Raw genomic sequence first — 71246 nt, 5'->3', positions numbered from 1 at the left:
TGCAGACACCATGGTTGTCTAGTAATTTTAGGCGGTCCCTTGACCTTAATTGAAAGAGCTCTGACCTTTATAAGCATGACTTTTGACATCATGCTGCTATAAAACGTATAAAAGTGGCATGTCAATCAGTTTTTTGAATAAGCAGAATATGAACAAATATATATCAGCCTACTAAACAAGATTTTTGAATAAAAAAGTCAATCAGTTTTTCTTTCTATTATTGATTTAAAGTGGCATGTCGGAGGTCATGAAAAGGTGAAAAAAGATATCCCTGACTTGAGATAACGGATAACCTTTGTTGAGTTCACTTGCTTCGCTGAGTTGGCATCTGATCCATTTGTGATAACATTGTTTAGTATTGAGACCAGCATATAGCGCTGCACATTGTTTTCTCAAATCCCTTGACATGTGGCCATGAAGTTACGCATTGACAAGGGCAGGCGACGTGTGCCCCTGTGGGCTGTGGCCCTGTTGCTGTATAAACTAAATAATTCATTTCAAGAAATCACTATCAATTACATGACCTTGCTTGATTGATTAAAGAACCTCACTAATCATCTGGTTATCTAGTGCCTGAAAATCTGCATTTTTAAGAGTAATGCAAGGTAACATTTTGAATTATTGGTTGTACGCGTGGATTGATGGTAAGTCATCTGTCTGCTGATGCACTCCTACTGATAAACTATGAAACATGACCTAGAGAAGAAGGAATCTGGAAGCTTGGGAAGCAAGACTACCTGGTCTTCAGTTGGGGAACTGGAACTAGGACAGACAAATATTCAGAGAAAGGCAGGCTCAAAGAGAATCAGTCAGTTTGCTGACATTTTGTCGTCCCTATATCTATCTATCTGTCTATCTTTCTGCTGTAATTGTTTTTACTGGAATAAACAGAGTGTGATTTTCCTTTGGCAGAAACATTAATTAGGTGCTTGAGTCGTTGATCTGCAATAGCCATTAGAAGTATTTGAAGTTGTACTGGGAGAGATCTATAACATACTTAAAATCCATCTAAGTACTCAACCAAGTGAGATCTTGTTAATTAATATACATAAGATACATAAGATCCAGTATATTAGAGATATCATCTTCAATGATCAATTGCTTCACTAATCTCATTAGTCACAGAAGAACATTTACAGATCTAAAATGCAGCGAGCCAAACGTTTGCAGTGACGTCATCGATGATTTAACATGTCTGCATGTTTGGTGGCCAACGTTACTTCAATTGGACACTCTGCGCGTTCTTAAAATCCTACCAGCAACAACTCCTTTCTAATCAATTGTTTCACCTACCATGTGCCCATGGATTTTAGCTCACTCAACAGATCATCTGTTGTGGGGTGACAAACTCCATGCTGGTTTTTATTTGGCCAGATAGCCATTTTTATCCCTAACATATCATGTGACGGTTGATTTGGTCTCCAATGTTTCAGAAAGTTCAATGACGTCAAATACAAAACTTTGGGTAAACCAACAAGCATACTGCCTGCGGTTCCAGGCACCCACATCGCACCTGCCTGCTGAGCGTTGGACTCCTCTCGCCATTGGATCCCCTCATCAAGCTAAATGTGGCGTGGGCATGTCATATTGGCATCATTGTCATTCGTCGATCAGCAGATGACAAATATATAAAAGACTGGTTTTACCTTTTAGCTAAAAAAAACTATATTATGCACTAAATAGACTTTTAGAATTTTTTAAAAAAAGCATTCCCATCAGTGTTTCTTTCTACTATCGATTAAAATGGCATGTCTGAGGCCATGCAACATTGGCTTCAGATAACGGATAACCTTCTTTAATTGAGTTGCTTCGCCGCATTGGCGTCCGATCTATTTGTTTTAACATGGATTGAACAGTTATGAGATCATCAGATCTTGCAGCATATAGTTTCATCAAATCTCTTTGACATGTGGCCCTACGTGTATTGCCAAGTGCGAGTACCTGTGCTTAGGGATGCAAGTTAGATAATTTTTGGATCATTGGGTCAACCCAAAAAGTTAATAAAATGAACTAGAATGGTATTATACGTAAATAATTTGGAAGGAGAAACAAACTAAAGTGGCTTGTCATCGTAATTAATTAGCTGACTAAAAAAATATCATTGGGTGCCTACTTGCATCCTTATGTGTGCCCTGTTGATGAATAAATTAAAAATATTTGTTTAAGGAAATCAATATCACATTGCTTGTTTGACGATTGACCCACTCAATAATTATGCAGTACCTGAAAGACTGCAACTTTTTTAAGAGTATGCAAGGTAACATTTTTGAATTCCTAATTGTACACGTGCTTCGTGGGCAAATCACCTCTCTACTGATGGACTGATAAGCTATCTAATGTGTTGTGACCTAGAGAAGAAGGAATCTGGAAAGATGGGAAGCAATCAAAGAGTACATGATCTTCAGTTGAATTTCTGGAACAAGGATCTGCAACAGCCAATATTGAGTGGCCAAATTAATAGTCTGTTGAACTCGTAGTAAGAGCAAGAGTTGTAACAAATTCTGATTCCACTTTTAAGTTCTGAAACAAGCTAAGTGACATCTGATAGTATATTATAGGTACAGTTCGGCTATATTTGATATATCATTTTTCATTTGCCAATCGCTGCACTGATTGATTTAATCTGATCACCGAACATGACAGAACGAAACTGCAGCAAGCCAGACGTTTGCAGAGATCTGTACGTTTAGTTGACAGCGCTGCTTCGGGGGAACACACCACATATCTAATTCTCGAAGAAATACTACCAGCAACTAGCCCCTAGCTAACCAATTTTATATATTTCACCTACCATGTGCCCAAAGCCCCAAACAATGAAGAAATATTCGTGATGAAATATTTAGTGCGTTGCTGTGGAGCCGCATCAAGGGGTTGCTGAATAATTATTCAGAATACACCTTCCTTGAGCTTGTTGTATATTTTAACAAGGCAAAGTTTCTAATGGAAATAACTACAAATGCATATTTAACTTCCTTTTAATGTTTAAGTATGTTAACAAACTAAAGTAGAAATATGTAAATTGCAACATCTCCCATAGAAATTCATTATAAAGGTTTTATTTCAAGTACGATATGCGCAAATAACCTATCTTTACCTATTCCTAAAGAGAGTATCTTCCTTGGTCTGTTGTTGATTTTCATCCATTATGGGGTGTCCCACAGTAGTGTTGGGTCCATGAATGAAAAAAAAAACTGAACTGGAATCGGAAACTAGACCATATATGAGGAATATAGGTTTTACTCGTAGCAATGCACTAGCATATTTGCTAGTAAACGAAACAGGCGACAGGAAACACTCCAATGGTTTATGCCAATAGAGAAAAGAGGCGACTACAATGTTGAAAGTCAAAGTTTGAAAATGTAGTAAAACACACATAAAAATTGGCCCCATGCTACATTCCATTCTAAGAATTTCTCCGAACTCCTTGACCTGTGGAATAAAACGGAATGCAAACAATACAATATAGGCCTTGTTTAGTTGCAAAATTCAAAATTCCAAAACTATCACATCAAAAGGGAATTTTACATGCATGAAGTATTAAATCTAGACGAAATAAAAAATGAATTGCATAGTTTACTTATAAATTGCGAGACGAATCTAATGAGCCTAATTAGGCTATGATTAGACACTAAATTACTACAGTAGTTGCTATAGTACACATTGCTAATGCCGAATTAATTAATCTTAATAAATTCGTCTAGTAGTTTACAGATGAGTTCTGTAATTAGTTTTGTAATTAGTGTATGTTTAATATTTAAAATATGTAAAGATTCCATTTCAAAAACTTTACAGATGAACTAAACCAAGTCATAACAACATCAACCATGATGCATGCAAAACAGGGTTGCACTAACAAAAAAAACACTTGATGCAACATCGAAGAAAGCTAATCCAAGAAAATAGCATGCAAAACGTGTCAGTTTTTTAAACATCTCTAATCACATCCGAAATTACCAGTTGCAACATAGCTAATCACATATTCCAACATCAGGAAATAATAATTGCAATCATAATTAAGGATGCATGTGGGTACTCAATGGTGTTTTTTTGGGTCAGCTAATTAATTATGATGACATGCCACTCTAGTTCATTTCTCCTCCCAAATTATTTACGCAGAATGCCATTTAAGTTTATTTAATCAAATTTTGGATCGATTCAATAATCCAAAATATATCTTACTTGCATCCTAATCATAATAAATCTGTTATTGCATCATAGAAAAAACTAACTATTGGTGTAAGACACCCTTCGGAGTAAAGGAGTATCACAGCAGTTCGGTTCGTCGAGGGAGAGGCCCTGAGAAAATAGTAACAACCAGTGCAATAGCACGAAAATCAAAGCAAGGGCATAATTGCTCTATATTCAATGATCCATTACACAGTTAAAGGGGGTATTTATAGCCCAGCGGCTCACCTACTCTCAGGCTGAAAACCCTTAACTACCCCCTAACTGCCGGCATCTAGGAATATTCCTAGGGTATTCCTGTAATGTTACAAAGACAGACACAGTGCAATGGAATTACAGCTAGACACGACACTCCGTATGGATTCCTGACAGTGGACCTGCCCTGCTTCGCGCCCCTTCGCGATCAAGGTCTTCGCTGCCTCAGCGAGGGAGCTCTCGGGGCCGCTTCGCCGAACGCCTCTTCGCCGCGGCGTGCACCCCCTTCGTTTCCCTTCGGTGGGACTCGCCCGTGTTATTTTCCCTTCGCTCCAGGGCCTTCGGGGGCATCCTCATCGCCTTCGTGGTTCGCTTCGCCATTCCGCTCCGCTTGCTTGCTCGCAGTCGAATACCTTCAGCGACGGGCGAAGGTGACATCCCCAACAGTAGCCCCTCGGGGCCACGGCTGTTCCTCGGAGCAGCTGTGACCCCGACTCATGCGCGAGCGAAGCTGCGCCCTCCAAGCGACACCCCTCGAACGTTCGCCTGTGAGCGTTAGGAGTTCCTGCAATTTGAGACAATCCTGAGGGCCATTTTGTGAGATGAAAAATAGTTTATGTTTTTTATTTTTGTTTTTATTTTTTGTTGAAGCTAAGGAGTCGCCGCTTTGCACAAAGACGTTGATGCCCCTCTGTTTGACCGTTGGAGGCAAACGCTTCACTGCCTTGTGACCGTTGGTCGCGAGGGCATTCCAGTAATTTCGCACATTCAGACGCGCCCGCCGACGCACGACCCCGGCTATAAAAGGGCCGGGGGGGCGGGGCGGCGAACGCGCACCGTCTCAATCGAGCCTTCCTCGCATTTGCCCCTCGCTTTTCTGCTCTCTTGGAACTTTCGCGCTCTTCGCACTTATAGCCTCCATTGTTTATTTGCGATAGCTTCGCTTGGAGATATGGCACCTCGCACAACTGAGAAGCCGCCTCCCACTCAAGCCCTGGGTTACAGCCATATGACCCCCGAAGTCCTGGAGGGAATGATCCTTCACAGAATTGTTGACCGCAGCCAGGTGCGGGCTCCGCCCCCTGAGCAAGGCTCGGCACATCCCGAGCCGGACGAAGTGGTGGTTTCGCGACTTCTTCACCGCGGGTCTTCACTTCCCGCTAGATCCGGTGGTCATGGACATCTTCCGATTGTTCACGGTCTATCTTCACCAGATGACGCCCACCTCCTTCGTTAGGCTGAACCTGTTCATGTGGCTTGCGAAGACAGGCAGGGTTGGGCCCACCACCGAAGCCTTCGCACGCGTCTTCCGCATCTTCTATCAGCCGAAGACCATCGTTGTGCACAAAAAAGATGGCAGCACCAGCGACGCGGAGCCCCAGTACGGCTGTTATACCTTCGCCTTCAGGCAGACAGCTCCGAGCCCCATTCCGGCGTACCGGAACAAATGGCCTGTGGAGTGGACCAACTTCTGGTTCTACCACAAGATCCGCCTGGACCCAGAGATGAACACTAGCCCCCTGTGGATCGAGAGGATTCCTCTGCTGTCGAAGACACCGGTGGTTGCAGCGCCGGAGACCGCGGGGACTAACGCCTTTGTGGCATTGCTGCGGGTGGTTGTGAAGAGCTTCAGCACCCAGGATCTCGTCGAAGAGTTCTCGGTGTGCCAGTGCTTTCCCGTCCGGGAGGGGTGGTCCGTGAGCTCCTGGGCAGCCGAAGAGAAGTGGGTGGAAGGCATTCCTATGCCTGACTTTATGGCATGCTTTGGCCTCGTCCGCGATGGTGCGTTTTTTTTAAAATCGTTGTCTTCGGCTTCGTTTGCAGACGTCGACCCGAAGGCCATCGAGGCTACAGCTGACGAAGCCATTGGTCCTGTGGCCAACGTGGAATTCAAACAGCTATTGGAGAAGCTTGGGGGCACTCGGGGGAACCGAATGTTCAGTTTCTTCGGAATCCTCCCCGCCATGAAGCCGAGGCGATGCTGGCTAAAGCCGAGGAGAAGAAACAGCAGAAGGCTACTGGTGGCGCGGGCGCCACTATTATCCTTGAGAAGAAGAAACGGCGAGGAAAAGCCACCGGCGCGAGTGCAGCAAAGCGCCCGAAGCTTCTGGATTCCATCTTGGGCCCGGATCCACTCCAGTCCAAAGGCGACTCCGAGGATGATATGGGGGAAGAGGAGCGCCGTGAAGCTTCTCCCACTCGTCAAACTCCGGTTGCTGCGGCTCTGATCGTCACGAAGCGTGCTCCCGCACTGGAGTACAGCGCGATGGCCGCGGAGAGCGACGAGGATGAGGGACACGCCGCGTCACCTGACTAGGTCTCGTCTCGACCCGTCGCCCAGATGAGTGCGGCCCTTGCTCCGGCCGTTCAGGAGGAGACTGAGTCGTCCTCAGCGTCGAGCGACGGCAGCGGCGACAGAGGCGAAGACGAAGACAAGGCCAAAGGCGCTGACCCGGCAAAGATGACCGGCGAGGCCTCCAGCGTGAACTCCGACTCTTTGAGGGAAAGCAGCGGCTACCTCATCGGCAAGGCTGATCCCGCTGAGGTGGCCGAATCCCTGGGCGCCTCGGGAGCCAAACTCATCGGGGGTCAAGTCGTCGGCAGCCTCCGCTTTGAGGGCCGTGACAGGGGAACGCGAGTTCCTAGGAGAGGCCGGGGCATCCTTCTGCTTCCCTTTGATGGAGAAGAAGCTGATGAACACCGGGCAGCCAACGCCTTATGGAGGTCAAGGTTGGGGCCTCCTCGTGCGTTGCGGAGCTTGAAGAGAGGGTCTCCGCCTTACAAAAAGAGAAGAAAGATCTCGAAGCGTCACTGGCTTCTGTGTGTATAAGGGCGCAGACCTCTATAAAGCAGCTGGAGGAGGCACGCGATCGGGCCAAGGCTGCCGAAGACACTGCCAAGACTGCCGAAGACCGCTGCAAAAGCGCCGAAGAGCTGGTCGGGGTCTTCTGGCAGGCTGTTGCTGACGGGGCCCTCCCTCTCCATAATGAAATGCATAAGCTCTTGGAACGTATTGGCATTGATGCTCTGCCGCTAGCGGGTGAGGACGCGAATTTGGTGGAGCTCATAGAGCTATTCCGTTGGCTTCAGTGCTGCATGGCTATGACAGACTGCGGCAGCCAGTTCTATGGGGAGCTGAACGCTGGTGTCACCGCGCGCTCGCTCATAGCCGCAGTGTGCTCTTTGATTGAAGCCTCGGATGGTGGCGAAGCCGTTGTCTCGAAGACAAAACTTCGTACCCTTCCCGACCCGTCCGTGCAGTGGCCTTCTCCTGATGAACTGAAACCAGGACCCTTGGCCGCTCTTCCCCGTAACACTGCCAAAAATTTCATGGCAACATTCTTCCAGGAGAAGGGGCGAGAGTTGGTTGCACACGAAGGCGCACACATGAAAAGTCAGGTAGGTCCGCTGTTCGTTCGATGTTGCCTTCGGCTCTTGCCAATTGGTGCTGACATTCACTATGTTTAGCTACAAGAGAAGGCTATGACTTGGGCCGCCGAACAGCTGAATCTCAGGCAGAGCCCTCCAATTAATGTTGATAGGGACGCCGAAGACGGCGCTGGTGGTGGGGCTGGTGATGCTGTTCGCGAAGATATTGGAGAGGTGTGAGCCTTTTGGGAGTCATGTAATTTTGAGAAATGTAATCATAACTCTAAATTAACGCCTTCAGTGACTGCGCAGGACCCTGCGTCGGAACCTGTGCGGAACGCTAAAGGTATCCTGCCTTTGCGGATGAAACGTGGGAATTTTGTTATCTCTGGCGCTATGTGGCGCAAGTTTAATGCAAACCGGCCTTGGTTGACCTTCGCTGAATTCTGTTTACTTAAAGAACGTACTTATAAGCGTCGCAACGTGCAGTTGAAGCATTTTTTTTTATAGTTTCACGAGTGACGTGTACAAGCATCATGAGATTCTTCGTGATCGCACCATCCGTAGGGAAATAAAACGCATGTTAAACACGGATGTTCCGTATCTGCCACCTGCTGGGCTCTTGGAACCAAAGCCGGAGCCCGTGGAGGAACTCCACGGGGACTATTGCTTCATGTATAAAGAAGAGGATGCCTTAGTTCTAGGCGACTGATGGGAGCCATCATTTATTGTAGGGCCAGGATTCGAAGAATGGCCGAAGAGATTTTAGACATCGCGGCCGGCGAGATCATCGACGAGTTGGACCGCATTATATTAGAAGAGGAAGAATCTATTGTAATGTCGGAATGAACGGGCGAAGGCCCTATATAATTTTTATGCTGTGGTGTCGCGTGTAAAAAACCATCGTGTAAAATTGGGGGTAGCCCCACAATGTAATTGACTTGTGATGATGGCGAAATATTCGTCCCTTTGAGGATGCATTATGTTCTCATTTGCGAAGTGCCACCCCTCCTTTTGTGTTTTTGGAGGGCGACTTTTTCATTTTAAGAATGTCGGTCTTCGATTGTAGGAAGCCCCCTTTGTATGGTGCTTTGTTTGTTGCTTACTAGGCGAAGCTCTTGATTAACTACGAAGTTAGCGATGTACTTTTTAGCGAAACGCCACCGGGTGAAACGCGCCTCATTTGTCCCTTCAAGGATGCATTGTATTATGTTTGCGAAGCGCCACCCCCCCCCCCTTTTACGTTCTTGGAGGGCGACTTTTCCGTTTTAAGAATCTGGGGCTTCGACTACGCGAAGCCCAACCATTAATTAGATTTGAAGCGCCACCCCCCGTTGTTTCATGGGGTGACCCACGAATGCAAGCACGCAACATACTTATTCGCAAAGGGCCACCCCCCCTTGCGTTCTTGGAGGAGTGGGCCATGCCTCACATGTAGAAAAATGCATAGTGCCTTCAGAACCATGTTCCGAAGGGCTTTTGGTAGGGGGACCTTCGGCACTTTTGCTCACTTAGATGGGTCCTAGCCTTCGGCTTTCGTGCGATAGGACTTTCCCTGCCCTCAGCGCTTCCGTGCGGAGGGTATTTTCTATATAGGGGGGCCTTCGGCTCTTTAGCACGCTTAGGCTGTAACACCCGGTTTATAAAAGAACATAAACCGAGCAATCATATACGTGCCAGGATCAAGTCACACGTATATACAACAGAATGAACAGTAAATCACAGCACATATCACGAATAAGTCATAATAAAGCGAATACGAATGTTATTTATTACATTAATGACAAAATGTCTGATACAGCGGAAGCGTAGAATACATATACGAAGAAACTCTCGGAAGCAGGGCGCCACAGGGACGTCGACTGGGAGACGAACGCCTAGAAGTCCTCGTAGTCCTGGTAGCGCTGAGCGAACTCCCTCGCGTCGGCAGGAACTGAGCAGCAGTAGCGTATCCAAGAGGAAAAAGTAGAGAAGAGGCAAGAGTGAGTACACAACTTGTACTCAACAAGTATAACACAAACTATGAGGCTCTAGGCTGGCTGACTGACTGCATTAGCTTTTAATACTTGGCAAAATTTTATTAAAGTTATTTACTACAAGTTGATGAATTACCATTAACCCAGTTACATAGTAATTAATCAAAATTAATCATGTTACTACTGTGAACCAAACCACAACCATACCAAAACCCCGAGAGGCACCCCCTCGTCGGAAGGAGCTAACCCCACTAATCAAAAGGAGGATCTGGCCTGCTCATAACCGTGAGCACGGCTAGTATACCAGTTTTACACTCTGCAGAGGTTGCACATCTTTACCCACAAGTCGTGAGCTACGCCAGTTGTTCATCACACTTCCTTAGGTGAGATGGCTAGCGACTCACTACGAGGCCGTTACAAATGACACGTTGGTAAGGTGTAACCGCTAAGGATTCAGGCAATGCAACGATGGTACCCACCTCGAGGGGTGCGCACACCAAGCCTCGTAGCCTGGGCACCATTGAGGCTCGACTCCCCTCTTGCCCCGTCGGTAAGTTACTCCCGAACCAAAATGGCCTAATTAGTAAGCCAAGACCGTCCCATTCCAGTCTTGTGGTAGCGCTGTTGTCCCAGGTTGTCGCTCTATGAACCGGTCCTTATGGAGAGTGGCCAACCAGGCAGTAAGCACCGTGCTGGCCCCCTAAACCATGTTTCTACAAAAACCATCTTTTAACGAGACGTGAGCCACTCATCCACACAGAGGGCCACTCTCAGAATTAAGTTCAAGTAAACCATTAATCAATTTAATTAAAAAGGACCAGAATGTGTTATAGCACAGCAACCTAGCACAACTAACCAGAATGCAACCCAAAGGTATATATAAAGGATATAAAGTGGCTATGACAGTCCTTATAGGCATACAGTATTAAATGCAGTATGAAATTGTATTTAAAAGTGATGGGTTGTTCATGTTACACTTGCCTCTCTCAAAAGTTCTTCTGCTGCTCAAACTGCTCTGAAGATGGCTTCTGGTACTGGGGCTCCTCAGATGGATCAGCGTCTACTCACGAACACATGGCCAAAACAAGGCACAACAATAAGCATACAAGCAAACACTAACAAAAACTAAGAAATAGTACATCAATACATAGAAACAGCACACTAAACTAATCTAAAACTATTCTATGCGTCACAACGATCGCGTGGACATAAAGAACGCCTAAAACGGAGCTAAAACGCATAATCTAGGCCAAAAACAAGTTCTAGGGGCTTATCTGCGATAAAAACTAAGTTCCAGGGGGTTTTCTGCAAAAACCGAGGGCCTAAACGTAATTAAACTATAGATCCAGGGTCTGACACGTAAAACTGCCAAGGGTGGACGGCGGGTTCAAATCTGGGAAAACTCAGGGTCTAAAACATAAAATAAAGGGCAGATTTGGAAATACTTTTCAACTGAGATGGACTGCGGGTTTATTTAAAAGAAACCCAGGGTCTCTTTAGCAAAACGACCAGGCCGAAGGGGTACGCGCTGTTTTCGGCCGTTGGATCTAGATCTGATGGCTTGGATATAAACTTCTTGGGTTCTAATCTCGGCCGTCCATCCGATATCGGGCGGCCAGGGCGGTTCGGGCGCGTGGGGGCGGCGGCGCTGCCCGCCGGAGCACGGCTCCGCGGCGGCGCTCGACCGGAGTAGGCTGTCTAGGGGCTACAGCAGCTCATTTGGCCTGCAGCTTGGCCGTGCAGCTCTAGCGCGACACGCGTAATCCACTGGAGTGGATAGCGGGGTGCTGCGAGTGGGGGCGGAGCAAGGTGTGCGGCGGTGGGTGGCGGCGCATCGCCGTCGTGCTATGCTAGGGCACCTAGAGTGAGCCAAGTGCTAGAAAAACTAGAGAAACAAGGACGGGAAGGCCTGGGGATGTTTACCGAGGGTGCGGGGAGGTCGGGGTCGGAACACAGACACATCGACGACGAGGACCGGCGGCTTTGCTGGGCGGAGCTCGACGGCGGGGTCACTGGGCTGCAGCTCCGGTCGTCCGGGTCCGCGGATCGATGTGCGAGAATGCTGTGAAGCCAGAGAAGGGGTCAGGTGGGCCTGAGATGCGCCGGCGGCGAGTAATCAAGGCGGCGCAGAGGTCTCACCTTCGAATGGTCCCGGCGAAATCCTGGGGAGGCAGGGTCTAGGCTCTGGGGCAAAGAGTTCGGGGAGATCCCTGGGACTCGGGCGGAGCTAGTGCACGGCTCCGGTGGGGCTTGGGCGCTGTGGAGTGTCGTGGCCACGCGGAGCAGGGGAGCGGCGCGGGGCGGAGCGGCGCAGGCGAGGCGACTAGGGTTGGAGGCGGCGCTAGCGCGTGGGATAGGGAGTAGGGGGGTCCGCGGGCGGTATTTATAGGGCGGCGGAGCACCCTTGGCGTGCGCGCCCAGGCGGGGAATCACGGCGTGGACTTCGCCGGGGATCGCAGACGGGTGGTTGCGCGGGGGAGACGAAGCTGCCAGGTGGGCCAGGCTGGTCAGCGGCGGAGACGGGAACACGGGCGAGCGCAGGGCTGGCTGACGGGTGGGCCCAGCGCTGGCAGGTGGGCCAGGGTGCGGGGCATCGCGCGCGGGCTGACGGAGGGGGCCGTGCGGGTTGGCCTGGGCCGAGCGCCGTGTGGGAGCGGGGGCGCGGCCGAGTGCGGGAGAGCGACGCGGGCTGCGGCGCGAAGCAGGCCGGGCGCGTGCGCTGGCTGGCGAGCGGGAGGGAGCGGGCCATTGCGGCCTGGTGGAGCGGCCCAGGAAAGGAAACGCGGGAGCAGGCCGGGCTGTGGTGTGGGCCGTGCGGGGAGAAAGATCGGGCCGCCAGGGGTTTGATTTGGGCCACGGGTTTGGATCTTAGGTTTGGGTTTTGGGCCAGAGGAAAGAGCAGGCCGGGCTGGGTTGAGCTGGTTTCCCTTCTTCTTTCTTCTTTTCTTTTTTCAAACCACACTCAACTAATTTGAATTCAAACACAAATTTGAATTCAACCCTACAACACTCAAACAAGCAAAACTATGCAACAGCATGAATGCAGCAACAAAGTTTTAATCTAGGAAAAGTTTAATTAATTAAGGAACAAAAATTAGATTAAATGCAAGTCTAATCACCAAAAACCTTAGAAATTTAATTAAAACCAATTAAATTTATTATTAAAGCTGAAAATTTGAATTAGGGTGTTACAAATCCTACCCCCTTACAGGAATCTCGTCCCGAGATTCTGGGCTGGCTAGCAAAGAGATTAGGATATGTCTTCATCAACTCCTCTTCCTTCTTCTGGCAAGTCTTCCGGAAAGACATCCGAGAATTCAGACACCACACGAATACCATCCGTGGGTCTAGCTTCCATCTGATGAGGAAAACCAGAAGGCTCTGTAGCACTGACTGTCATCTCTTGGCCATTAGATGCTAACAAGTGAACTGACCGCTGAGCACAATCAACTCTGACTCCCCACTTGGCAAGAGTATCCATTCCCAGAATCACATCGATACCCTTGGTGTCCATCACCATCAGATTTGTACTGAACTTTACTCTCCCTATGGAAACAATGACTCTGGGGCAGGAGATATGAGACCTCAATTGTCCTCCAGGTGAAGATACTAACATGCATTTCTTCATTGGGCTAGTATGAATACCATGATGCTTGACAAAAGACCGTGCAATAAAGGAATGCGTAGCACCAGTATCGAACAGCACCGTAGCTGGATATGAGTTGACCATGGATGTACCAATAATCACGTTCGGAGACTCGGCTGCTGACTCGGTCGTCACATGGTTCACTTTCCCCTGTCGTGGCTCTCTAGGTTGGGCTGGGCGCCCCTGCTATCCTGCCTGCCGTGGAGCCGGTGAAAGGTGCTTCTGTGGACAACTTTTGGCATAATGACCTTTTTGCCCGCATTGGTAGCACATGCGGTGGTGGTGAATGGCGCTACTTGGTTGACCTTCATGTGAACTTAGCATCACATCTTGCATCACTTCTGCTGCTTGCTCTTTGGACTCCTTGCGACTGCGTGGCTGAATCACCTTCATAGTGATAGTCAACCCATCAACATAATCATGGAGAGCTTGATTCTCGACCTGTGTATCTCTAGAGCACTTAGGATCCTTTCTCTTCTGGATGGTCTGTAACTCTTCAACTGAGGGAGAGTCAAGGAAAAGGGAATCCTCGGCTAGCTGCTCTTGATGGGACCTCTTCCTCTTTGTACCGGAGAACAACCTCTGGTTCCTCCTAGTTGTGGCTTCATCTTCAGTCACACGAACTTGACGACAAGGAACGCCATAGAATTGGCAACACGGGCAAGCTTTCTCACCATCACCCATTGCACTGCCTCCAAGATCTTTTTGTTCTGCCGACATCTGAGCTGGGTAAAGAGAAAACACAGATTGGTAAGGTCAAGGAAGAGAGAAAAACTCCACTATTTAAGGTTCTATCTCATTTAGACAACATTGCGCAGGCATCACTGCTGCTAACTCCAGATAGATGTCACATAAACCCGAAAAAGAGAACTATAGAATAACTCCAGTACTATCTGTAGGCCAGGATGTCACATCCCTACCCCCTTACAGAAACCGACGTCCTCGTCGGTGACGTCTTGTCAGTGAATCCCTGGATATCATATTCTCTGCATACCGTCCTTCTTCTCACAGTTAAGACCGGGGAAACCCAAGGCATGATAAGGTAGAGAGGATAGAGTGGATGATTTTACCCCCAACGATCTAACTCATTTTATTAATTAATTAACTTTAACATCAGAGTGATTTTCTTTAAACAAATTTAAACTACTAAGCTATACAATCATTCAAAAATCCAAATCAAGCATGAAGCATAATAACAAGCAGACAATTTTCACAACTTAGCCGAGTTTAACACACGACTCGACTAACACACCGCGTCGCGGAACGTACTATCGTATTATTATAAAAAGATCACCTAGCTTATACTCATGGTGGTCAGAGGACTGATTCAGGCCAAAGTCTACGAAAACTATTCTTCAGAGAGAAAAATCAAGGCAAGAAGGGTAAAAGTCATAGAATTCAAGGGGTATAATAGAAAAATAGTTTCAGCAGACAAGGATTGGAGAGAAGAAGTCCTACAACCCGACCAGTCTCATCTAGGCTTCGTCCTACAGTCGATACGGCTCTGATACCACTCTGTAACACCCGGTTTATAAAAGAACATAAACCGAGCAATCATATACGTGCCAGGATCAAGTCACACGTATATACAACAGAATGAACAGTATATCACAGCACATATCACGAATAAGTCATAATAAAGCGAATACGAATGTTATTTATTACATTAATGACAAAATGTCTGATACAGCGGAAGCGTAGAATACATATACGAAGAAACTCTCGGAAGCAGGGCGCCACAGGGACGTCGACTGGGAGACGAACGCCTAGAAGTCCTCGTAGTCCTGGTAGCGCTGAGCGAACTCTCTCGCGTCGGCAGGAACTGAGCAGCAGTAGCGTATCCAAGAGGAAAAAGTAGAGAAGAGGCAAGAGTGAGTACACAACTTGTACTCAACAAGTATAACACAAACTATGAGGCTCTAGGTTGGCTGACTGACTGCATTAGCTTTTAAGACTTGGCAAAATTTTATTAAAGCTATTTACTACAAGTTGATGAATTACCATTAACCCAGTTACATAGTAATTAATCAAAATTAATCATGTTACTACTGAGAACCAAACCACAACCATACCAAAACCCCGAGAGGCACCCCCACGTCGGAAGGAGCTAACCCCACTAATCAAAAGGAGGATCTGGGCGCTCATAACCGTGAGCACGGCTAGTATACCAGTTTTACACTCTGCAGAGGTTGCACATCTTTACCCACAAGTCGTGAGCTACGCCAGTTGTTCATCACACTTCCTTAGGTGAGATGGCTAGCGACTCACTACGAGGCCGTTACAAAGGACACGTTGGTAAGGTATAACCGCTAAGGATTCAGGCAATGCAACGATTGTACCCACCTCGAGGGGTGCGCACACCAAGCCTCGTAGCCTGGGCACCATTGAGGCTCGACTCCCCTCTTGCCCCGTCGGTAAGTTACTCCCGAACCAAAATGGCCTAATTAGTAAGCCAAGACCGTCCCATTCCAGTCTTGTGGTAGCGCTGTTGTCCCAGGTTGTCGCTCTATGAACCGGTCCTTATGGAGAGTGGCCAACCAGGCAGTAAGCACCGTGCTGGCCCCCTAAACCATGTTTCTACAAAAACCATCTTTTAACGAGACGTGAGCCACTCATCCGCACAAAGGGCCACTCTCAGAATTAAGTTCAAGTAAACCATTAATCAATTTAATTAAAAAGGACCAGAATGTGTTATAGCACAGCAACCTAGCACAACTAACCAGAATGCAACCCAAAGGTATATATAAAGGATATAAAGTGGCTAGGACAGTCCTTATAGGCATACAGTATTAAATGCAGTATGAAATTGTATTTAAAAGTGATGGGTTGTTCATGTTACACTTGCCTCTCTCAAAAGTTCTTCTGCTGCTCAAACTGCTCTGAAGATGGCTTCTGGTACTGGGGCTCCTCAGATGGATCAGTGTCTACTCACGAACACATGGCCAAAACAAGGCACAACAATAAGCATACAAGAAAACACAAACAAAAACTAAGAAACAGTACATCAATACATAGAAACAGCACACTAAACTAATCTAAAACTATTCTACGCGTCACAACGATCGCGTGGACATAAAGAACGCCTAAAACGGAGCTAAAACGCATAATTTAGGCCAAAAACAAGTTCTAGGGGCTTATCTGCGATAAAAACTAAGCTCCAGGGGGTTTTCTGCAAAAACCGAGGGCCTAAACATAATTAAACTATAGATCCAGGGTCTGACACGTAAAACTGCCAAGGGTGGACGGCGGGTTCAAATCTGGGAAAACTCAGGGTCTAAAACATAAAATAAAGGGCAGATTTGGAAATACTTTTCAACTGAGATGGACTGCGGGTTTATTTAAAAGAAACCCAGGGTCTCTTTAGCAAAACGACCAGGCCGAAGGGGTACGCGCTGTTTTCGGCCGTTGGATCTAGATCTGATGGCTTGGATCTAAACGGCTTGGGTTCTAATCTCGGCCGTCCATCCGATATCGAGCGGCCAGGGCGGTTCGGGCGCGTGGGGGCGGCGGCGCTGCCCGCCGGAGCACGGCTCCGCGGCGGCGCTCGACCGGAGTAGGCTGTCTGGGGGCTACAGTGGCTCATTTGGCCTGCAGCTTGGCCGTGCAGCTCTAGCGCGACACGCGTAATCCACTGGAGTGGATAGCGGGGTGCTGCGAGTGGGGGCGTAGCAAGGTGCGCGGCGGTGGGTGGCGGTGCATCGCCGTCGTGCTATGCCAGGGCACCTAGAGTGAGCCAAGTGCTAGAAAAACTAGAGAAACAAGGACGCGAAGGCCTGGGGATGTTTACCGAGGGTGCGGGGAGGTCGGGGTCGCAACACAGACACGTCGACGACGAGGACCGGCGGCTTTGCTGGGCGGAGCTCGACGGCGGGGTCACTAGGCTGCAGCTCCGGTCGTCCGGGTCCGCGGATCGATGTGCGAGAATGCTGTGAAGCCAGAGAAGGGGTCAGGTGGGCCTGAGATGCGCCGGCGGCGAGTAATCAAGGCGGCGCAGAGGTCTCACCTTCGAATGGTCCCGGCGAAATCCAGGGGAGGCAGGGTCTAGGCTCCGGGGCAAAGAGTTCGGGGAGATCCCTGGGACTCGGGCGGAGCTAGTGCACGGCTCCGGTGGGGCTTGGGCGCTGCGGAGCGTCGTGGCCACGCGGAGCAGGGGAGCGGCGCGGGGCGGAGCGGCGCAGGCGAGGCGACTAGGGTTGGAGGCGGCGCTAGCGCGTGGGATAGGGAGCAGGGGGGTCCGCGGGCGGTATTTATAGGGCGGTGGAGCACCCTTGGTGTGCGCGCCCAAGCGGGGAATCACGGCGTGGACTTCGCCGGGGATCGCGGGCGGGTGGTTGCGCGGGGGAGACGAAGCTGCCAGGTGGGCCAGGCTGGTCAGCGGCGGAGACGGGAACGCGGGCGAGCGCAGGGCTGGCTGACGGGTGGGCCCAGCGCTGGCAGGTGGGCCAGGGTGCGGGGCGTCGCGCGCGGGCTGAGGAAGGGGGCCGTGCGGGTTGGCCTGGGCCGAGCGCCGTGTGGGGGCGGGGGCGCGGCCGAGTGCGGGAGAGCGACGCGGGCTGCGGCCCGAAGCAGGCCGGGCGCGTGCGCTGGCTGGCGAGCGGGAGGGAGCGGGCCGTTGCGGCCTGGTGGAGCGGCCCAGGAAAGGAAACGCAGCAGCAGGCCGGGCTATGGTGTGGGCCGTGCGGGGAGAAAGATCGGGCCGCCAGGGGTTTGATTTGGGCCACGGGTTTGGATCTTAGGTTTGGGTTTTGGGCCAGAGGAAAGAGCAGGCCGGGCTGGGTTGAGCTGGTTTCCCTTCTTCTTTCTTCTTTTCTTTTTCAAACCACACTCAACTAATTTGAATTCAAACACAAATTTGAATTCAACCCTACAACACTCAAACAAGCAAAACTATGCAACAGCATGAATGCAGCAACAAAGTTTTAATCTAGGAAAATTTTAATTAATTAAGGAACAAAAATTAGATTAAGTGCAAGTCTAATCACCAAAAACCTTAGAAATTTAATTAAAACCAATTAAATTTATTATTGAAGCTGAAAATTTGAATTAGGGTGTTACATAGGCTAACCCTGTGCATTTGGCTTTCACACGATAGGTCTTTCCATGCCCTCGGCGCTTTGGCGCGGAGGGACTTTCCTTTGTAGGGGGCCTTCGGCTCTTGAACGATAGGACTTTTCATGGCTTCGGCGTTATGCGCGGAAGATCTTTTTGACTGGAAAAAATTAAGAACTGAGATTCTAGGGTGTTGCGGGCCGTTCAGCTTCGCGAGCCCTGAGCTCATTTCTCGAAGTGTCAATCACGCACAACGCAGCGATGACTCCTCCCTTCGATGTGACGAAGGGGGATAGACGCTTCGGTGCATTTCAGATGCTTTTTTTCTGGGGACCTTGCTTATATTTCACAAAGGGTTACATAGGGTTTTGGCCTTGTTAAAAACCTCACACCTTCGACAATCATAGCGATTGCGCGCAGGCTTCCCCTGTGAGGAAAAGAGTACGGGCCCTTGGATACATTGTTCGAGCTAATGCTGAATAAGATTACAATTTATTACAAAAAATTCGCGGGAACCTGGACATAGTATCGCTGAAGCATGTCCTTGTTCCAAGAGTATTGCTCTTCAACGCCTTCAAGTGTGCGAAGCCTGCAGACCTCGGGTCTTGCCATCGAAGCGACCAGGAATGGTCCTTCCCATTTGCTGTACATTTTGCCTTGTAGCTTGCTCTTCGGAATGCGGCGAAGAACGAGGTCGCCCTCTTTGATTTCCCGAGGCCTCACCTTCTTGTTGCGCCACCTTCGGGTTTCTTCCTGGTACTTACCAAGGTTGATGGGTGCTTGTGTTTTGATGGCTTCGATTGTATCAATTGTTGGCTTGATGTCTTCATCGGGAGCTTTAGTTCTGTAGGAACCATGGCGAAGCTCTTCTAGTGTCATTGCCTCTTCGCCATATAGGAGCTTGAAAGGAGTGAACTTTGTTGCCCCTGACTTCATTGTGTTGTACGACCAGACTACTTTTGGAAGCTCCTCAACCCACTTGCCCTTCGGGTGCTCCGTGATGCTTTTCTTGATTCCAGAGAAGATGATACCATTTGCTCTCTTGACGGCCCCATTCAACTGTGGATGATACACTGAGGTGAAACATAGCTTGGTGCCTAATTGAAGACAGAACTCTCTGAATGTGGTACAGTCAAACTGCTTGCCATTGTCCACTGTGACTTCTCGGGGTACGCCGAAGTGGCATACTATGTTCTGCCAGAAAAACTTCTGCAAAGTTGCAGCTGTGATATCGCGAAGCGCCTTGGCTTCGATCCACTTTGAGAAGTACTCTACTGCGACTGCTGCATACTTGAAGTTGCCTGGAGCTATTGGTATGGGACCCACAACGTCGATGCCCCACCGCGCGAGGGGCTAGACCAGAGGTATTAGGTGAACTTCTTCTGGTGGGAAATTGCTGTAATGGGCGTGCTTCTGATAAGTAGGGCATGTACGCACGATTTCGTGGGCATCTTCCACGGCCGAAGGCCAATAAAACCCCTCGTGAAAAGCTTTTCCCACCAGAGCTCTTGTTTCGATGTGCGAAGAGCACATGCCTGCGTGTATTTCTTGTAGCAAGTGCATGCCTTCAATTTGGGAGATGCACTTTAGCAACGGTGCACAAACACCCCCTCGATACAATGTGTCGTTGATGATTGAGTAGCTTCGCGCCCAAAGGGCAAGTCTTTTTTCCTCTTTCTATTCCTCTAGTACAAAGTGTCCCTGAAGGTAAGCCATTATTGTCGACCTCCAGTCTTCGCTTGAGATGGCGTTGACAAATTTTGCTGGCTCTTCGGTGCAATTTACTAAGCCAGTTCTGAGTGTTTCAAAGAATACATCCGGTGGCAATGGATTATTTTCTGCTGCGGCGTTCGCTAAAACATCTACCTGTTTATTCTATAATCTTGGGAAGCTTCGCACGCTGGAACCCAAGAAATATTTTTCCGTGCTTCGGACTGCTGCCAGATACTTTGCCAGCTCTGGTTTGAGTGCTCTGTAAGTCTTGCCTATGTGGTTGGTGATGAGCTCGGAGTCAGACTTGATAGATAGCCTCCTCGCCTCAAGTGCTCGTGCCTTGCGAAGGCCTAGAAGCAAGCCTTCATACTCAGCGACATTGTTCGTGCATCCTGGAAAGTCCAGCCTTGCTGCATACTTGAATTGAGTCCCCGAAGGTGCTGTGAGGACTGCCGAAGCACCTAAGCCGTTCTTGCAGTAAGGTCCGTCACATTCTAGCTACCAGATTACTTCGATGACCGGATGGCTTTGCGAAGGTGCTGATGGTGTCCAGTCAGCAACGAAATCTGCCAAGACCTGAGATTTGATTGTGCTTCATGGGACAAAATCAATGGTGTGTGACGCTAGCTGTGTTGCCCATTTTCCGATTCTTCCTGAGGCTTCTCTGTTCTCAAACATGTCTCGAAGGGGAAAAGATGTTGAGATCTTGATTTTGAAACTCTGGAAATAATGCCGAAGCTTCCTTGCTACCATTACCACTGCGTAAGCCATTTTTTCCATTTTTGAATATAGCAACTTTGATCTGCTAAGTGCTTCGGATACGAAGTAGATTGGTAGCTGCTTCAAAATGCCTTCGACCATCCTCTCTTCGACCAATGCTGCACTCACTGCGGAGCTCGATGTTGCAATGTATAGCAATAGCTCTGCTCCATGCGAAGGGCTTGTCATTATCGCTAGGTTTTCTAGGTACTCCTTTAGATCTTCGAAGGCTTTGTCTTGCTCAGGACCCTAGTGGAAATTTTCTGAGCCCTTTAGCACTTTGAAAAAGGGGGTGACTTTTCTGCGGACCGTGAAATGAACCTGTTCTGGGAAGCGAGACGGCCTGTCAACTTCTGGACCCCCTTCTTCGTTGTGGGTGGTTGCATTCTTCTGATGGCTTCGATCTTTACTGGGTTTGCCTCGATGCCTCTCTCAGTGATCATGCACCCTAAAAGTTTTCCCCTTCTAACACCAAAGACACACTTTTCTGGGTTCAATTTGAGCCCGTGCTTGCGAAGGTTGGTGAAGGTCTCTCGAAGATCTGAAATGTGGTCTTCGCATTTTTTGCTTCGCACGACAACATCGTCGACGTAAGTGGAAATGTTTCTGTCCAGCTGGGTGTCAATCACCGCTGTGATGGTTCTATTGAATGTGCAACCTGCATTGCGAAGCCCCTCAGGCATTCTTACATAGCAGTAAGTGCCGAAGAGAGTAGTAAAACTGGTCTTCTCCTCATCTGACTTCTTCATGAAGATTTGATGATAGCCGGAAAAGCAATCTAACATGCTTACCATTTCTGACCCTGCTGCTACATCTACCAAGGTGTCGATGCGAGTCAGGGAAACTCATCCTTCGGGTAGAACTTGTTTAAAGTGGTGAAATCAATGCACATTCTTCAATTTCCATTCTTCTTCGGGACCATGACAACATTTGCCAGCCATTCTGGGTATTGCACTTCAAGGATTACGCCCGCATCGAGTAGCTTCTGGACTTTGCTTTGTGCGGCTTTTTTGTGGTCTTCGGACATCATGCGAAGACGCTGTTTCCGGGGCTTAACCTTCGGGTCCACCCTCAGCTCATGCTCCATGACTTCTCGGCTGACTCCTCGCAGGTTTGAAGATGACTATGCGAAGACATCCTAGTTATTCCGGGGCTTAACCTAGCCTTTTCGGCTTCCTCTAGCCCCCTGCCAATCGTTACTGTGCGATCCGGAACATCTTCGCAGAGCAGAACTTTTTTGGTGTGCTCAGCTGGCATAACCCCTTCTGTGTGGGTTTGATTAAGCTTGGAAGGCTTCGCTTCGTCCTCTTCTTCCTCATTGTTAGCACCTTCGATTGCATGCATATTTTTCATGGCACACGCTGCATTCTCTTCGCATCTTCTTGCTTCTTCTTGATTGCCGAGGATAGTGATGACTCCGCCGGCTATTGGCATCTTCATACATAGGTGCTAGCTACATTGTCTTCTTGATTGATGACTGCTGCAAACTTAATGATATTGTTGCAGCCGAAGATAGCATTGTATGGGTAGGCTATGTCTACCACATCAAATGTTATGAGCTCCGTTCTCTGGGTGTTGCCTTCTCCGAAGGTCACATTCAGCTCTATTTTGCCGAGGGCTTCGATTCTTTTTCCTCCAAAGCTGATAAGCGGGTACTGAGACTTGTGTAGGTTCTTCTCAGTGAACCCCATCTTCACAAAGCATTGCCATGTGAGAACGTCTGCGGAGCTGCCGTTGTCAACAAGGATCCGACCTACGTCGTTTCCAGTGAAGTGTACAGAGTCTCTGCCGATATTTGCATGGATGGCAAGGGGGTCGTTGCGTGGGTAGTGTTGAAGACTGAGGTCAGCTTCGAAGAAAGTGATTGGGACGTGAGACCAGGGAGTGCGGAAATGTTTGCCTTCGCAGACATGTGAGACGGTGTAGAGGTATTCTTTCCTCTAACGCTTTGTCTCGTGTACAGGCTCGTTTGACCTGCCGAAGATGGCGTTGATGACATTTACCGTGCCTCCGACAGGATCATTGGCTCTTTCTGGGATTGTGCCAGGTTCTAACTTTGGTGGTGGGGGGAGATAGGCGAGAGCTTGTGGTGGGGGTTGTGGGTGCCACCCTTGAAGTGGTGCCGAAGGGGTTTGGATTTGCGGGAGTTGGGGAGCCGAAGGGGCTAGAAGGGCAGGTGGGGTGTATATGGGGTTGTAGTGGAAGTTTGAAAAAGATGGCGATAGAGTGGGGTATGCCGAAGTCCAGTGAGGTTGTTGCGGAGGCTGCCACTAGATTTGTGGTGGTGGGCTTCGCGGCTGGTTGTTGTGAGTGTAATTGACGGGCTTCGGCGGTTGTTTGGTGTTTGTGCTTCGGTCAAACTCTTCTTTCTTCTCCTTGACGAGGGGGCAATCACTTGTCCAGTGACCCTTGTCTCTGCCATGTATACAACAATAGGGTACTTTCTATCTTCGACAGGTGTTTTCCCTCCGACCGCGGTTGGAATTGCTTCGGTCGCTCCTCCTTCCTCTGTTGTTTTGAGGCCGGGAGTCGCGGGCTTCGTCACCGGAGACCGTGTTCACGGCCTTCGGGGTTTTCGGTTGTTCAACCTGATATGGCTTCGATCGATCGCGATTGTGTGATCTCTTCTCATTCATCTCTTCGATTCTTCGACGCTTGCCCTTGTCTGAGATGCAGTACTCTTGCATAATCTCGAAGAGCCTGTCCAGGGTCTTCGGCTTGTGACGCTCGAGGTACTCTCTGCACGGACCAAGGCTCAGACCCGCGATTGCGGCGTCGATGATTGTCTTCTCCGCTACATCCGAAGCTCTTGCGCGGAGCCTGATGAGACGGTGCAAGTACTCTTGCAGGGTGGAGCCTTCTTGCTTCAGGTTGTGGAAGTCACAAGAGTTGACCTCTTCGAGCTTCGGTGCTCGGAAAACGGCAGTGAGCTCCCTTCGGAGCTGGTCCCAAGTGTGGATGTGACCGTTCGGGAGGTTGGAGTACCAGTGTTGAGCGAGACCCTTCAGCGAAAGGACGAATGCTTTTACCTTGCAAGCCGGGCCTACTCCGGCTGCTTCGATGACCGCTTCGTACTTGAGGAGGAAATCTTTTGGGTCGGACTCTCCGTCGAACTGGGGGAGAATGGTTGGGTTGAAGCGTGGAGGCCACGGGAGCTCTTCGAACTCCACCGAGAGAGGCGTGACGAGGCCTTGGTGCGGCTGGTTTTGATGCGGCAACACATACTCGCATTCCTCTTCGTCTGAGTACAGCTCTTCTTCGATGAATATGGGTTGTTGGCGATGCCTTTGGGGCTGAGGCGCCTGGGTGACGGGCTTCGGTGCTTGGCGAGGAGGCTTCAGCATCGTCAGACGATCACGGAGGGATTGCCGCATTGCCTTGCAGCGAAGCTCTTCTTCTCTTAGCTTGTTAAGTTGGTCTTTGAGCTCTTGCGCAGTGAACTCGTGCCCTTTTCCCTTCGCTTTTGTCGCCACCGGTGCATTTGATGTGCCGGCCTGAGCTTGTTGCACGTGATGGAGACGCTCGGAGAGGCGTGCGTCGATTCTCTTCATGACTTGGATGTCTTCGGCGGAGATGCCAAGGTCGCGGAGGTCGACCTGGAAGTCCCCGTCAGCAAGGTCTTCGACCTCGAAGTCTTCCTTGGTCTTCGTTGTTGTCGTTGTTCGTCGTGACGAGGGCGTTGGTTGTTGAGGGTAGGACTTCGGTCGAAGCGTTGGCCTCCAAAGAACCCGTGTTGGTTTTCTTCTTCGCTGCCATGTGGTCGTGTCGGAATGAACCGCGGGTGGGCACCAAAACTGTTGGTGTAAGACACCCTTCGGAGTAAAGGAGTATCACAGCAGTTCGGTTCGTCGAGGGAGAGGCCCCGAGAAAACAGTAACAACCAGTGCAATAGCACGAAAATCAAAGCAAGGGCATAATTGCTCTGTATTCAATGATCCATTACACAGTTATAAAGGGGGTATTTATAGCCCAGCGGCTCACCTACTCTCAGGCTGAAAACCCTTAACTACCCCCTAACTGTCGGCATCTAGGAATATTCCTAGGGTATTCCTGTAATGTTACAAAGACCGACACAGTGCAGTGGAATTACAACTGGATACGACACTCCGTACGGATTCCTGACAGTGGACCTGCCCTGCTTCGCGCCCCTTTGCGATCAAGGTCTTCGCTGCCTCGGCGAGGAGGCTCTCGGGGCCGCTTCGCCGAACGCCTCTTCGCCTCGGCGTGCACCCCCTTTGTTTCCCTTCGGTGGGACTCGCCTGTGTTATTTTCCCTTCGCTCCAGGGCCTTCGGGGACATCCTCATCGCCTTCGTGGTTCGCTTCGCCATTCCGTTCCGCTTGCTTGCTCGCAGTCGAATATCTTTGGCGACGGGCGAAGGTGGCGTCCCCAACACTAACATCTCTAAAATAGGCATACGGTCGACATCTTCATCACTCTACCTCTGGGAGCAACCTCCTAGATGCCGGAATTGGTGATAGGTTGTAGATATCTTCATCACCCTATAGTTCAAATCGAGCTCTTCATCCCCTTGCCTTGGATAAAGTGTTGACACAGAATTCGGCCAAACACACTTGAATGCGCTAGAACGCGTGGAAGATCATCAAATGATCAGAACCTGCAAAACTCTGGGCAAACCGGTCTGACTGGTGCAGACATATCTTTGCGAAGACCTACAGCCTCAAGCTTAGGAGGGACCCCGTCGAGCTTGGAGATCTAGGGTTGCTCTGAGGCCGGCAGGCTACTCAGAATGCCCTCGAACACCGTAGAGACGAGCAAAGAACAATAAATTTGGGTTGGAAAAGGCTAGGGTTTGAGAGATAAAAAAATAAGGCATTTATTGTTGAATCGATTGGGATTGCCCTCAATCGGCCGTAGCCTTTATATTTATAGATCGGGGAAGACGTACCCCTTTACGAATCGGGTTACAAAAGAATTCCTAAATACAAATCTACCCTTTTCAGATATACAATAGGCCAGACCGGACTGACCAGTCGGCTCGACCGGTTAGACCAGTCGACAACGGTATTTGCTAATTTTTTTTGCTATCAACATATGCCCCGTGCCTTTTTTGTGAGCTTTGTAAGACAAAAAGCGAGTACTAGAACCTAGATTGATGTACATTTGTTACACATAATACACTAGCTAAGGACGATATCATCTATCGGACATCTCCATCTTCATGCATCTTGCCACACGCTGGGTAGTATTTCTTCAAATATCTTCCATTGATGGCCTTGGATAGGCGTTCTCCTTGCAGCATCTCCACCATGTAAGAATTCTGAAGATAACTTTGATGATCTTGTACGGACCTTCCCAGCTTGGTGACCATTTGCTAAATTTATTGCTTTTCATCCCAAGAGGCAAAATTATCTTCCAGATTAGCTCTCCAAACTGAAAAGATTTACTCTTTTCTTCTTGTTGTAAGCTCTAGCCACCCGAAGCTTATCCTTCTCAATCTCCTTCAAAGCCTTCAATCGTTTGTCGATCACCTCATCAATGTTGTCCATCATCAAGTCATGGTAATCAACAACGGAAAATACATTTTGTTTAGCCAGCCTATATGCGTACGGATTTATCTCAACGGACAAAACGGCATCTTGACCATACACAAGCTTAAAAGCAGTAACCTTAGTAGCGCCATGTTGAGATATATGATGATCCCATAATGCTTTGGATAAAACCTCATGCCACCTCTTAGAATTTTCTTCTATATTTTTCTTGATAAGTTTGATCAAGATCTTATTACTTGACTCAGGCTGACCATTCTCCTGAGCATAGTATGGAGATGAATTGAGCAACTTATCAAGAAATACTATAAATGCACACACCTCTTTTTATATAAATAGTGATCTGCTGTCAAAGTTTGAGAAATACTGCATCTATGAATAATATGTTCTATAATAAACTCAATTATCTCTCTATGTGTCATATTTATCAAATGAACCGCTTCTGTCCATTTAGTAAAATAATCTGCAGCAACTAACACAAAGCGATATCCTTTTGAAGATGGATGATTAATTTGACCAATAAAATCCAACCCACAACCTCAGAACGGCCATATCTTAATAATAGGATTCATGAATGCAACATGCACCAACTGTAAATCACCAAACCGCTGACATTCTTCACACCCTTTGAAGTATTTACCAAACCGCTGACATTCTTCACACCGTTTAAAATATTTGAAACAATCAGACATCATGGTAGGCCAATAAAAACCGGCTCTTCTAAGTAATCACTTTACCTTGGGAGCCGACTGATGTGTACCACAAATGCCTTCGTGAACCTCACCCATGGTAGCTCTGGCCTGATCCGGATCTAAACATTTAAGAAGTAAATCTTCAGCGGTCCGGCGATAAAGCTCATCGTTGATCAAAACGTATTTAAATGTCATACACCAAATATTCCTGTCTGCCCCTCAACCAGGATCTTTTTAATAGGAGATAATAGAAACCCTCTAATCCTGATCTTCGGCTTTAATGGTTAAATCATCTTTTTATAGCCGAACTGGTGTCTTCAGTAGTTTGGGCGGTCAGACTGGTCTCACGACCGGTCAGACCGGTTGCTCCAGAAACTGCAACTAGACATATAGAACTCGTGTATGCTAGCTCCTTTGTTTTTTTAATTATTAAGCTAGATGCAGATGATATTGCGAGTAAATATAATCGGTGGAGTAGTACAAAATTTTGAACTAAAGAGAGTTAGAGGAGCACGGTCACCAATTAACACCCCTACTGAAGCGCGCTAAGTGATAACATTTTCATCTACACACATATGCATACATGTGCAGCAATATCAGTATTATTTCAGTACTGCACAAGAGTTGGAAATAAATAAACCAACGTCACCACGGGAAACAGTACTACGGATGCATATGCGGCTAATTATCCCTTTAGATGATTGATTGACAGCACGTCGTGGATCGAAACGGGAGGATTTGAGGGGAGGAAACCCCCAGGGGGGGTCGACGAGAGGAGAACGAGGAGATTTAAAAGAGGGGACCATGGTCTCAAGATCCGGGGTTTGATGAAACAATGCAATCAAGAAACATGGACAATGACGAGGTATAGAGACTCGTAGAAGATATTCACCAGCTACTGGCTTATGCAACCATCAGAGGAGGAAGTGTGGAGCACTTGGTGTTGATGCCGAGAAGGGTTCCTCTACAACGACGCCTACATGTAGGATACAACGTCACGCCACTGCTGCCGCCGGTCTGGTAGAACCAGAGCTGGGCTTTCACCCGGATGGACACCACGATTGTAGGGTGGAGAGCAAAATGACGCCTTCGTCACCACCATCAGCACCGACAGTAAGTCGGGCATGGCTTTCGCCTGGTGCTCCCTGAGACCCTCAGCCGCACGGCCAGCCTGCCTGAGCATTGCGGAGACATCACCGGACAAGCACGAGCAAGGAACATCTACCGCCATGAACAGCTTCTCAGCCAGCGGCACTCGGAAGATGTCGCAGCGTCGTCACGACTGCGATGAGGCTGTCCACTGGTCGCGCTAGCCACGACCGCAATGAGCCCGTCCACTAGCGTGCCAGCTAGGCGCCCCGCATTGCTGGACCTTCTTGTCGCCCACGTCACGCCGAAGACGAGCCTGGAGGACCCTCGCCACAGCGGGCGAGGAGGCGGAAGATCCGGCCATGGAAGGCACGGATCCGGGTCAGGAGATGTAGACCCGAACCCATGCGCTTGTCGGAGCACGCCATGGCTGTCAGTGACAACGGGCACGGAGAGGGAAACAGAGTGGAGGACGTTAGATCCGGCCGGGTACGTGGTGGATCTGGTCCCACCAAGATGGGCAGGAGGGAGAACTGAACGAAGAAGAGGGCGCAGCAGCTGCAGAACAAACAAGATCGTTATTATCCTCTCGGAGTGAACCAAACGAACCAACCACGTCATTAGCGAACGGTCGATCGACCGGCCCTGACGTCATCCGATTCCGCATCATCTTTCACCCGGCCTTTTTACGGCCGGTGAGCAGCTCAATTACAAGCTCACCCTTTCTTATCATTCTTATTTTTTCTTTTTTTTTTCCAAACCACCACGCTCGTTTAGTTACGCACATGCATACGCGTGCACCTGCTGTATGACCTTTTTGGATTTGTTATTTATTTTATTTTATTGCATCTTGCACTCTTGCTCTGTCTCCATCCGATGCGTCGTCTATCCAGATGCATCACCCCCAGGATAGCAGTGCTGTGTACCCTAGCAGCCTATAGCAAAATAAAAGCTGCTGCTATACTGCTAGTTAGTATAATTTCGTATAATACTCAAGCCCATGCAAGTTAGTTGTTCAATATATTGCCATCTAAAAATTGTTGAAGGATTTATATATAGTGTGACATCTGACATGCAAATGAAGGTAGTGGACGGCCCCCAACATGACAGCCACACATGGGCTGCGCTGCATTGTTATATGTTTATATATACATTATTGCATTGTGCAGGAGAACTGCATCGATAGATTCATTGGCTCACGTGTGCGTCCATGATAGGGGAAAAAAATATTACTGTGCTCCACTTTGTGGATATATCGAGCAAGACGTACAAAGGTAACCCGGGAAAAACTATTCTCTAATGACTACTTGACCACCTAACTTGCTCGATCCTTAGCCAGCAATAATCATAGAGATGGCTATTGGTGGAGAGTACCCCTCAGGGCAAAGGAGTGCCACAATAGCTTCGGTCCCACCGAGTGTCTGGTCTTCAGTCATGACGCCTTTAGTTGTGGGTCCGAAGGTGGCGTCTCTAACAATGACCACAGTAGTTAAGATTTTTTTCTGTCAAATGTTAAGCGGTGTTCGCGTGCATTTCCTTTTCCTTTTTTTAATTTTTGGCCAATACACATCCAATTGGTCACCGTGAGGAGTAGTGCTGCTCATATTTTTGTAGTTTTTTCAAATGCAGTAAACTCAGATACACGTCCACACATTCACCCATAAATACACACAGTAACTCTACCCAGCATATATGATTTGGATATTGGTTGACTAGGTACCCCAAAATGTATGTAGCGACTCCTAGGTCCTAGCTGCCAAAACAAACGACAGGGAAGGCTACAGTTTGGCCAGTTAGTGGCAAGCCACTGAGTTTGGGTGCAAACCACCACTTATAATTAATCATTGTCCAAGCTTAACAGTTGACTTTATTCATACACCCTGCATGCACGTACGTATCAGAAAAACAACATATATACTTTCAATATAATTCAATAATGCCAAAGCCATTTCACTGGCAAGGAATGTACGTATGCATGCAAAATGTGAAGATTTAACGGTTGAATATATGTGTCCTCCTATCACAAACATCATTTAGGGTTTTGTAGTCAACATTTTTTTTTAAACGAACCAGGCAGAAAAGCTACCGATTATATTAAAAAACATTATTTGAAACTATGTCCTAACTTTTTTAATATTTGGAAGCGCTCTTGGTGTATTTATCTTTAGAAGTTGTTCCACAGTGATATTTCTGTTGTTATAAACTAGTGAAAATTGAGTTTCAAGGTGTATGTATTGTTCTTAACAGGGAATACATTGTTTAATCAATGAAAATTGAGGATATAACCGCTCATAATGTTACAGTAACAATTTAAGTAGTTGGGAGACACTAGTACTCACAAAAAAGGGTTTCCCATTACTATGAGCTAGTACCAAACACTAATAAGTTCTCATTTGCTAAGTGAATGTATTGGTTTGTAACATATCCTCGCAGGAACAAAAGTTTTGCAATCCTACGGAATATGCTCAAGAATAGAAAGGAAAAGAAAAGCACAGTTTTGTCCCGTTTCCACCATCAAGCCCACCGGGGCCCACCCCATCCGTCCCATTCTCTCTGGAAACCCCAAAACCTTCCCTACCCGTGGCCGTGGGGACACGCCACGCGACTCTCCCACCCGCGCCTGGCCCCACACGGCCTCTCCTTCCCGGAACCCCCACGTCGGCACGTCGCCGCCTCGGCTGACCAGTCAAACCGCACGAGCTTTCACGCACGCCCTTCCCGTCAACGCCCCTCCCTTCCCAGAAGCACCCTCCATTCCACCACGTTCACGTTCGACTTCCGTATACCACTGACACTCCGGCCCCAGCCACCCTCGCCTCCACCTGTCAGTGACACGGGAATAGAATAATGGCCCCCGCCATCGCGGCTGCCGGCGCTTTACCGGCTTACCGCGCCACCACCGGCCGCTACTTAAACGGCAGCCCAGCCACCGAGCAACCACTCCCGTCCGCCTCCCGTCTCCCCTCCCCTCCTCACGCTGTCACGCAGCCCGTGTCCCCGTCTCGTCTCGCGGGCTCCTCCTCCTCTGCTCGGCTGCTCTGCTTCCCGCCATGGCGTCCTCGACGGGGAGCTTGGAGCACGGGGGTTTCACGTTCACGCCGCCGCCCTTCATCACCTCCTTCACCGAGCTGCTCTCCGGCTGCGGGGACATGCTCGGCGCCGACCAGGAGCGGTCGCCGAGGGGCCTGTTCCACCGCGGGGCCAGGGGCGGCGTGCCCAAGTTCAAGTCCGCGCAGCCGCCCAGCCTGCCCATCTCGCCGCCGCCCATGTCGCCGTCCTCGTACTTCGCCATCCCGGCCGGGCTCAGCCCCGCCGAGCTGCTCGACTCGCCCGTCCTGCTCAACTCCTCCTCTAACATCCTGGCGTCCCCGACCACCGGCGCCATCCCGGCGCTGAGGTTCGACTGGAAGCAGGCCGCCGAGCTGATCGCCTCGCAGCAGCAGGAGGAGAGCCGGGCGGCGGGCGGCGGCTTCAACGACTTCTCCTTCCACACGGCCAGCTCCAACGCCATGCCCACGCAGACAGCTTCCTTCCCAACATTCAAGGTAGGAAATTGCAAGCGCACACAGATCGAGAATCGATTCTTTCATAATTTCTACCAGAAGCTAAGCTGGGCAATCAGCAGTAGCTCACAGTCTCGCGTATGTCGTGCAGGAGCAGCAGCAAGTGGAAGCCGTGAACAAGAAGAGCGTCGCCGCCGCGACGAACAACAACAAGGCCGGCAGCGGCAACAACAACAGCAACAGCAACACCAAGCTCGAGGACGGTTACAACTGGCGCAAGTACGGCCAGAAGCAGGTGAAGGGGAGCGAGAACCCGCGCAGCTACTACAAGTGCACCTACCACAGCTGCTCCATGAAGAAGAAGGTGGAGCGGTCCCTGGCCGACGGGCGCATCACGCAGATCGTGTACAAGGGCGCGCACAACCACCCGAAGCCGCTCTCGACGCGCCGCAACTCCTCCGGCGGCGTCGCGGCGGCGGAGGACCAGCAGGCCGCCAGCGGCCTCTCCCAGGCAGCAGGCTGCGGGCCGGAGCACTCCGGCGCGACGCCCGAGAACTCGTCGGTGACGTTCGGCGACGACGAGGCCGAGAACGGGTCGCAGCGGAGCGACGGCGACAAGCCCGACGCCAAGCGCTGGTAATTGCTTGTGCCTTGCCTTGATTGGCGTCAATTCACATCTAGCTAGGTGTATGTGCTTATTACTTACACGATCGTGCCCGCTTGCTATTGATTTTCATCAGGAAGGAGGATGGCGAGAACGAGGGCAGCTCCGGCGGCGCCGGCGGCAAGCCCGTGCGCGAGCCCCGGCTGGTGGTGCAGACGCTGAGCGACATCGACATCCTGGACGACGGGTTCCGGTGGCGCAAGTACGGGCAGAAGGTGGTGAAGGGGAACCCGAACCCGCGGAGCTACTACAAGTGCACGACGCCGGGGTGCCCCGTGCGGAAGCACGTGGAGCGCGCGTCGCACGACCACCGCGCCGTGATCACCACCTACGAGGGCAAGCACAACCACGACGTGCCCGTCGGCCGCGGCGCCGCCAGCCGCGGCGCCGCCGCCGCCGCGCCGGCGGCCCAGCCGCTGGCGGCGCCCGCCGGCGCCATGATGCCCTACACCCTGGAGATGCTCGAGGGCAGCGCAGGAGGCGCCTACGGCGGCTACGCGGCGGCCGCCAAGGACGAGCCGCGGGACGACCTGTTCGTCGACTCGCTCCTCTGCTAGCTACCGACATCGCCTCTCTCCGTGCACGGCGGGCGGCTCGCCGGCCTCTGTACGCGTACAATCGCTACACCCGCGCGCACACACACAGGAACGCGATCTGTACACAACACTTGTAGGTGTTTTTAGCAGATAGGAAGGGAAATTTGTTGATTCGTTGGTGGAAGGCCTTTTTTCCGCCAGGGCGGCTGGGCGATCAGAGAGAGCAGAGCAGTACACGTACACGTGTACTGTATGCACACACATACGGTTTTGTATCATTGTACCTGGTCGGAAAGGTCGTATATATAGTGATGAAAAAGTCAATAAAGACTGAACTTTATTCTATGTCTTCTACTGTAGTAGGAGTAGTAGTGTGAATTACAGAAAAAATTTATACCCAGAGTACAGAGTATGTACACAATCAAGCAGTTTTGCCTTCGTTCCTTCTTCCTCTCTCCATGACCTTGTTTTGGCATACTATGCCACAATAGAAATAGTAATATTTATAATATTTGATCACTAATTATGGTATCAAATAAAGCTAGTTTACAAAATTAACTTCAGAACCCCGCGCTAGCGACCCTGAAAAATGTAATGAGGTCTTTGACCACGCGATTAGAGAATGATACTGTAGCATCACTGTAGCAAATCATCAATTAATTACCGTCAATAGATTCGTCGCGAAAAGTTACACTCATCCCTGAAAAAATTTTGCATATAGAATTTATTTCATACATCATACATGCGAGATTTTTTTTCAGCAACATACTAGTACTTGTAGAATGCCAAACAAAACCCATATCCTCTAGAAAACTATCTGTTGGTGTTTTTGGGTGACACGGGCCTCGATTGCATTTTACATGACGTGGCTGCTACCCTTGCACTGGGGCAGCTAGCTACCTGCTCATCCTTATCGCGTTTGATCAACGTGGAACCCCGGTAGCACGTGCCGGAGCTTTTTATAATTATTCAGGGCGACGTGCGCGGCACGTCTCCTCTTGGCTTGTTTGGAACTAAACTTTTTCAGAAGTCTCTGTCACATCAAAAAGAATCTTACTATTTTATAGTATTAAATAAAATCTATTTATAAATGTTTTTTGACAGCTGAGTGCTTTTTCGCGAGACGAATCTAATAAGCCTAATTAATTCATAATTTGCTACAGTGATACTACATTAACCATCCGCTAATCATAGATTAATATACCTCATTAGATTCATCTCGCAATTTAGTTCCAGGGTTCTGCAGTTAGTTTTATAATTAACTTTTATTTAATACTTCTAAATATTAAAAAGTTTTAGGGACTTAAAAAAAGTCGCTGGAACCAAACAACCCCTAATTCGCTTGGCCCTTTTCACTCCTGACGCTGATGCGCGAGATGATCGTTGGATATGATTAATCCCAATTTGTAGAGTACGATTGCGGGCTGATTGATTTCGATAGCCGCCTAACTCGGCTCTTGAAATACTAATATGCACTAGAGGGGTTTGTGGGTTGGTTTGTATGTGAACGAAGCATAGCAGCCTGTAGTGGGAACACGTGAAGATGCTATATATGATCTGGATGAGGCACACTAGTCATGAATTAATTCGAGAAATATTATCATGCTGCCGGTGGCAGATCCAGAATAATTATTAAGAGGAGTTTTCTTTTAGCTCTAAACAATTTTAATTTCTCCTCAAAGTGTATTGATGTTAGAAAAATATAGGGGAGAATTAGGAGAGGCTCCATAAATCCAGCAGCGGTAGGAGGGGCCAAATCCATCGCTAGATCCGACCCGGTCTGCCACGCGCACGATGATTCGGCCGCCGGCGCCCTAACTGAATTTGCCCACCTCCATCTAGCCCTGACAATGGGTCACGATCCGGCCCTAGCCCCACTCCAATCCTATTTTGTTATTAGCCAGATCCAATCCCACTCCAGCCCCAATTAATTTGGGTCAACTCGATCCAATCCTATCCTTAATATCATAGAATTCTAACCCACTTAGGATCCTATTGGAGTCCAAGGATCCATGCCCACCAGCAATCCAAGGGCCCTCACAGTCATATGCTGCTACTAGCAATTTGTGCTACCACTAGCGATCCAATGGTCTTCACTGGGCCTTCACTAGTAATTTAGCTGAGTAGCTAATAAATGTGTCAATAGAAAACATAAATTACATGTAAAAAAGAAATAATAAATTACATCCACCAAATTTGACTTAAACTCAATTGCACTTGCATCTTTGAACACCCTCAGTATTGAACAAGTATATAAATTAAATCACGATCACAAATTCTTGGTTGTAGCATAGTTTCTTCAACAGTACTGAGTACACAAGGCGGGAAATGGATAATATCAAGTGAAGAAGCATTAGAACACAAAACTATTATAAAGAGTGGCCATGTCTGCACCCTACAGAACAAAGCAATCACTTCACCAATCACTTTGGACGATTCAGAAACAAATCACTTTGCTGATCCCTTTCTCCAAGCAAGGCAATCACTTCACCAATCTTTTGTGCTATTTCCTGCATAGTTCCTCTACAAACTAGCAATGACTGCAAAACAGAAACAAGAGGGCCCATCAGATTGACACATTAATGTTTGATCTATGTAGCAGTATTTCATATCATGGGGTGTGTGAGATCTAAAGCCTGCATACATCAGCTCTCTTCTCTCTAAAGCTGTGTCACATACATGGCCAAATAAGCTCTCTCATGCAGTTGATATAACATAAATGAAGTCGCTCACAACAAAAGATGCAGCTCCCATTTCATCAAGCAAGTGCATAATGAATTCAGTCAGAGGAATGGTGGAATGCTTACTGAACCTGAACTACTCACATACAATTTCTGTAGATATGTTGAACCATCAGTCTCTCACATTCAGGAGCCACCTTGCATCTGCCAAACAATCTACTTAAATCAAGCAGCATGGCAAGGCAATTGAGCAACAAGGTGACACTGACATGGTGTGTAATAAATCAATGCAGCAGCAGAAATATTGTTAGGATCATTAGTAACAAGGTGACACTGACATGTTTCAAGGTAGAATAACAGTAGCAACAAAATGAACTATGGTTAAGGTTCCAACAATAATGACAGTTCACAAAGCTTCTACAGAATTATACTTGGCAATGAGGCCTCTGAATACCACAGGATCGAACACAGAATTATCTCTACGGGGCGTGTTCTTCAAAGATGCTAAGAATGTATCCCTGTCCTCTTGAGGGATATGATGGCAGTAATATCCAATATGCCTGTTCAAATGAGTTGTTCCTTTCCCTGGCACAGAAGATAACTGAAGCTTACAATACTTGCAGACAGCCTTCTCCACTCCATCAATGAGTTCTGTGTCAATATAAGCCCAAACTTTGGCTCTCTTTTTCCCTGACCTGCCTGACTGATCAATGGATATAGCATCCTCAACCTCTGTTGCGGTTGCTGATGAAACTCTTTCCATAATACCACACACTGTAAAAGAGATAGCATTGCTGGATATTATTATACAGCTAGCAATGAGTAATATGAAACAACAGGTAGTGGCTATGAAGAAAAAAATTCTGCAGGTCACTGGTAGTATGTAATAAAAGCACAAATCCGTGGTACCCAAGTACAAATTAATTATTTCCAAGTGGAACTGAATTTGGCACTTAATAGCTACTGGATAGAAATATTAAACAATAAGAACTCAGGTTATATGCATTGCTTCTGATGCTACAGTCTTACTGCTTGGTAATTAGTAATATTACCAGATGCATTGAGGAGACATTTATGTTATCCTCAAATATTTATGCATTGCTTCTGGTCGCTCATATTGAATCCGTCAAAAACATGCTGTTTGAATCGTTTGGTCGTTCCTTGGCTTGCAAAGGAATCTGCAGCCTCCATCTGTAGATCCGCCCTTTGCTATGAACAAAACAGCCCTGGGCAGAGCGTGGCATGAGCATGACATTATTGCTGCCTTAACCCAACCGGCGGCGATCACCAAACAATTGGAGCGCTTTGCCCGACCCAAAAAAAAATGGTCCTCCGCCTCATAAGCTTACACTGCCTTAACCCAGCAGCTACCCTACCACTATCACAGCCCAGAAAAAAAATCCCCAGCAAGAGATGCTCTGCTCCTATCCATCCCTGCGGCGTCACTACTACAATCTTTCTCGGATCACCAACCATTAGTTGAACTGAAGCAATCAACGCATCAAACGGAAGCAATACCAGTAGCTAAAACCATCGAACAGCGGCCGTACAGGCAAGATTCACGGGGCAGACACGAGGTTGTGCAATGCATTAGTTGAACATATGGATCAAAAGTCAAAAGATAGCAACAAATCAAGGGTGTGCGGTACAGGCAAGATTCACGGGGTGATTGGGATGGGAGAGGGGGTGTCACCTGAATATGATGGCGAGTGGTGGCGGCGGCAGTGCAGGGGCTTCAATTCTCGGCGAGGAGAGAAGGTTCTTCGAGGGTACGCCGCCGGACGGAAGCTGCTTGGAGGGCGCCGCCACCGCCGCCGTCGCCTCGCAGCAGCGCTGCCGCACGGGGGATAGGAGAGAAGACGCACGCAGCAAAGCCTAGCCCTTTCTTCGGAGTCCATGGGCCGGCCCTTTCTCACGGTCCACGAGCTGACATTGGGCCAATGCCTAAAATCCAATCCATATAAGCCCTTTAGAGATATAACCCAGTCTGATCCGGCCTTTTCTTATATGGAGCCCATATGGAACCCGTAAATAACAGCCCTTGAGTTTGGGAGCCCGTACGGCCCTTGGATCTAGTCGGCCCATTGTCAGGGCTACCTCCATCCAACGCTAGCATTTCTTAGCTGGACGACGAGTTGGCCGACGGCTACTCTGCCATCACTGTCTTAGGCACCAAGCTACAATAATATAAAACATACTAGAAATGCTAGAAGACAGTGATTACTCAGTTACTCAGTTACCAATAATTAAACTAACGCTATAATTTAAAGAAATTGCTATGTTATCAAGAAACTTTAGCGTCCAGAGTAACTGAGTAAGAATCATGCCAAACCGTGGGTTTTAAAACATCAAAGTAAATAAAGGTTCATAAAATTTCAAGTCAAAAACTTATAGTTCACAGTACCCTGGTTCTAAAAAACTATATGTACGGTTCATATATGCTAATCAGTCATCAATCAACGCCTGTTTCACGCTAACCCCATGGGTGACCACCAAGCTGACCGACGCCCAGTAGTTAATTACTTATCATCCTGACCAGCACGCTGACGTGAAGGTCCGTCTAGGAGTCTGTGAGATACACGATCCTCCTCTGCCTGTGGATCCGTTTGGTTTCTCTCTTGAAATCCTAAAAGACAGTTTAACAGTTAATTACGGGTATTAAATAAAAATAGTTTATAAAATCAACTCCAGAACCCACGTGCTTAGAAATTCTGGCGAATCTAATGAGACTTTTGGTCGCGTAATTAGAGAATAGTACTGTAGCATCACTGTAGTCCATCATCGATTAATTACTATCATTATATTCATCACAAAAAGTTACACCCATTAATAAAAAAAATTTAAATAAATTTCATTTAGTTCTCCATGATGCAAGATTTTTTTTCTTGTGTATTCCGGAAATCTAAAAGGAAAACCAAACAGGACCACATGTGCCATTGCTTCTGCCCCAAGACTCTGCACCCCATCAGGTCAAGGTCAACGAGTCATCTTCTTTGGAGGCGTTATTCTCGAATCTGAAGGGGAAAAAGGCAATAAGGCCTATTTTGATCCTAAAACACAAAATACAAATTTTTTGTAAATCGCTTGCATGGTATACTAAATGTAGTCGAAAAATAAATCGCATTGCACAAATGGACTGTAAATTGCGAGACGAAACTAATGAGCCTAATTAGGACATAATTAGACACGAAATTGCTACAGTGATACTATAGTAAACATGCTCTAATGATGAATTAATTAGGCTCATTAGATTCGTCTCGTAGTTTACAGACGAGATCTGTAATTAATTTTGTAATTAATCTACATTTAATATTTCAAATGTTGAAGATTTCCTTCTAAAAATATAAAAATACAAAATACAAAGTGATGAGGTCAAAAGGCGCAACAGAAGCTTCTTTTCTTTCACCGTACCCAACAGGCCAACAGGTGATGAGGTCAAAAGGACGAGCTAGCAGTTCGTTAAGCGAGCCTTTCTAGAAGACGAGCCAGCAGTCAAAATTTCCCGCAAGATGGGCACAGCATGCGACTTCATTTTTTGCCCTTTTGCCGTGGGATGCAAAATGCGCCTCAGAGATGGTGCCGTGCAGGCAGTTGGCAGCACGGCAGAGCATCTCCAAATACAAATTCCAGAGCCTAGCACTCTTTTTTTTTTCCAAAACGGATTGGTTTATGTATTAAACAGGATTACATCCCAAACTTACAAAGAGACCCCTGCGAAAATAGGAAATTACAACCAGATCCACATGAGGAATCTCCTATTCTTCTCCGCCGCCGTCTCCTGCAGCTCCGAATCCTTCCGCCGCCGCCGGAGGCAAGAAGCAGGGAGCGCCGAAAACAGAGAGAGAAGACTTCTTCCCAACTGATGAGGAAGCCCCAACCCTTGGATGTGCCGCATGAGACAGTACGCCGAAGCTCAGATCGACGCACACGAACTCGATAAAAGACCATCGGCGATGTCCACACCGGTGAAGAAGAAGAAGAGCTCCGCCGTCTTGAGACCGAAATCCACCGACGCGGAAGAAGCAAAACCCACCCGGGATGCAACACCACCAACCCGAACGCATCGAGTTGAGGTAACCATACCTCATGGACGGCCTGCCGGACCGGATGCCGCCGGCGCCAAGAACAAAGGCCATCAGGAGGAAGAGAAGCCGACATGGATCGAGCATCGCCACCGCCGTCACCGCTACCCGCAGACGAACCGACCCGCCGACGCCCAACACCACCGGCAAACCCTAGCCTACTAGCACTAACCTAGCCTAATACTAGTAGCTACAACTACTCCCGACATCGATCCGCCCGATTCCCTCCCCGGTTAGCCGCCGGAGCGGTCGCTGGAGGAGGGAATCGAACGGATCGACGCCGGAGACAACGATCGCCTCTATTCGCCCTCTGGTTACTGTAGCAAGGGGAAAAGAGCACGCTTCCGGAGCCTAGCACTCCATACAACAAAAAAAAGTCTGGAATTGTAGTCCCAGTTTCCTAGATCACTAATCCAGTATATATTAGGGCCCTATTTGTTTCCAGGGACTTCTTTTTAGTCCCTGTCACATCGAAGAGAATCTTATCATTTAGGGATATTAAATAAAATTTATTTATAAAATCTTTATGATAGATAGGTGCTAATTTGCGAGACGAATCTAATGAGCCTAATTAATCCATGATTTGCTACGGTGATGCTACAGTAACCATCTGCTAATTACGGATTAATATACTTCGTTAGATTCGTCTCGCAATTTAGCACTAGGGTTCTGCAGTTAGTTTTGTAATCGGATTTTATTTAATATTAATAAATATCAAGATTCTCTTGAATAAGACATAGTCTAAAGTTTAGCCTCTGGAACCAAACAACCCCTAAGAGAGCTGTCGAACTGACGCGACATTGAACGGCTCAATATAAAACCTCGGAACAAAAAAAATAAACTTGACCTGCGGGGGTTAGACCGCCCCCACGGCATTGTATTAAGAAGGAGGCCTTTTCACACATGACAAGAAAATCCCCGAACCCCCGCCCCCCACCCTTACACAGGGGCCCGTTGCCTTGTGAGTTAGACCGGTCAATTACTGTGCTTTGGAAATAGGGGCAGGCAAGGGCATTTTTTGTGCGAGCTTGTGAGTTAGACCGGCTCATCACTGTACTTTGAAAATGAGAGCAGGCGAGGGCATTTTTTTGTGCGAGCCGGAGGTCGAACCCCCGAGCTAGTGCTGCCCGCCAGGGCCTTACACCAGCCGGGCTAAGCCCACTAGGCAAAAAAAATCTCGGAACAAGTTGGTGATAACAAATCGATGTCTCCTTTCAATGGTTGTGCGAATACCGAGTGAAGCAGCTCAATGTTAGCTTGCCATTTTGTCAAATTTCGATGGCTGCCATATGCTTTGGTGATGCTAGTGATCCGTGCTTTATCTTTTTGTTTTTTGCTTTCTTTCACTATCAGCAGTTCTGCACTAGTGGGCCAATTGTTGCTTGTCATTTCGCTTGTGTAGGCCCCAATTGAGCATCATATTTTTTTACTAGCAAATTGAGCGTTATATTTGGTCGAGAAGAATTTCGTTCCTTTAAGCTTCCTCTTGACCATAGTAGTATCGCTTCTTGCCCTCCCCCTGCGTTCATTGGACCTAGCCTTTTTTTAGAGGGGGTTCGACACCCCACACTAAGTGTTTACATAGGAGGTACAAACATCTTTAGGCGGATCAAAAAACCAAACATGTCGGCCAATGGAGTTGAAGAGCGTGCTTTTGCCAATGTATGAGCATCAAAGTTTGCATCCCTCTGTTCATGGACAATCTCCATCACCTGAAAGGTCGCTGCCTCTTCCTTGAGTTCCCTGATAATCTGGCCATAGACACCTGATGTACTGCCTTCCATGCCACGCACGGCATTGGCACAGTCACTTGCCATCCGAACTCAGCGGAGCGCTAAATCATTAGCTAGTGCCATCCCTTCCCTAAGCGCCAGCACTTCCATAGTTTCCGGCTCTGACATTCCATACATCACCACTGTTGATGCCCAGAGGAACCTTCCTGCCCCATCCCTAGCGACCGCCGCCACTGAGGCTGTCCTTGAATTTTTGGACAGAGCAACATCAACGTCGAGCTTTGACATCCCGCTTGGGGGAGGGAACCACTTCGGTGTACTAGTTTCAGTCCTTTGCCTGACCACCGTACCGGTTGTGGTTTTGAGAGATCTAGGCCCGCAATAAACCTCTCCACAAAGCTGTGCGTCGATAGCAGGCTTTGGAATGTATTTTCATAGACAACCTTCCTCCTTGCTTGCCAAAGTGCACACAAAGTCACCATTGTTCTTCATAGCTCCTCCATCGGCAGAGAGGAGGTGTTTGCTGCTAGCCATGCCTCCGCATTCTGCTCTTGGATATTGCATATATATGCTCAACAGTTTCCTCTCTTGCCAAGGACCAAACACACCTAGCCATATTGCACTCCAACAGAGAATGTCTCTAAGAATCAGGCTCACCACATATCAGACAACCTGCCTGCTCCGCCATATGTCGCTAGTGAACCACATCTGCTTTGGGATCGGGTGTCGCGCTAGCCTCCAAAGGAACACCCTGATCTTAGACAGAACTTTCAACTGCCAAAGGGCTGACCACTCCCCCTCTGCGTCAACGTCTGAACGTCCAAATTTATTCTTTGGCCATGCAGTGACATTCTCCTATCTCTGAACTATCATACGATATGTCGATCGTACTGAGAACACTCCAGACTTCTCGTAATGCCAAGCCTAGAAGTCATAATACCTTCTCATCGATAGAGGGATAGAACTAGCTACCTCTGCATCCATCAGTGTGAGAAATATTGCATCTTTTCGTGATCCCATCCTCAGGTCAGTGGATCAATTAGATCCTTAACCAACTGTGGGACATCTGGTCGAGGGCAGCTAATCGGCCGAAGCTGGCCATCTCGTGGCAGCCAATTTGTTCTCCAAATATTTGTTGTTTCTGCCGAGCCAATTCTCCTGATGATGCCCTGTGATAGAACATCCCTACCTTCGCTGATAGCTCGCCAAACTCGTGATGGTGATACACCCAATTTGACATTCAAAAAATCCGTGCTGGGATAATAAACAACTTTAAGAACTCTTGCACTTAGCGAGCTGGTCTCATTCAAGATGTGCCACGCTTGTCTTGCCAGTAAAGCGAGATAAAAAAAATTTCAATGTCTTTGAAAACTAGGCCTCCCCATTGCTTGGGTTTAATCATATCATCCCAAGCGATCCAGCAGGGTTTCCTCTTGCCTTCTTTGCTCCCCCCACCAAAATCTCCTCATGATGCCATTGATATGTTCACATAAGCCCCTTGGTAGTTTGAAACAAGACATAGAGTACGTTGGACGTCGGTATTGCTTGCGCAATTGCTTTGATGAGTCCTTCTTTCCCACCTGCTGATAAAGAGTGTCCCATCCATCCCTGGACCCTCTTCCAAACCTATCTTTAAGGTATTTGAAAGCACCATTGACCGACCCGCCAACATCTGATGGCATTCCTAGATATTTTTTGCTCACTAATTCATTCTGGACATTCAGCAATGTCTTGATCTCCTCCTTGGTACTCCTAGATACACCTTTAGCAAAGTGGATCGAAGATTTATCCATATCGATCTGTTGGCCTGACGCACGACAGTAGGTTTGCATCACGTCATTGATGTCCTGGACATTCTCAACATCTAATCCAAAAAAAACAGCAGGCTATCATCAGCGAAGAGTAGATGACTAACCACCGGAGCTGATGGAGCCGCCTTGATACCTTTGAGCGTCGATGATTGGAGTCTCGAGTTTAAGGGGCACGACATGCCCTCTACTGCCAAAAGAAACAAATATGTAGAAATATGATCGCCCTGACGGATCCCCCTTGTCGGCTTGTAAGACCTGAGTCGTTCTCCATTGAAAAGTACAAAGAAAGAAACAGTAGAGATCAGCCGCATTACCATGTCAATCCATATACAGTGAAAGTCAAGTTTAGTCATGATAGCACATAGATAGCTCCACTCACGCAGTCATATGCCTTCTTCATATTTAGCTTCAGCGCACAACATCGCGTGTCCCGCGGTCTCTTTTTCTTTGTGAAGTGCAGGCACTCATAAACTGGTGCCTCTCTTGCTGTTTTGTTCTTTTCTCCATTCATTTTGCTTGCGAGCAGGCCGGAGGGCACGGTCCAGCAAGAGCTGGGCAGGCCGCTCGGCTTGAGATAGGCCCAGCAGGGCAGCAGGGCAGCAGGGCAGCTCTAGGCCCAGGGCCCAGGCGGAGGGAGCGTGGAGCAGGCCCGGCCTTCCGTCGCCCTCGCGCGGCAACACGAATAAAACCAACAGTATCACGTGACAGCTCTGACTGACTCGAAACTCTAGGTGAAAACTTAAAACTTTTTAGAATCACCGTGTTCGCCAGCTGGCTACTGGGCTGCTCGCGGCTGCTGCAGCAGCAAGCCAGCAGTAGCGAGGCAGCCAGCAGCAAGCCAGCAGCAGCGAGGCAGCCAGCAGCAAGCCCAGCTGCCGAACGGCAGGAGCAGCCAGCAGCAGCCGCGAGCAGCCCAATGACCAGCAGCCGAACACGGTGAATGGAATTTGTAAACAACAGAGCCGGCTCATTTTCTTTTCGTTCTCGTCAAATTTTGCACATCTGAATCTGATGATCAACGGTACGACATGCAAGTCTTCTCTCGACCTGGGTGTTTTATTTTTGGTTACTGGGCTTTATTTAGTTGCAGCCCAGCTAGCTGATCGGGTTAATCCACATTTAAGCTTTCTTTTAATTTGGCCCATCTGGTTATTATGAGCTCCAGAGGGCTGCTAGGTCTGGCACAAGTCATATTCTGTTTTTCCTTTGTTTTGTTTTGTATTGTTCATTTTTCACTTTTTTCAGTTTTCAATTTATGAGCTGAAGATCTTTCAAAGAAGGTGAAATTTTTGGGTTTAACGGGTCGAAAAAATTAAGTGGCCATTTTTATATGCCAATGTTTATAGATATTTTTCAATCTATATTGTTATTTATTGAACCGTAACTTTTGCATTTATGATTGGCTTCACCTCTCATATATAGTAAATCTATAGATTAATTGCACAACACGATTATTTGTTCCTTAAATTGTAAATGTTAGGTATTTTAAAACTAGCAACTTAATATATATCATTGCTCCTTTCTTACCATTTTGTTATCTTAAGTTAGTGGTTTTGAAATTCGTTAAGGGATGCAATGTATATCGATTTGTTATTTCACATGGTAAGATTAAGATCAATGCAATTATTTTATTGCATTTTTTCTACTATTTTACGTTTCAACTTATGGGTTCGGAGACCCGTGAAGGAAGGCTAAGTCACCTCCATGTTACCTTAAAGTGCAACTTGCAAATCAATATGAATCTAGTAATTTACAATCCAAGTCTAATGGTTTAATTGTAGCTACATTATGTAATCAATATCTACAATGCATCTTTCATTCATTAGTTGTTTTTTTTTTGGATTTTGATAAAAGTAATTCAACTGTGACTCACGTGAATACGTTTGGAGCTTGTGGAACAAACATCTGACAACCTGTATCCATCCTATTACTAACAGTAAAGTGAGGATTTCTTATTTTTCACTCCAGTGTGGAACCAACATGAATTTCCTATTGATTGACCATCATGTACTTCATTTACCCAAATCGCTTTTTACTCCATATGCAAAGGGTTATCATAAATTCTAGGTATTACGTCTCCATTTCTCAACTTTCTTTGCTTGGCTGATCCAAGTTTTGTGCCGGTAAAATGTGTTCACAAACATATGAAAATCAGTGTGATCTGTTTTCCATCGATCTTCATGTGCATGCCTGAAACTGAATCTGCAACTGAAAGCTAGAGTCTCACTGCATGTTATTACATCATCATCATATTTACACCAAGCGATCGAGCACAGCGCAGTGGATCATCTCGGGCTGAACCAAAACAACGCAAGACTAAGAACCAAGCAAAGATTGGAAGGGGAAAAACTTTTTTGTTTCTTTTGCCTATTTTCCTGCGCCAAGATCTGGCACTGACTGGTGGTGGTGGAGGGACGGCGCGTGTGCTGGGTCGGCGCTTCAGCGGGGCTGCTGGATGGGCCGGGGGCTCACCCTGGCGAAGCCGGCCACCCTCCGCGGCGCCTTCTCCGCGTACCTCGGGGCCTCCGGCGGCCCGCCGTGCGCGCGCCACCACTTGTCGATCCCCCACGCCGCCACCTCAAGCCCCCCGCTGCCGCCCCTCTTGCCGGCCGCGCCTCCGTCCCGCTCGGCCTCTGCACCACGCAGACACCACAAATCAAAATTAAGGACACGTCAGTGTCACATCACAAGTATTTCCAAAGATCGAGATGACTGATGACGACATACCTTGGCGCGGCGGCGGAGGGGAGAAGAGCTCGTCGGGGAGGAAGCTGTCGACGACCTCGGCGTCCTCGTCCGGGCCGCCCTCGTCGGCGTCGAGCAGGCCGAGCGCGCCGTAGTCGCGGAGCCAGCGGTCGCGGAAGGCCGGGGAGGCGGCGACCAGGCGCCACCACTCGGGGGAGAAGTCCTCCACCTCCTGCTCCGCCTCCGCCGCCGCCTGCAGGCCGTGGTAACGCACCCCGGCAGGCACGAACGGCTCCGCCCACGGGTTCAGCCTCCCGCCGTTGCCGCTCACCACCGCCATCAGCTTCTCTTGTTCTTGGCGTGCTCTGCTTCAGCTACACACGGGCTCGCACTCGCACTCGCAGCTCGCTATAGCTCGGTAGCTCCTCGCTCTCGCTCTGTGGATTGGGCAAGGAGATGGATAGGGACGGTATGGCTCTCGGGATGCGTGATATAACAGTGACGCGCCCGGATCTTTTGGGCGTGCCTGTCGGCCCGATCTTATCCGTTGTGATGGGGAGGCCCACGGCATGGTGGTAAACTGGTATTATTGCCCACGGAATTGTTTGCTCGTTTTGCCCGCTAGCCTCCTGCTACTGCGCTGAGGATCCATGGGTCCTCATTGCCGCCCATCCAATGTCATCGTTACACGTGGACTGATTGTTATATACCAACAGCATATACATCCAAATAATATTTGTTTAGAAAATTTCTACGTGAAAAATAACTATATTACTCCTAATTAACTATAACAGTGCACATATCCCTAGTATAGTTAACTGAGAACTAGTTAATTGTATCGGTTGAGTTTTATAGGATGATATTTCTCTCTTAACACATCCTTGTCTCTCCTCATCATATCAAGAAAATTTGGGTGTGTTTAGAACCCTCTCTAAAAATTTTACGCACCGTCACATCAAAGAGAATCTCGCTATTTAAAAGTATTAAATCTGTTTACAAATTTCTTACACAGATGAGTTGCAAATCACGAGACAAATCTAATGAGCCTACTTAATCCATGATTTGCAATAGTCATGCGACAATAATGATCTACTAATCATAGATTAATATACCTCATTAGATTCATCTCGCCATTTACAACCCATCCATGCAAAAAGTTTTATAAACAAATTTTATTTAATATTCATACATGATAAGATTCTATTTCAAAAATATTTTGGGGAGGAACTAAACACTTATGATGTGGGCATATGGCATAGAATAATGCTATGAGACTATCCATGAAATCTCTATTGACACTACTACAGAAAACTTAATGGAGGCGGGCAAAATGGCTTTACCAAGGCGGGTAGAGCAACCGCCTCAGACGCAAGGTCATGGTTAGTCGAGGCATTTACTGCCGCGGTCGAGCACCCGCCTCGGTTAATTCTTTAACTAAGGCGGTCTTTTTAACGTAACCGCCTCTGTTATTCTTTATTAACGTTGATTATTGCCTTACCACGCACACCTCCGTTATCTTTTATTAACCGAGACGATCTACTATTACGTGCCCGCCTCAGTTAAGGTTTTTCAGAATAAAAAAAAGCTTATTTCATTTCAAATTTAAATTTGAAAAGACATACAAATTAGAAAACACCCATATGAAGGGTAAACACATATATTACATCCATTCATGCGTCGATCCACTATCCATGCATGTCACATGCAAATTTCATATACCATTCATATATATTCACATAGTTCACAAAAATCACAAGTTGTCAAAAATCACAAGATGTCTGGTAACTTGTAGTCGTTCTTGTCAAGGTCGGTTCTCCAATTGCGTAGCTTCATGTACTTCTCCTTCGTCGCTAGCTCGCTCTAGGTATAAAAAAACTTTCCCCCAACATGACAACATTCATCGGTGACAAACTTACAAATGTCAGCTATTATTTGAGTGATGATTCTTTTGTCCACCATTTGCCTTAGCCATCATCCTACAGATTTTTTGAGCTAACGCTAGCTGTGGCTATAACTTATGCAAGCCCTGAGGTAGTCGCAAGCATAGTATCCACACAAGACTGAGCCTTCAGGTTGCTTGGCGCGCTGCATGCATGTAACACATAGTCATTAGGATACATGCATGTAACACATAGTCATTAGGATACAGATATCATGCAAAATGTTATAGCACATACGATTGTTCAAATGTCCTGGAAATTTTCGCATAATGCGCAATTTTGTGCCATACTTCTGCTTCTTATGGTCGGACCTCCGATCATAGAATTCGGGGTCTTCTGTGTATTTCCTATAAGCGCTTTATGCCAAGCACTAGTGTTAACAAAAAATTTGATATGTAGTTTGAGGGCATAAAAGGATATCTCATCACTTACTATCGCAGACATTCTTCAAAATCCTTGTACCCATCTTTGTTCGTCTAGCGCAAGGAGTTGAATATGTCAGCCTTTCCATCCCGAGGATGGATTATGAATACAATCTAGTGGCCCATGATGCTCGAGCTACACAACTGAAAAATATGGATCTCAAATATGAAACATGAAAAGCGGTGAAACCAGTAACTATTGCAAGTATCGCTTTAACTTACCCGAATTGGTGCGTAGCAAGGATACACCCATTTCCCTGGACCTTCTTCATAGCTTGTAAGATGTAATGTCCTTTTCAATACTTGAGCTCACTTTGCATTCTAGTCCGGACTAGGACTTACGACATCGGGTCCAAATTCACCAGCCTAGGTTGTGTGTCTAGTACATCATACCCAATGATGGCCCATTGGGTAATATGTATAGGAGATAGAGATAGGTAGATAATATCTTCCTCTAGTTCCTTGCATACATATGATTGCATGCTCCAAACTCAAGTCATCGTCATGGTATTGTTAGTTTTCTCGTAATGAGCGTACCTTCAAATATGCAGAGGTGTAATCACTTACAAGGAAGAAAGGGTGACTTGTGCGACGTTGAGGTCCTTGCGCCGTAGCAGCCTATGCTTGTCGTGGAACTCAACAGTGAAAAAACAATCATCTTACAAGTGGAAGTATGTTGGCACTCCTTAGCCTAAACGAATTACTCCGCAAGCGCACAGAGACCGATGTAGCTCTTACCTTGGAGTATTCCAGGATATCGAATCCACGGGGAACGATAAAACGCGACCAGACTTAGAACTAGTTCAATCGGACCCGCTAGGGGAAGAGAGATAAGTGGGTAGAGGGTCTAACGTCGGTTAGCCGACTCATTACCCAGAAGACTTGCAACTAAACTATCTTGATCTGCTTCGGCGGCCTAAGAGAAGGACTCGGACTGGGGTGAGAAGAGAGTCCAACGTCCATCGTCAACTACTGCTGTGAAAGCACCCGAACATGGTGGACTACAAAGGACGGACATGACTGTCACCACCTGCCGCCTACCACTGCGGTACCATGGGGTGGAACGCAACCCGAGGTAACTGACCAAGTCTTGGCACCATGCCTACAACTATCGAGTTACGTACTCCTGCCTACCGGCAAGGCAGAAAGCACTCTCAAATACGTAGAACTTGCTACTTACGTAGACTAGGAATCCCGCAGATCAATGATAGAAAGTAAACAAGCAACTGAAGTAGAGAGAAAGACTAGCGAGATACCGACGAGAGATGAGGAACTTCACTCCAGAGATGATTCATTCCCCCGAGGAGGCCTACAAAAGTTGAGTAAGGCTGAGAGAACTCGGCACCGCTCCTTTAGTTTGGCTTTCGCCAGAACTCTCACCTCACACTCTCCCTATTGTACTAAGAGGGACTACATATTGCTTGGGATTCTTGTCCTCTCCAAATGGTGTGTGTTGAATGAGGGGTGGAGGCTCCCTTTTATTGTGCTTCCAAGGCGGTTCTTCCCAAATTGCCTACACTTCACGCAAGTAGGTCGACGGCGTAACTTCCATGCGAAGGATGGACACGCGGCATGACAAAGTCAGGCCGGCCGGCCTAGGATCTCTGTCAAATTTGCACCGCCATTGTGTGGATGCTCTTGATGCTCTCTGGAGGTCGGTGCTTCAAGCAGTTTGTCCAACGACATTTTCTTGGGCCGAGCTGCCTAAACAAGGCCGGGCGGCCTGGCTCTGGTGGCATTTCGTCCCTATATTGCACTGTCATGCTCCTCAATGGCTGAAAATCACTCCTGGATGGATACATATCTTGTTCTCTGATCGTGGACCAGGATTCCTCCTTTGTGCTTAGGGACTCAAACCTTCCGGTTCCAACTTGTGAATTCTAGAAAATTACCCATTGGATTGGCCTAGATTCTCCCTCTAGAGTACTCTGGTAAATTATCATGCCGAAATTCCACAGTTGGTGTGCCGGTCGGCAGGACTCGGGCCTTTCGGTCTAAACAGTGTCTGTTTTGGCTCAATTTTGGATATGTTGTTCCTGAGATCAAATATACATCAAAACTTGTGGAACTCTTTAGATATAATGGTTATGGCATGATTATGTCCTATGTTTCATGAAATCAGGCGGAGCGTTGGCGGCGAAAATCACCGATATCGATCGCCAACAAAGTACTCCTTGGGGGCCCTCACAATGAAATCCTTCATTTCTAACTTCGCAGCATGCATATACCAGAGATGGAACCTTCGAACCTCCCATGGATGCTCCTGGACAAGCTGGCCCAAGGGCAACATGAACTTGCCAATCTCGAAGTTATCGGAGCAATCTAGAGTAAGGGGCCAAACTGACAGCTATGTTTGCGGCCTATAATTAAGACAATGAATGAAAAGTCTGTTTGCATCATCTATGTTGACTATGTTTGGTTGTCATTAGCATATGTACCTTTCAAATGCCATTGTGTACTTGAAGTCTTCTGCTATGTTGAACGTGGCCCATTCCTCTATAGTGAGGTGGGCCAGTTTGTCCTCAACTTCTTCTGTAGGCTTCTTCGGTGCAGGAGGACATTGCCCGGTGCCCATTGGACCACTTGGAAGCAGTGTTCCGTTCCCCGGTCCACCCCTTGTATCTCCTTGTGGGTTGCTCATGTTGGGAGGCGGGCTACATCCAAGACTACTGGCTGGGCCACTAGCTTTGCCGTTGCCATCACCGCCATTGTCATCGCCACCATTGACGTCGTCGTCATCACTTGGGCCACCCGGTGGAGATGACGACGGTTGCGAGTGTTTTGATGCCGTCTTCCGTATTTCGAATGCAATATCTGCCTTGTTCCATAGCACATGACTGCCGAGAGTATTGCCGATGGTCTATAGGTATTTCGTAATGTCTACTTCAGATACATGTTATCCAGCCTGATCCCAGTAACAACACCAGAGATGTTGTGACATCTCATAGAACAATTACTGGTAACATTGCTATCATGAACCATGAATCATTCTGCAAGCGGATGAAATTACCAGTGCAACGTTTTACCCAGAGAGTATTCCGGAGTGTCATTTATATTCCGCAGGGAAGGCGGCGACTAAATTGTGTAGGTAGGCAGAATGAACTAATCTCAATGGAATATTCAATTGCATAAATAGCGGTAAGATAAAGATGTGTTGACGCGAAACGATCACACACCAAGCCCGAGAGCCCCGTACGCCAAGCCCGGACTGCACTTGATTCAAACCAAGGCGTGTCAGTCAATTTGACCTGTAAATTGACAAGGAAATAGCAAACCGTCAAATTCAAGAGTGTATCGGCTGGATTTCCGAATCACTCTTATACGGCGTATCGGCAAGGCCCTGCCGATACAGAAAACGACGGCAGATCGGGTATGAAAAGCGTGTAATAAAAGCAATCTACAGAGAATCGGCAATGAGCTGCCAATACCGATATGCAACTAGACGGCTAGTTCTTGAGCCGACACGTGCCAGATAACAATGTACAAACCCACGAATGTGTAGATCTGGATAAAGCTAAGCTTGCAACCGATCTAATCAGCTTTACAGAGTTTATCATGAAAAACAAGGTGCTTACAGCCGATTAAACAGATCACTAAGTCGGGTAAGTTGTAAATAGATCTAAACGAGAAAATAGTGATACTCCCGAGATCAAAGCTTAGATAAATTTAATAAATTTTGAATAGATCTGACCGAAGCCACAACCATACGCCTGGAAGCTAAAGCTCAGATTTACTCGGTAAAACGAAGACTTACTAGCAAACCAAGTCGCTCGATGTGAGGCATCCTTGATCAGCTTGAAAGAACTCGCGGAAAAGAAAAAAGATGGCGAAGTCACCGACGAGAAAGTAAATTGCAAGTAGTAAAGTTTGTTTGTTTGGATGTGTATCAATCTTTACAATAGCCGGGGGGCTCATATTTATACCCCATGCTAACACAAGGATCACGGCAAAACATGATTCTATTCTTTAAAATAAAACCAACCCTAAAATAAGATAACTCTTGCCAATCCGAAGCCAAAATATCTGGTCAATCTCCTCTTCTCCGGTCAACGAGATTTTCAATGGTGGTCAATGTTCTTACGGCGTTAAGGCGAGTTGTGGCGAGTCACCACCGCCTAGCCACCTAGGCGGGCTAAGGCGATGCCTAGGTGGGCTAAAATGCCTAGGCGGGCCAAAATAGGGGAGCGCCTTGTCGCCTAGGCGACGCCATAAGAACATTGACGGTGGTACACGACCACATGTCCAAGTCCATCGATCATACGACGTAGCACCTTTTCTCCTGTGCAACACTCTTCCTTGACACATGTCAAAATTTGGTGTCAACACATGCCCCCCAATTTCGGAATAAAAATGCCCTTTTTCTTTGAAATTAATCCTTGTCATCATTACGCTGCCGAACGGTCTTCTCATTACTGTAATCTTGCTTCCTGTGCGGGTGGCAAACGAAAATCTCTCCTTTGCCCTTGACCTTTCACCTTCTCATCCACACAACAGGAATATGCCGATTCACCTTCTGTCTTTTTACTCATACGCCTCTCAATTAAATCCAAGGGTAAAAGCTGTACCGGCGCACCGCAACCGATTCATCTCCCTCACTTTGAGCTATAAATTACCCCATCAGCACTGTAGTTTCTCCATCGGCTAGAGCCTTCCTTGCCTTCTTCTTCCTTTAGCTCCTCCAAAAACCCCAGCCCTTCTTTCTTCCCCCAAGCAGATGGCCAGCAACAAGCGTACCAGCGAGGGTTCCTCCGGCGCTCCTCCGCCGCTCCGTCCTCGACTCGGGTAAGATAGTTCCCTTTTCCTACTAATGCTGCACTTTAGATTTGCATTTGAGCACTTCCTCTTTTCTGCAGAGACGTCGATGCTGAGCTCCCCGCCAACTTCCAGGACCTAGACGAGGGGACCCAGGGTCTCATCCGTGACCTCCTCCGCCAACGCGACGAGGCTCATCGCGATCTTGACCGGGTGCAAATGGATCAGGTCGTCATCTGCGGCCAGCTCTCCTTCGCCGACACTAGGGTCGCCAGTAAGTTTTTCTTGCTATGCCTTCTTTTGCGATCATCCGTGATTTCTTGCTCTAATTTATCCTTTATTCAGACCTGGAGGCGCAGGTCCAGACTCTTCTGGACGCTTCTCGAGTCGCCATCGACTCGGTGAACGCACGAGGGAGTACCATCGCCGCACTCCTCCAGAACATCCCAGCCCGCGTCACGGAGGTCGCCCGCTACGAAGCTCACGAGGGCGCCGCCAGAGCCGTCGCCGTCGTCTCCACCATGTCCAGGTGGCGGACTACCGACAGTGGGAGCCGGTCTTCCCCGAGTGGGGTGCGCGGCGTGAGGCCTTCGAGGAGCTCGTCGATGATCTCTACTTTCCTGCTGACACCATGACGTTAGCTTGCATGGGGTCATTGATAACCTCTTCGGAGCAGAGTCAGACTAGGTTGTAACATGTAACAGCCTATCTAGCTCTTTTTTGTAAATATAATCAATGGACGAGCCTCCTCCATTTTTCATTTCCTGTCTTCACTTCTGCTCTGATTTAATTTTTTATCTTGCAATCCGCGATCGTCATACCGAACGAACAGTATACCTCCACAATCCAAAAATCGAACAGAAAATTCTAACCAAACTTGAACCATGCGTTTGGATTGTATTTTTGATATTAGGGTGATATATGTCATATCGGCCACGAAAACACTTGAACGTATCACACCACGATCAATTCCCTTCTTATTTTTGCACTAAAGGCGATACCTTTCTTGTATCGGCTATATTTGAAACCAACCGATGTCATGGTACAATCGGCTATGCATCTTTCCATACACTTGGGTAATACTTCTTCAGATACTTGCCATTAAGTGCACTGAAAAACTCTTCTCCTTCAATGTTTCCAGAATATATGCGTTTCCAGGAACACATTTGCTGATTTTGTATGGCCCTTCCCACATCGGGAACCATTTGCCGAATTTTGGATCTTTAGTTCCTATCGTCAAGACTAGTTTCCACACTAAGTCTCCTTGGTCAAAAGATTTGGCTTTGACTTTCTTATCATACCATCAGCCCACTCTAGCTTTGTTGGCTTCGATATTGATGAGAGCGTTCAGCCGATGTCCAGCCAAATCCTCTAACTCGTCTTTCATCAACATGGCATATTCCTCAGTTGTCAACCGATCCTGAAACGTAACGCGTCTGGAACCAAGTCGAGTCTCCCAAGGAAGTACAACTTCATGCCCATAGACTAACTGATATGGATACACTTTGGTAGCCCCATGGCAAGACATTTTGTAGGCAGATAAAGCTTCATTAAGAGTCGTACGCCACTTCTTCGGCTGTTCTTCAATTTTCCTCTTAATCAACTTAATGATCCCTTTATTGGAAGCTTCTGCCTGACCATTGGCTTGGGCATAATACGGAGAAGAATTCAACAATTTAATTCCCATACTCGCAGCAAACTCTCCAAACTCCTTTGAAATAAGCATATTGCATTGATCGGTCGTAATAGTCTGTGGGGTACCAAACCGATAAACAATATACTCTTTTACAAACTCAATCATCTCTTTGGATGTCACGATCTTCAGAGGAATTGCTTCGACCCACTTGGTGAAATAATCTGTTGCCACCAATATGAACTTGTGATTCTTGTTGGATGGCGGATAAATTTGCTCAATCAAATCAATTCCCCATCCTCTAGATGGCTATGGCTTAATAATGGGATTCATAGCCGATGCCGGTGCTCTCGGCACATTACCAAACTTATGACACCCTTGACAACCCTTATAATAAGTAAAGAAATCTTCTAACATGGTTGGCCAAAAGTATCCGTTTCTCCTGATCATCCGTTTCATTTTGTATGCTGATTGATGTGAACCGCAGACACCTTCATGTATTTCTCCCATCAAAACATAGCATCTTCCTTGTCAAGGCATCTGAGTAAAACTCCATCAATCATTCGGTAATATAATTCCCCCTCAAGCAAAATATATTTAGTTGCTTGAAATCTGATTCTTCGACTTACTTTCTTGGAGGAATCTTCCAAATAATCTACAATATCTTTCCTCCAATCATCAATGGGTAACTCCAAAGCCATCACATCCTCCATCGGCCGATAACCAGAAGCGTGTTGTGCCAGCCGATTGGCATCACCATTATAAAGCTTGGATACATGTTCTATGGTCACCTTTTTGAATTCTCTCAGTAATCGGCAACACTCCTCATGATAAACTTGTAGAATATCATCCTTGCATTTATATATGCCGATCAACTGATTGACCACCAACATAGAGTCTCCAAATATCTCTACTGCATCAGCTCCAATTTTTTATAATAGCCGAATTCCTTTAAGCAAAGCCTGGTACTCAGCTTGATTGTTAGTAGCAGTAGCTTCTATCGGAAAAGACAATTCAAACGTTGCCCCCCGAGGCAACATCAAAACAATGCCAATACCAGATCCAACTCCACAAGATGATCCATCAAAGAACAACATCCATGGAACTAGATCAACAAGCCCCAATTCTGGCCCACAATGTTGAACAACGAAATCGGCCATGACTTGTCCTCTAACTGCTTTGGCCGATTCATACCTCAAATCAAACTCTGATAGGGCCAAAATCCACTTTCCAATTCTCCCATTCAAGGTCGGTGTAAGGATCGATGGACCAAGAGGGGGGGGGTGAATTGGGCCTTTTTCAAAATTCTAAGATAGATAAAACAACCTTAACCTATGCAATGCTAGTAAGGCTCAATTCACCAACTGGCTTAAACAAAGCAAGCTACACAAGCTAACAAAGATATGAAACTAAGCAAGGTAGAGCTAAGCTATGATCTCTAAGGTCAAGCACATGAAAGATTGCATGAAAGTAAGTGCTTGAAAAGAGAGAGAGAGTCCAAGAGACAACCGGATTTTTTCCCGTGGTGTCGATGTGTTGGCACACACCCCTAATCCACGTTGTGACACTCACTAAGAGTCTTGTCACCTCCCATGTCACCGAGACTTGGGTGCTCACTAAGAGTCTCCGTTCACCATCCCGGCGTGGTGGAGCTCAAGCCACGTACAATCTTCTTCTCTGGGCTCCCACAATCCTTGGCAAGCTCCGCGAGAAACACCTCGATCACCAAGATCGCCTAGGTGATGCCAATCACCAAGAGTAACAAGCTAGGGCCTTCACTTGAGCAAGAACCGATCACCAAGAACGGATGCACACAAGCTTCTCTCTACTCAAGTCCTTAATCTTGCTTCTTGATTGATTGGATGAACAAGTATGTGAAAGATGAAGCTCAAGGTGGCTCTTGACTATAGTATGAGTGTTTGGATGTTCCCTGGTGTCAAGAGTGGGAAAATGACCCATTGGAGGGGTATATATAGGCAGCTCACACGAATAGAGCCGTTGGAGAAAAGCTGCCAGAAAACTGCGTAGCACCGGTTAATCTGACGTACCTCCAATAGTCAGCGTCGGTTTAACCGATGAATGTAAACTGCCCCTTCTGAAAACTAGCCGTTACAACTTGGGCAGATTAACCGACGTATCATCGGTTTAACCGGTGAGTGTAGTTGTCCTCTGATCAACTGAAAAACCAAGTCTCTGGACAACTGCACCGACGTTAACTCAAAACCATCGTCGGTTTAACCGGTGAGTAAAACTTCAGAAATTCCTGGAAAAACCATCTCACTGGTCAATTGCACCGACGTCTCAATTCAAACATCGTCGGTTTAACCGGTGTATAGAATCTTGAAACACCCTGGAAAAACCAACTCTGGACTAATGCACCGACGTTCAATTCAAACGCGTCGGTTTAACCGGTGTATTGACTTGTCCAGACTCTGCTGACTTCGTTTAACCGACGTATAGAAAATTGGAGTCGTCGGTTAAACCGGTGTATAGACTTTTTCCTGATTTTGCCTTTTCTGATTTGAGTCTTGAATGAAATCCAAATATTCTTGAGATATAAGTTGAGAACCACTTATTTGAACTTCTGAAAAACTGAGTGACCATAGTGTGCATCCATTTTTGATTGACCATGTCCATGCTCAAGTTACTTGGCCTTAACCCCTCTTAATAGTGCGATCACTACAAAACTATAAAACCTATACTAATCTAAGTGTCCTTCTCAACCTTATGACACTTAGGACTAGAAAGATCCTTACTCTTGACATATAATTGAGTTGAATACCGAGATCGACTTTTTGAATAATGAAATTGAGGGGCCTCTTTTGACATATGACCAAATGAGCGATAATGATCTATTAAGCTGCACAAACTCATTAGTCACAATAATGATTGTCATTAATCACCGAAACATACCTTGAGGGCCTAGATGCTTACAATCTCCCCCTTTTTTGTGATTGATGACAACACAGACATAAATAACGAGAGAGCGAGAAAGATAAAGCAAGATAAACACAAGCAAACTCGAAAAAGGACCAAAGAGCTCAACGGCTCAAACGAAATCCATAGATATGTCTCAAACCACAGCATACTCAAACGACAAATGTACCTATCCATGAACTAACACCAAATGAGATAATAAAACACCAAGGTCCTGGTCCTGATAACTACGAGCTCTCTCTAACTCTACCCTCCCCCTGACTCCAACTCCCCTTGACTCTCTCCCCCTTTGGCGTCAAAGCACCAAAAAGGCGAGCTACTGGTCCGGCTGTCGTGGCACTGCGAGGAAGCGGTCCGGGTCATCATCGTCGTCGTCGTCGTCGGACGGTGTACCCTCGGTAACAGACGGGAGCTGCTGGTCAGTACTGCAGCTAGATCTGAACTGACTGGGGGTGTAGCTGTCGTCGAAGCTCGCGTGCTGGCACTGCCTGGAAGAGGGTCCGTAGAAGTAGTAACCGGCTCAGCAGAAGATGTGTCAACATCTGAAGTAGTGAGTGCTGAAACTGCCGGCTGTGTCGACTGCTGAAGCAAAGAACCCTCTCCTCCTCCCCCTGAAGGTAGAGTCTGCGGTACGACGGGGAGGGCGACTGACTGGACTGCTGAAAGAGACTCCTGGAAGAGTGAAGTCGCTGGCAGTGGTGAGAACAGTGGACGACCGGCAGACCCAAGTAGTGTGGACATCGAGAACGTGGTCTCCGGTGTCGCTGAGGTAGCTGGAGCTGCAGTAGGGGTTGGAGCTGGTGTAACGGCAAGCTGAGGTGCTCCAACACCCTGAAGGCCTGGCTGTCCTGGCTGCTGCGGGGCGAGTCCGGTGTGAGAGTAAAGCTGTGAGATTATCTCGAACATTGCCATCATGCCCTGCTGCATCTGCTGAAACTGAGCGTCTGTCCTCTGAGAGACTCTGTCAATAAGCCCGACAAAACGCTCCTCAGTCGCAGCCCGCTCTCGGGCGGCCTCCCTCTGTATAGCAGCAAGCTGAGCCTCATGGGCTCTCCTGGCCTCCTCCTATGCAAGCCGGTCCTCTCTCTGCTGAGTCACGAGCTGCTGTAGAAGTGCGGTGAGCTCGGACGGCTGAGACACCTGGGACTCAGAGACTGTAGCAGCAGCGGCTGACTTTGGGGCTGGCTCTCTGGACCCCCCTGCCTCGTGGTCGTGACTAGCTGGGGCTACTGCAGGGAAGTACTCCACGTCCTCGGAGGAGTCTGACTCAAGCTCAGACCAGTGTATCTCATCCTCTCCTCCGGGAAGCTGTGCCTCGGCGGCTAGCAGTGCCTCGTCCTTCTGTGCCACACGGGCGTGTGCCTCTGGTGACAACTGTGCCATGGCAGCTCTCTCTGCCTGTCTGCCCCTCCTCCGGTCCTGTGGTGCTGTCGGACGGTAAACTGGGAACCGGGGAGCCTCGTCCTGACGGTACACACTGCTGACGGGTGACTCTGCTGGTACAATCATCGAGCAGATATAGCTGATCCAGTGTGCATAGGGGAACTGCCTCACGACCCCCATCCCTTCAGTGATCACATCCTCGATCTCAGCCAGAATAAAGTCAACAATATCGAACGGCTCGTGAGTGAGAATGTGAAGTAGTAGCAGCTGCTGCAAACCTGTAAACCCCTCTGGGTAGCCACTCCTCGGTAGCAAAGTCCTCCGGAGGGCCATGTGAACAGCGTACGCCTCTGGGGTCAGCAGGCTGGGGACTCTGGCGTAGGAAGCCGGGAACGGCTGGCGGAAGCACTGAGAGATCGCCTCGTGAGAAGGTGCAATCCCGCCAATCATGGCTCTACGCGGTGGATCTGCATCTCCGTAAACCATCTCGTGCAGGGATGCGTCAACCAAGTCAACTCCAAGTATCCCTGCTATCGTCGCTCTCGACAAACCAAAAACCTGGCCTCCAAAAACAAAGTGTACTGCTCGACGCTCGGGAGCAATCCAGGCCGTGGCATAGAAAACTCTGATCCAGTCCTCGATATATCTGTTCTGCTCAATCTGGAGTAACCTGGGCAGGCCCCTGAAGTGAGCGAAGTGCTCTCTGACATCTGCTCCCCCTGCGGCTGTCCTCAGAGACACCTAGTCAAGCACTCTGTGCGGGAAGATCCTGTGGCCCCGCCTCTGGTAGGTCTCGTAGAAACTGGCCTGAAGTAGCGTCCAGAACCTACGGTCGACCCTGCTGTCACGGGTCATGCGGAACCAGTCCTCCTCCTGAACACTCCACCTGAGCCTCTTGACCTTTGCCGCATTGGCCTTGGTCAAGTTCTGGAGCAGCACACCTGGCTCCAGACGCACAACAGTGTCCATACGGAACTCTGCGCGCTCGGCCTCTAGGGCCTCGGCTCTATGAGCTGCTGCTACGGACCTGCGAGGCTCCTGTGGCTGGTGACCTCCTCGCGTCCTCGGTCCAGTGCGACGCTCGGTCGCTGGCGAAGTGTCTCCTGCTGGGGACGTCTGCCGAGTGCGGCTAGACCGTCGTAGAGTCGGTGACTCCTGTGTGCCCTGCCCCTGAGACTGCTCTGCCTCTGAAACTGAATCTGCAGCTATATCTGACAAATCTGACTCTGCTGCTGCTGCCTCTGTCGTGGTTCTGGTGGCCCTGGCACCTCTGACACAGCCCATACCTCGGCCTCTGGCTCTGCCCCTGGTTGGCGGATCCCTGATCGCGAACGGGCGAGCACGGCCTGACGCCTGCTCCTCGGCGGCCTTGGCCACCATCTCGGCCCTCTCGGCCTCTCTCTCTACACGAGTCCGCTTGCGAGCGGGCTTCTCGACCACAACCTCCTTCCCCTTCCTCTTCTCAAGACCCATCTCAACAACTGGGAGCGACAAGTACGCGGCGCTGCGAGCTAGGGCGAGCGCGATGGTTCGGGCAAAACACCGAACACTTGGCGTGCGAGGCGTGGATGCGCGAGTAGGGTTTCGCGTGCGGCGAACTTGCGCTGTGTGGGCGATGTGGCTTGATTTGCTTGGCTTGGGTGCGGAGAGGCGGAGCTGCGCGTTGGTGGCGGCAATGGCGGGGCGCAGGCGGTGGCGGCGCGGCGCGGCGCAGAAGACGTGCGGGCGGCACAAGGCGGCGGCGCGGGCGTGCGAGGACGGCGCACTGCGGCGGCGGAGCCTGCAGTGGCGGCGTACGGCGGCGGCGAGGTGGAATGGCGGCGGCGCGAGCGAGTCGGGTGCGGCGGCGGCTCGAGACGGGAGGACGCGGGGGGGGGGGGGGGGGGGTGAAACAGAGGAAGTGAAGCCGGCGGCGCGGGGGCAAGAGATATATGACAGGTGGACCCCGCGGAATTTCTTATCGGCGGTCGATCCGACGCATAGGGTTTGAACGCCGGTTGATTGCGTCGGTTTAGTTGACCCGAGGCTCCTGCAGAAATCTATCTGAACGCCGGTTGAACCGACGATATGTTAATTGAACTCGCCGGTTGATTGATGCTAACACCGGTTGATTGACAGGTCAAAACTGTGTTACGTTCACCGGTTGATCCGATGCTGTCACTTTTGTATACGCCGGTTGAACGCCTGTCTTGACTGAGCTGAGGCTGAAACTTAGTAACGCCGGTTAAACCGATGGGTATTGATCCGTTGAGCGTCGGTTTAACCGGTGAAGCCAAAAACCCCTCACTCAGCTCACTCTTCAATGCTAAGTCTAATAAACTTATAAAATTCAACTAAACTCAAGTTAATGGACTTGCATAGGCGACTTTACCCCTCAAAATAAATAGGATAGCACACTAGCTTAAATAATTTTCTTTTCAAACACAAGGAAAAGCCGCTAGAGAAACAAAGCGCCAAATAAAATGTGTGAGCCATGTCATAGGAATATTGAAGATAGAAAGCTTCAAACTCATCATGACATTGCTCACTAGGCAATAACGCACCTAACACTTTGCTCTTTTCACTTTTCATGAATTAAGATCTTGTAAATGAAACAAGTCTCATTTTCATCAAGTGATCTCCTTTGTGACCCTTACACATGCAATGACGGTGCAAGCTATAACCACATGCGAAAGTAAGGTAAACATGAAGTGCACATCTATATGACAAGAAATGCATAGCAAGAATTTAAATTCTAATTGTCAAGTTTGAACCCACGGGAAGCTTCTTCATGATGAGCCTTTCTACAAGCCTAGAGGAAAACAAGTGGACCACCACCTCTAGCTAAACCCTTGCTCATCACTATCTTACCATGGTTAGACAAGTGTCCTATATGTATGCATTTTTCTATATGACATGGCAACTTACATGACGTTTGCCGCATCTAACACATTAAGCTCATTCCTTAGCCTAACAAAGGTACTCTCGTCTAAAGGTTTTGTGAATATATCCGCCAATTGCTCCTCGGATCTCACACCTTGAAGGGAAATGTCCCCCTTGGCTTCGTGATCACGCAAGAAGTGATGGCGAATATCAATGTGCTTTGTGCGAGAGTGTTGAACCGGATTCTTGGCAATTTTTACGGCACTTTCATTGTCACAAAGGAGTGGTATCCTATCTAGTTTCACACCAAAGTCCAAAAGGGTTTGCTTCATATATAGGATTTGGGCACAACATGCACCGGCCGCTATATATTCCGCTTCCGCGGTGGACAAAGCCACGGAATTTTGCTTCTTACTCGACCAAGAAACTAGAGAACGCCCAAGCAAGTGGCAACCCCCGGAGGTACTCTTGCGATCCACACGGCTTCCGGCAAAATCTGAATCCGAGTATCCCAAGAGATCTAAGCTAGCGTCTTTGGGGTACCACAAGCCTATGCTAGGGGTGTGCTTGAGATACCGAAGGATCCTATTCACAGCCGAAAGGTGTGATTCCTTTGGGTTAGCTTGAAAGCGGGCACACAAGCACACACTAAATATTATATCGGGCCTAGATGCGGTAAGGTAAAGCAAAGACCCTATCATAGAACGATAGAGGGATTGATCAACCGTTTACCGTCCACATCCAAGTCGAGATGCCCATTGGTTGCCATGGGTGTCTTGATTGGCTTGCACTCATCCATCTTGAATTTCTTCAAGATATCTTTAGTATACTTTTCTTGATGGATGAATGTCCCTTCCTTCATTTGTTTGACTTGAAAACCAAGGAAGAAGGTCAATTCGCCAATCATGGACATCTCGAATTCCCTAGACATCATGGTAGCAAACTCATGGCTTAGTAAATCATTAGTTGAGCCAAAGATAATATCGTCAACATAAATTTGACAAATGAAAAGATCCCCATTGACGTCTTTTGTGAACAAAGTGGTGTCCACTCTCCCGATCTTGAAGCCTTGCATGATTAGGAAGTCACGAAGCCTCTCATACCAAGCCCTTGGAGCTTGTTTGAGTCCATAGATTGCCTTGTGCAACCTATAAACATGATTAGGATTCCTCGGATCTTCAAACCCGGGAGGTTGCTCAACATAAACAAGTTTGTTAATAACGCCATTTAAGAATGCACTTTTCACATCCATTTGATACAACTTAATATTATGATGTGAAGAGTAAGCAAGAAGGATACAGATAGCTTCAAGTCTTGCGACCGGAGCAAAAGTTTCACCAAAATCCAAACCTTCGACTTGAGAAAACCCTTTTGCCACAAGTCTTGCTTTGTTACGTATCACCACCCCATGTTCATCTTGCTTGTTTCGAAAGACCCACTTTGTGCCGATGATGTTCTTGTCTTTCGGAGGAGCTTCGAGGACCCAAACTTCATTGCGGGTGAAGTTGTTCAATTCTTCTTGCATGGCCATCACCCAATCAGAGTCCTCAAGCGCTTCCTCTATGCTAGTGGGTTCAATACAAGAAACAAACGAGTAATATTCGCAAAATGAAGCATGCTTGGAGCGAGTTCTTACTCCCTTGGAAGGACTACCAATGATTTGACCAATTGGATGATCCTTGGAGATGCGACCATGCTTCACTAGCGGTGCTTGCGTGGATGCTTGTTGGGGTGGATCATGGGTGACTTGTGCTTGTGGTGGAACACTTTGCTCTTCTTGTTCTTGGACTTGGGGTGTTGGCGTTGGCACATCTTCTTGAGGTTGTGTATCATCTTTGTCTTGATCTTCATCCACTTGGGGTGCCATGGAGGTGCTTGGTGTAGATGAGGAAGGTCCTCCCCCTTGATCATTGCCTTCATGCACCTCTTCCGGCTTGATATCCCCAATGGACATTTTCTTCAAAGCTTCGTCAATCTCCTCATCACCTACATTTTCATAGCCAACAACCTCCTCTTGGGAGCCATTAGATTCATCAAACTCCACATCACATGTTTCTTCAACTAACCCGGAGGTTTGATTGAATACTCTATATGCTTTGGAGTTTGATGCATAACCAAGAAAGAAACCTTCATCACATCTACTCTCAAACTTACCGAGCCTTTTCTTCTTATAGATGAAGCATTTGCAACCAAAGACTCGAAAGTATGATATATTTGGTTTCCTCCCTGTGATGAGCTCATATGGAGTTTTCTTGAGGAGTCGGTGAGGATACACTCGGTTGGATGCATGACACGCCGTGTTGATTGCTTCCGCCCAAAACTTCTCGGACGTGCCATAATCATCCAACATTGCTCTTGCTAGGGTGATGAGTGTCTTGTTCTTTCTTTCTACAACTCCATTTTGTTGAGGCGTGTAGGTGGCGGAGAACTCATGCTTGATGCCCTCTTCATCGCACCATTCTTCAATCTTCATATTCTTGAACTCGGTGCCGTTGTCACTCCGGATCTTCACTATTGGGGAGTTGTACTCCCTTTGAGCTCTTCTTGCAAAAGTCTTGAAGATTTCCGGAGTTTCACCCTTATCGCCTAGAAACATGACCCAAGTGTAACGTGAAAAATCATCAACGATTACTAGGCAATAGAGGTTACCACCAATGCTCTTGTATGTAGTTGGACCAAAGAGATCCATGTATAGTAGCTCGAGCGGCTTGGAGGTAGACAACATCGTCTTGATGGGATGATGTGTTGCAACTTGCTTCCCGGCTTGACATGCTTTGCATAATTTGTTCTTGTCAAAGGTAACGTCCTTCAAGCCGGTGATCATCCCTCTCTTGTGGGCTTTCTTGAGGTTGCTCATGCCGATATGAGCAATTCTTCTATGCCAAAGCCACCCAAGAGAAGACTTGGTGAAGAGGCATGTCATGGTGCTTGTTTGCTTTGAAGAGAAATCCACCAAGTAAATGTTGCCATGCCTAAACCCCGTGAATACCAATGACTTGTCTTTTTCATGAGTTACTACAACACCATTCTTGTCAAAGGCACACGTTAGTCCAAGATCACACAATTGAGCAATTGAAATAAGATTAAAACTAAGTACTTCTACAAACAAGACATTAAAAATAGATAAATCTTTAGAAATTGCTATTCTACCCAAACCTAAAACTTTTCCCCTTGAATTATCACCATAGGTGACATGTTCATGATCGCCGGGGTCTTCAAGAGTGGTGAACAAGCTATCATTGCCGGTCATGTGTTGAGAGCAACCGCTATCAAGTACCCAATGTTTTCCACCGGCTTTGTAGTTCACCTACACACATGAGATTTCACTTTTGAGTTTTAGGAACCCAAACAAGCTTTGGGCCTTGCACATGTGTGACAAGAGCTTTTGGGACCCAACGTTGCTTGGGGAGCTTCTTCTTTGACTCCTTAGTGAGTTTGCCAATGAATTTGGCCTTCACCTTGCCCTTCACTTTACTCAAGAGAAAATGGTTATTTTGAAATATTGATGAGTAATTCTTGGGTAAATTAGGAAGAGGACGTGATGGTAAAGTGCACTCCCTAGTGTGGTGCCCGGTGACTTGGCAATGTTGGCAATATGAACCAACTTCCTTGATGAAGCTAATCTTGATCTGCGGAGAAGGAGTAGTAGCTATGTTTGGCTCCGGAAAAGAACCAAGACCTCTCTTGCCATAGTCACGGGCATTGTTGAAGAGAATCTCCTTGTGGATGTATTCTCCTCTTGAGAGCTTCTCCACACTACTCTTGAGGCTTGCCACTTGATCCATCAATTCCTTTTCCCTAGAAGGTGCAAGCTCGGGCAAAGCATTAGTAGCATTTGCATTAATGAGTAGGTTATCACATGAAGTAGAAGCATTGACCTTCTCAATAGTTTCATGAGCAAAGTTCTCAAGACTTGGGTCAATTGCTTCATAGGCAAATTCAAGTTCTTGATACTTGTGAGCCAACTCCCTATGATCTTGTTTAAGCTTTTTGTGGCTCTCTTCAACTTGCTTAGCAAGTACAAGTGACTCATTGTGCTTTTTGAGCAAGTCATTGTACTTGCCAAGCAAATCGGAGTGGGCAAGCTCTAACTTGGCACGAGTGCTCTCAAGAACCTTGACTTTGTCATTTTCCCTCTTGATGACGGATGTATACTTATTAATGAGATTAGCAAACTCATTAGGGTCAAGCTCATCATCACTATCATCTTCACTCTCACATACCTTAGAGTTACTTTTGGCCATGAGGCACATTGGAGGCGGAGGTAGTGGTGGTTCTTCATTTGTGAGGGCGATTGTGATGATATCTTCTTCATCAGTTGAATCTTCGCTTGATGAGACATCGGTCACCCACTCTTGTTTTTCCACCAAGAAGCTTCTCTTGGTGTGCCCTTTCTTGTTTGGGAAGAGCTTGGTCTTCTTGTCATGGCTCTTCTTCTTCCCAACCTTCTTGTTCTTGTTCTTCTTCTCATCCTCTTCATCATCGCTTGAATCATGGCGATGTTTGCCTTTGTTGTCCTTCTTTCTCTTGTCCGGCTTGGGGCAATCGGGAGAGATGTGGCCTTTTTCTTCACAATTGTAGCATGTTTTGTACTTGACATCTTCCCTAGGCCGGAACATCCTTCTTTTGGGGTCAAAGTTGTAACCCTTCTTGTTTATCTTGTTGCTCAAGCGTGTGAAATTTCTCATCATGAGAGCAAGTTCCCCATCTTCATCATCATCGGATGAGCTCTCATGATGATCTTCTTCTTCATTGCTTGAGCTAGATTCTTGCTTGACCATCTTGAGCTTGCGGTGCTTGTTGGCCTTGGTTTTGAGAGCAATTGACTTGCTTGTTGTTGGCTCTTCGGACATACCAAGGATACCCATTTCATGAGCGCGAATTTCGCCCACAAGCTCTCCCACTTCCATTGCATCAAGATTCTCCTTTTGAAGCATAGCATTGATAATGTTATAATTGGGCTTCGGAAGGAGCATGATAATTTTGCGGTTGATGGAGCCACTGTCAATTTTAGAAACTTCAAGAGCATTAATGTCCTTGACAATGACATTCAAGCGAGAATACATATCATTGCAATTTTCATGAGCAAGCATCTTAAAAGAATCATACTTTGCTCTAAAAAAGTGATATTTTTGTTCACGGACTTTTGTGGAGCCTTCATGAATTTCAATTAGCTCTTTCCATATATCACTTGCTAAGTCCATGCCATTTACTCTAGCAAAGACTTCCTCACTAATGGCTTTGAAAATTGCATTTCTAGCCTTAGCATTCCACTTTAGTTGTTCGGTGGTGGGAGTTTCGGTGAACCCGGTCTTAGTTGCCAACCACACTTCGGGGGCAATCGCATCAAGATATGCGGCCATGCGAACTTTCCAATAAGCAAAGTTCTTGCCCTCGAAGTGAGGAGGCGAACCACCCATCTTGGCCATAGCTCTAGGCGGTGAAGCCTAATGATCCAAATGAGCAACGAGGCTCTGATACCAATTGTAAGGATCGATGGACCAAGAGGGGGGGTGAATTGGGCCTTTTTCAAAATTCTAAGATAGATAAAACAACCTTAACCTATGCAATGCTAGTAAGGCTCAATTCACCAACCGGCTTAAACAAAGCAATCTACACAAGCTAACAAAGATATGAAACTAAGCAAGGTAGAGCTAAGCTATGATCTCTAAGGTCAAGCACATGAAAGATTGCATGAAAGTAAGTGCTTGAAAAGAGAGAGAGTCCAAGAGACAACCGGATTTTTTCCCCTGGTGTCGATGTGTTGGCACACACCCCTAATCCACGTTGTGATACTCACTAAGAGTCTTGTCACCTCCCATGTCACCGAGACTTGGGCGCTCACTAAGAGTCTCCGTTCACCATCCCGGCGTGGTGGAGCTCAAGCCACGTATAATCTTCTTCTCCGGGCTCCCACAATCCTTGGCAAGCTCCGCGAGAAACACCTCGATCACCAAGATCGCCTAGGTGATGCCAATCACCAAGAGTAACAAGCTAGGGCCTTCACTTGAGCAAGAACCGATCACCAAAAACGGATGCACACAAGTTTCTCTCTACTCAAGTCCTTAATCTTGCTTCTTGATTGATTGGATGAACAAGTATGTGAAAGATGAAGCTCAAGGTGGCTCTTGACTATAGTATGAGTGTTTGGATGTTCCCTGGTGTCAAGAGTGGCAAAATGACCCATTGGAGGGGTATATATAGGCAGCTCACACGAATAGAGCCGTTGGAGAAAAGCTGCCAGAAAACTACGTAGCGCCGGTTAATCCGACGTACCTCCAATAGTCAGCGTCGGTTTAACCGATGAATGTAAACTGCCCCTTCTGAAAACTAGCCGTTACAACTTGGGCAGATTAACCGACGTATCATCGGTTTAACCGGTGAGTGTAGTTGTCCTCTGATCAATTGAAAAACCAAGTCTCTGGACAACTGCACCGACGTTAACTCAAAACCATCGTCGGTTTAACCGGTGAGTACAACTTCAGAAATTCCTGGAAAAACCATCTCACTGGTCAATTGCACCGACGTCTCAATTCAAACATCGTCGGTTTAACCGGTGTATAGAACCTTGAAACACCCTAGAAAAACCAACTCTGGACTAATGCACCGATGTTCAATTCAAACGCGTCGGTTTAACCGGTGTATTGACTTGTCCAGACTCTGCTGACTTCGTTTAACCGACGTATAGAAAATTGGAGTCGTCGGTTAAACCGGTGTATAGACTTTTTCCTGATTTTGCCTTTTCTGATTTGAGTCTTGAATGAAATCCAAATATTCTTGAGATATAAGTTGAGAACCACTTATTTGAACTTCTGAAAAACTGAGTGACCATAGTGTGCATCCATTTTTGATTGACCATGTACATGCTCAAGTTACTTGGCCTTAACCCCTCTTAATAGTGCGATCACTACAAAACTATAAAACCTATACTAACCTAAGTGTCCTTCTCAACCTTATGACACTTAGGACTAGAAAGATCCTTACTCTTGACATATAATTGAGTTGAATACCGAGATCGCCTTTTTGAATAATGAAATTGAGGGGCCTCTTTTGACATATGACCAAATGAGCGATAATGATCTATTAAGCTGCACAAACTCATTAGTCACAATAATGGTTGTCATTAATCACCGAAACATACCTTAAGGGCCTAGATGCTTACAATCTCCCCCTTTTTGGTGATTGATGACAACACAGACATAAATAACGAGAGAGCGAGAAAGATAAAGCAAGATAAACACAAGCAAACTCGAAAAAGGACCAAAGAGCTCAATGGCTCAAACGAAATCCATAGATATGTCTCAAACCACAGCATACTCAAACGACAAATGTACATATCCATGAACTAACACCAAATGAGATAATAAAACACCAAGGTCCTGGTCCCGATAACTACGAGCTCTCTCTAACTCTACCCTCCCCCTGACTCCAACTCCCCCTGACTCTCTCCCCCTTTGGCGTCAAAGCACCAAAAAGGCGAGCTACTGGTCCGGCTGTCGTGGCACTGCGAGGAAGCCGTCCGGGTCATCATCGTCGTCGTCGTCGTCGGACGGTGTACCCTCGGTAACAGACGGGAGCTGCTGGTCAGTACTGCCTGCTGGATCTGAACTGACTGGGGGTGTAGCTGTCATCGAAGCTCGCGTGCTGGCACTGCCTGGAAGAGGGTCCGTAGAAGTAGTAACCGGCTCAGCAGAAGATGTGTCAACATCTGAAGTAGTGAGTGCTGAAACTGCCGGCTATGTCGACTGCTGAAGCAAAGAACCCTCTCCTCCTCCCCCTGAAGGTAGAGTCTGCGGTACGACGGGGAGGGCGACTGACTGGACTGCTGAAAGAGACTCCTGGAAGAGTGAAGTCGCTGGCAGTGGTGAGAATAGTGGACGACCGGCAGACCCAAGTAGTGCGGACATCAAGAACGTGGTCTCCGGTGTTGCTGAGGTAGCTGGAGCTGCAGTAGGGGTTGGAGCTGGTGTGACGGCAAGCTGAGGTGCTCCAACACCCTGAAGGCCTGGCTGTCCTGGCTGCTGCGGGGCGAGTCCGGTGTGAGAGTAAAGGTGTGAGATCATCCCGAACATTGCCATCATGCCCTGCTGCATCTGCTGGAACTGAGCGTCTGTCCTCTGAGAGACTCTGTCAATAAGCCCGACAAAACGCTCCTCAGTCGCAGCCCGCTCTCGGGCGGCCTCCCTCTATATAGCAGCAAGCTGAGCCTCATGGGCTCTCCTGGCCTCCTCCTATGCAAGCCGGTCCTCTCTCTGCTGAGTCACGAGCTGCTGTAGAAGTGCGGTGAGCTCGGACGGCTGAGACACCTGGGACTCAGAGACTGTAGCAGCAGCGGCTAACTCTGGGGCTGGCTCTCTGGACCCCCCTGCCTCGTGGTCGTGACTAGCTGGGGCTGCTGCAGGGAAGTACTCCACGTCCTCGGAGGAGTCTGACTCAAGCTCAGACCAGTGTATCTCATCCTCTCCTCCGGGAAGCTGTGCCTCGACGGCTAGCAGTGCCTCGTCCTCCTGTGCCACACGGGCCTGTGCCTCTGGTGACAACTGTGCCATGGCAGCTCTCTCTGCCTGTCTGCCCCTCCTCCGGTCCTGTGGTGCTATCGGACGGTAAACTGGGAACCGGGGAGCCTCGTCCTGACGGTACACACTGCTGACGGGTGACTCTGCTGGTACAATCATCGAGCAGATATAGCTGATCCAGTGTGCATAGGGGAACTGCCTCACGACCCCCATCCCGTCAGTGATCACATCCTCGATCTCAGCCAGAATAAAGTCAACAATATCGAACGGCTCGTGAGTGAGAATGTGAAGTAGTAGCAGCTGCTGCAAACCTATAAACCCCTCTGGGTAGCCACTCCTCGGTAGCAATAAACCTCCGAATAAAATTAATCTTTCCGATCAATGATTGAAGTTCAACTTTTGTTTCTGGAGCCACTACATTGTTAATGGCTGTAATAGTCTTCTGACTAATTTCAATCCCTCTTTCATGAACCATAAAACCAAGGAACTGACCAGCCGACACACCAAATGCACATTTGTTAGGATTCGTCTTTAATCCATGTTTTCTGGTACATTCCAAGGCTTTGCGTAAGTCAGCTAAATGCTCTTGATGCCCTTTAGACTTTATCACAGCATCATCAATATAAATCTCTACAATCTTGCCGATGATCTCATGGAAAATATAGTTCATGGCCTGAAAGACCCTTGTTTGGTTTTGGTAATTGAGTGACAACTTAGGTGGACTAATAAGTGTTTATGTTGAGATACACAGGAGATTAGTCCACACAAAGACACTAGTATGAGCAACATGTGCCATGGAGGAGAAATGGCTAAGGGTTGATGTTATGCTCATATAGTGTGATCGAGAAGCTCATTGCATATGAGACATGACATGGAGTTATGTGACCAAAGTGGAGAAGATCAAGACAAGGCTTGGCTTGATGG

The 71246-nt window shown here is 47.7% G+C and overlaps 3 protein-coding genes and 1 long non-coding RNA gene across 6 annotated transcripts; 1 reads left to right on the top strand and 3 right to left on the bottom strand.

Moving 5' to 3' along the window:
- The first annotated feature begins 31109 nt into the window (after nucleotides 1–31109).
- On the top strand, nucleotides 31110–33328 carry LOC120665827 (probable WRKY transcription factor 26). The gene is made up of 3 exons (XM_039945509.1): nucleotides 31110–31727; nucleotides 31837–32321; nucleotides 32426–33328. Exons 1-3 carry the CDS (start codon nucleotides 31233–31235, stop codon nucleotides 32904–32906), a joined length of 1461 nt encoding a protein of 486 aa, XP_039801443.1. The 5' UTR covers nucleotides 31110–31232; the 3' UTR covers nucleotides 32907–33328.
- A 1779-nt stretch (nucleotides 33329–35107) lies between these two features.
- LOC120665826 lies at nucleotides 35108–35858 on the bottom strand. 3 transcript variants are annotated; one of them, XR_005671365.1, is made up of 2 exons: nucleotides 35698–35858; nucleotides 35108–35425 (listed from the first exon to the last, which is right to left on the bottom strand). It is a non-coding gene; the product is annotated as an uncharacterized LOC120665826 (long non-coding RNA). The 3 variants fall into 3 exon arrangements; XR_005671364.1 differs by having other exon boundaries at nucleotides 35711–35858; XR_005671363.1 differs by having other exon boundaries at nucleotides 35715–35858.
- Nucleotides 35859–35930: 72 nt separating this feature from the next.
- On the bottom strand, nucleotides 35931–37655 carry LOC120665825. Its single transcript, XM_039945508.1, has 2 exons — nucleotides 37260–37655; nucleotides 35931–36340 (listed from the first exon to the last, which is right to left on the bottom strand). The coding sequence occupies exons 1-2, from the start codon at nucleotides 37462–37464 to the stop codon at nucleotides 35973–35975; spliced, it is 573 nt and encodes a 190-aa protein (XP_039801442.1). The 5' UTR covers nucleotides 37465–37655; the 3' UTR covers nucleotides 35931–35972.
- Nucleotides 37656–45375: 7720 nt separating this feature from the next.
- On the bottom strand, nucleotides 45376–46393 carry LOC120665824 (protein EARLY RESPONSIVE TO DEHYDRATION 15-like). The gene is made up of 2 exons (XM_039945507.1): nucleotides 45920–46393; nucleotides 45376–45825 (listed from the first exon to the last, which is right to left on the bottom strand). The coding sequence occupies exons 1-2, from the start codon at nucleotides 46215–46217 to the stop codon at nucleotides 45632–45634; spliced, it is 492 nt and encodes a 163-aa protein (XP_039801441.1). The 5' UTR covers nucleotides 46218–46393; the 3' UTR covers nucleotides 45376–45631.
- Nucleotides 46394–71246: the final 24853 nt, after the last annotated feature.

The sequence above is a fragment of the Panicum virgatum genome, chromosome 3N (assembly GCF_016808335.1).
Source record: "Panicum virgatum strain AP13 chromosome 3N, P.virgatum_v5, whole genome shotgun sequence".
Lineage (NCBI taxonomy): Eukaryota > Viridiplantae > Streptophyta > Magnoliopsida > Poales > Poaceae > Panicum > Panicum virgatum.
Note: the sequence above shows the minus strand (reverse complement) of the source record. Positions and strands in the feature narration are given on the sequence as shown.

Bases quoted from the DNA above. Each gene is read 5' to 3' on its own strand.
- LOC120665827 (XM_039945509.1), top strand. From the start codon at position 31,233: ATGGCGTCCTCGACGGGGAGCTTGGAGCACGGGGGTTTCACGTTCACG. The intron at 31,728-31,836 runs GTAGGAAATTGC...TATGTCGTGCAG, and splicing joins CTTCCTTCCCAACATTCAAG to GAGCAGCAGCAAGTGGAAGC. The intron at 32,322-32,425 runs GTAATTGCTTGT...GATTTTCATCAG, and splicing joins AAGCCCGACGCCAAGCGCTG to GAAGGAGGATGGCGAGAACG.
- LOC120665825 (XM_039945508.1), bottom strand. From the start codon at position 37,464: ATGGACTCCGAAGAAAGGGCTAGGCTTTGCTGCGTGCGTCTTCTCTCC. The intron at 36,341-37,259 runs GTGACACCCCCT...TCTCTTTTACAG, and splicing joins CCACTCGCCATCATATTCAG to TGTGTGGTATTATGGAAAGA.
- LOC120665824 (XM_039945507.1), bottom strand. From the start codon at position 46,217: ATGGCGGTGGTGAGCGGCAACGGCGGGAGGCTGAACCCGTGGGCGGAG. The intron at 45,826-45,919 runs GTATGTCGTCAT...TGCGTGGTGCAG, and splicing joins CCCTCCGCCGCCGCGCCAAG to AGGCCGAGCGGGACGGAGGC.